The sequence below is a fragment of the Eleutherodactylus coqui genome, chromosome 4 (assembly GCF_035609145.1).
Source record: "Eleutherodactylus coqui strain aEleCoq1 chromosome 4, aEleCoq1.hap1, whole genome shotgun sequence".
Classification (NCBI taxonomy): domain Eukaryota; kingdom Metazoa; phylum Chordata; class Amphibia; order Anura; family Eleutherodactylidae; genus Eleutherodactylus; species Eleutherodactylus coqui.
In genome coordinates, this window is record NC_089840.1 from 69,385,535 (window position 1) to 69,457,623 (window position 72,089).

The window sequence follows — 72,089 nt, forward strand, 5'->3', positions numbered from 1 at the left end:
GCGAAGACAAGCTCTGGATTCTAGTGACTTCTAAGAAATGTGGACGTGTTCCGTAAGTGGGGACGCTGCTCCTGCGGGGCATTTGAGGTCAGGCCTATGTTTTGTATGATTAATTCTCTAGCGGTTACGCCGCAAGTAATGAGATGTAAAACTATGCTGATAAAACAGGAGGAACTGGATGAATATGTTGGCAAAAGACGCCAAGTGATGAAAATGCCGTTTTAGGAGGAAAGTGATTTTAAAAGTTCAATGCTACCATGTTTCCCCGATAATAAGACCTACCCTGGTTTTTGGGGAAGGCTTGAAATATAAGCCCTCCCCGAAAATAAGCCCTAGCTAACCTGCATTAAAAAATCTATACTCATCTGGTCCACGAGGTCCCGATGCCTCGCGATATTCTCCGGCGGCGCTGCGGCAAACTGCAGTCTGCTGCAGTGCTGCCGGAGACCATCTTGAGGCATCGTGACACTGCAGACCAGGTGCGTATAAGCTCCCACCCCCCCCCCCTGAAAATAAGACACTGTGCCTCTTTTGTGGTGAAAATTAATATAAGACAGTGTCGTATTTTCAGAGAAACACAGTAGTTACTACGCATTGTTAAAAACATCCATATCTTCCTATGGAGCACAGGTTGTTCATCGAGGTGGAGAGACCATTCTTGATTTTGCTATTGGTTTTAATTAGAGATGAGCGAACGTACTCGTCCGAGCTTGATATTCGTGCGAATATTAGGGTGTTCGGGATGCTCGTTACTCGTAACGAGCACCACGCGGTGTTCTGGTTAATTTCAGTTTCCTCTCTGAGACGTTAGCGCGCTTTTCTGGCCAATTGAAAGACAGGGAAGGCATTACAACTTCCCCCTGTGACATTCAAGCCCTATACCACCCCCCTGCAGTGAGTGGCTGGGAAGATCAGATGTCACCCGAGTATAAAAGTCGGCCCCTCCCGCGGCTCGCCACACATGCCTTGTGAGTTAGCTGAGGGAAAGTACTATCGTGCTGGTGCTGCTGTAGGGAGAGCGTTAGGAGTCAGTGTAGGCTTCAAGAACCCCAAAGGTCCTTCTTAGGGCCACATCTACCTGTGTGCAGGCTGCTGCTAGCAGTGGTTTTTTTTTTTTTTTTTTCTCAAAATCGGCAGTGCAGAGCATTGCACCCGGCATTAGGGACAGAAGTGGTGCATAGGCAGGGAGAGTGTTAGGAGTGAGTGTAGCCTTCAAGAACCTCAACGGTCTTTTCTAGGGCCAAATTTAACCGTGTGCAGTACTGTGCTGGCTGCTGTTAGCAGTGTTGCATTTTTTTTTTCTTTCTAAAAATCGTCTGTGCAGAGCATTGCACCCTCCATTGATACTACAGGGACAGAATTGTGTAGGCAGGGCCACAACACAGTTATTGTTCATTGAATATACGCAGTGGGGCCTTCCCTTTGCAAAAAAGCGAAAAAATTATATTTGGCCTGCCTGTGTCAGTCCTAAGGTCTCCGTGTACGTGTGTGCTGCGTGGAGAACGTACAAAAATCAGACGCAACCAGCTACGGTTTACTGCAGGCTTGCGCCATTGTCTTTCCTGACTGGCAAATACCTGCTCTGCTAGAGTTAATAACTCTGCTACACTAAAGTTGTGTGACACTTTTTCAGGGCCACACCACAGTTCTAAAAGTTATTGTTCATTAAATATACGCAGTGGGGCCTTCCCTTTGCAAATAAAGCGAAAAAATTATATTTGGCCTGCCTGTGTCAGTCCTAAGGTCTCCGTGTACGTGTGTGCTGCGTGGAGAAAGTACAAAAATCAGACGCAACCAGCTACGGTTTACTGCAGGCTTGCGCCATTGTCTTTCCTGACTGGCAAATACCTGCTCTGCTAGAGTTAATAACTCTGCTACACTAAAGTTGTGTGACACTTTTTCAGGGCCACACCACAGTTCTAAAAGTTATTGTTCATTGAATATACGCAGTGGGGCCTTCCCTTTGCAAAAAAGCGAAAAAATTATATTTGGCCTGCGAGCTTGCGCCAATTTATTTCCTGCCTGGGAAATCAAATCACTGGTAATACAGCATGCTGAGGGGTAGGGGTAGGCCTAGAGGACGTGGACGCGGCCGAGGACGCGGAGGGCCAAGTGAGGGTGTGGGCACAGGCCGAGCTCCTGATCCAGGTGTGTCGCAGCCGACTGCTGCGCGATTAAGAGAGAGGCACGTTTCTGGCGTCCCCACATTCATCGCCCAATTAATGGGTCGACGCGGGAGACGTTTATTACAAAATGAGCAGTGTGAGCAGGTCCTGTCCTGGATGGCAGAAAGTGCTTCGAGCAACCTATCGTCCAGCCACAGTTCTGCGCCGTCCACTGCTGCAAATCCGAATCCTCTGTCTGCTGCTCCTCCTTCCTCCCAGCCTCCTCACTCCACTACAATGACACATGCTGAGGAGCGGGAACACTCCCAGGAACTGTTCTCGGGCCCCTGCTCAGATTGGGCAGCAGTGGTTCCTCTCCCACCAGAGGAGTTTATCGTCACTGATGCCCAACCATTGGAAAGTTCCCGGGGTCCGGGGGATGAGGCTGGGGACTTCCGGCAACTGTCTCAAGAACTTTCTGTGGGTGAGGAGGACGATGACGATGAGACACAGTTGTCTTGCAGTGAGGTAGTAGTAAGGGCAGTAAGTCCAAGGGAGCAGCGCACAGAGGATTCGGAGGAAGAGCAGCAGGACGATGAGGTGACTGACCCCACCTGGTGTGCAACGCCTACACAGGACAGGTCTTCAGAGGGGGAGGCACGGGCATCAGCAGGGCAGGTTGCAAGAGGCAGTGCGGTGGCCAGGGGTAGAGGCAGGGCCAGACCGAATAATCCACCAACTGTTTCCCAAAGCGCCCCCTCGCGCCATGCCACCCTGCAGAGGCCGAGGTGCTCTAAGGTCTGGCAGTTTTTCACAGAGACGCCTGACGACCGACGAACAGTGGTGTGCAACCTTTGTCGCGCCAAGATCAGCCGGGGAGCCACCACCAACAGCCTCACCACCACCAGCATGCGCAGACATATGATGGCCAAGCACCCCACAAGGTGGGACGAAGGCCGTTCACCGCCTCCGGTTTGCACCGCTGCCTCTCCCCCTGTGCCCCAACCTGCCACTGAGATCCAACCCCCCTCTCAGGACACAGGAACGACCGTCTCATGGCCTGCACCCTCACCTCCGCTGTCCTCGGCCCCATCCAGCAATGTCTCGCACCGCACAGTCCAGCCGTCGCTAGCGCAACTGTTGGAGCGCAAGCGCAAGTACGCCGCCACGCACCCGCATGCTCAATCGTTAACCGTCCAAATAGCCAAATTTATCAGCCTTGAGATGCTGCCGTATAGGGTTGTGGAAACGGAGTCCTTCAAAGCTATGATGGCGGCGGCGGCCCCGCGCTACTCAGTTCCCAGTCGCCACTACTTTTCCCGATGTGCCGTCCCAGCCCTGCACGACCACGTCTCCTGCAACATTGTACGCGCCCTCACCAATGCGGTTACTGCCAAGGTCCACTTAACTACAGACACGTGGACAAGCACAGGCGGGCAGGGCCACTACATCTCCCTGACGGCACATTGGGTGAATTTAGTGGAGGCTGGGACAGAGTCAGAGCCTGGGACCGCTCACGTCCTACCCACCCCCAGAATTGCGGGCCCCAGCTCGGTGGTGGTATCTGCGGCGGTGTATGCTTCTTCCACTAAAGCACCCTCCTCCTCCTCCTCGACCTCTGTCTCGCAATCTAGATGTGTCAGCAGCAGAAGGACGTCGCCAGCAGTCGGTGTCGCGCGGCGTGGCAGCACAGCGGTGGGCAAGCGTCAGCAGGCCGTGCTGAAACTACTCAGCTTAGGAGATAGGAGGCAAACGGCCCACGAACTGCTGCAGGGTCTGACAGAGCAGACCGACTGTTGGCTTGCGCCGCTGAGCCTCCAACCGGGCATGGTCGTGTGTGACAACGGCCGTAACCTGGTGGCGGCTCTGCAGCTCGGCAGCCTCACGCACGTGCCATGCCTGGCCCACGTCTTTAATTTGGTGGTTCAGCGCTTTCTGAAAAGCTACCCACGCTTGTCAGACCTGCTCGTAAAGGTGCGCCGGCTCTGCGCACATTTCCGCAAGTCCTACACGGACGCTGCCACCCTGCGCACCCTGCAACATCGCTTTAATCTGCCAGTGCACCGACTGCTGTGCGACGTGCCCACACGGTGGAACTCTACGCTCCACATGTTGGCTACACCAGCTCAGGGGTACAGCGATGGGGACGCCATGTGCCCCATCCTATGCTAACCTGTACCTGGGCTGGTGGGAGGAAAGGGTCATCTACAACAATATGGAATGGTCAAATAATATCATACTATGGCTTAGATTTATTGATTATATTCTTGTCCTTTGGAGAGGAACAGAATCCTCTTTCCAAGATTTTGTGAACTCTTTGAACCAGAACTCCTTAAATCTGCATGTCACGAGTGAATTTAACACCACCAGTCTACCTTTCCTAGACTTAATGATCCAGAAGAACGAGGACGGCACTATCTCCTCAACATTGTACCGCAAAATTACCGCCACAAATAGTTTACTGGGGTGGCAGAGCTATCATCCAGTCCCTCTAAAAAGCGGAATCCCTAAGGGACAATTCTTGCGGCTCCGACGAAACTGCTCGAACGATTCCACGTTCCTAGAAGAAAGCCAAAAACTGATGACACGTTTTAGAGATAGAAATTATCCAGAAGACGTCATTCAAAGTGCCTTCTCTCATGCTATGCAACAAAACAGGACTACTCTCTTAACACCTCGCAAACCTCCAACTGACCAGTACACACGTATTATAGGCACATTCGATATGGCCTCCAAACAAGTTAGAAACATCGTAAGTCACTACTGGGATATTTTGAAGAATGATATGGATCTTGGCGATTCAATATCACCCATGCCACTAATTACATATCGGAGAGGCCATAACCTCAAAGACCATCTGGTCAAGAGCCATTTGTATCAAGATGACACCAAAAAAACCTGGCTAGGATCTGCTAGACCAAACGGTACCTTCCCCTGCCATGGCTGTATGGCTTGTCCATACATTTTGAAAAGTGATACTTTCCAATGTGCCTCCAACAATAAAGTATACAAGTGCCGCAGTTTCATTAACTGTAGGACCAAAAACATAGTGTACATGGCGACGTGCCCCTGTCCCAAGGTCTACGTGGGGAAAACCATTCAGGAATTCCGACGTAGGATCTTGGGACATGTGGGCAATATAAATCGCAAAGAGTCAACACCATTGGCCGACCATGTTTGGTCCCTACATGGCGGTGATGCAAATTCACTCAAATTTCAGGGAGTTGAACTCTTGAGGACTTTCGGACGCAGAGGTGACATTGACAGGCGCCTCTTACAAAAAGAGGCAGCCTGGATATATCGTATGAACACCCTAAGCCCTGCTGGCTTGAATGAGAGTTTATGTTTTAACTGCTTTTTGTAAAATAGCCCCTTTTCCCAACTCTCATTATTTGTTCCGCACTATCCCTCCTGAGAATATCGATCTTACGGTATCCTTACCAATTCTATTAGGAACATCATCTGAAACTATGTATAATATAGACATCATTAACTCTTTCCATACCGATTGATGGCAAGCACTATACCGATATTCCTATACTCCTCAATGAGGCTGCTGCTGTATTTGTATCCTCCTAACCTTATATGAAGCAAACTGGACATCTTATCGTGATGTCTTCCTTTTAGTATAAATGATATAAACAATCATTCTCTGCAGCACATTATTTACTTCCCCTTTAACAACGCCTGACTGCTCTATCAGTACCTTTATGGCATCACTCTTAGATGCTATTATCTTCACACTAGGTCGGAATAGAGCTTATAACTACTAATGTGCTAGGCAAAAGGGAAGGGGAAAGAAGGAAAAAAGAGGAAAGAAAAAAAGAGGAAAGAAAAAAAGAAAAAAAAAAAAAAAAAAAGAGAGTTTACAACTATTAATGTGCTAGGCAAAAATCTTCCTTTTAATCAATCTATATATATCCTATATCAGCTATACATCTATGGTGCATAAAGTGTTTGAAAGAACAGCCCGTTTGTATCTCGAGTTGTCACTATTACCCGATGTCCGCTCATTTAACATATTTATGAATAGAATGATCGGCTTACCTATAGCGAAACACCGCCCACACATTAGCATAACTATGACGTGCCCCTTATCTATTTACCAAAGGAAGAATACTCTCACGGAGAGAGAGATACAACGGGTCTCCGCCCCTGTGTAAGCACATGATCTAACGCTCTGACGTCATCGCGTCACGGGCGCATGCGCAGAGTCACTACTCTACGTCCGTGTTATGGGCATTATATTCGTATCACTAACGGACAATCGCCGGTACTGCACCATGATCAAGGAGCACGAATGGTAGATAATCAACATAAGGATTAAGTACTCTACCTGGCCACATGTTTGTAAACCTAGAAGTGTGTTTCCTTCTTTTTTTTTTCTTTTTGGCCTAATTAAGAATGATTGACAGATCTCCTCCTCTCAGCAGCCCTCATTGGTGTATTCATCAAATCCCTCCCACAGGGAGGTTCTCTCCCTGGTATATACAGCGCTGATCTTGCACTAGCTAACCATTTACCTGTGGCTCACCATCAGGGCCACAGGCTTTATCTGTTTGTTATTTTACTCTATGTTTGGCACACTAGGTAGCCTTATCTTGGGGACCTACTGTTTGAGCAGAAAAATTTGTTGAAGCCTATTTTTGGCTGCCTGCTTGAATATTAGATTGGTTGTCTGAACTTTTGATCGGAGTCTAGCATTTCTACATTAGTGTTGCTGACATTGCAACACTTTTAGGAGGATAGGTATGCAGCTTTAAATACAGGATCCTCTTTAGCTGACCTATCTGAACATGCACCTGACTTTCTATTAATGTCAGTGCATATGACTAGAAATTCTACATTAGTGCTGCTAACATTGCAACACTTGTAGGAGGATAGGTATACAGCGCTAAATACAGGATCCTTCTAGCTGACATATCTAAACACGCATCTGACTTGTGACTACTGTCAGTGCATAAGTTCTTTATCCGAGTCCTCCTTCCTTTACCAACGTAGCCACTATGTCTGGTATATATATATACCTGTTGGCGACATCTTCGCAGACAACCCACTTTCTTGCCAATTTAATCCTACTGATTATATATCCTAAAAGAGGAAGATAGCTTAGTCAATTAAATGATTGACGCTATTAATCCCACTAAAGATTTTTTGGTCAAATACACATCTGTGGCTCTTGATGAACCGCTCTAAAGCGAGCGGAGAAACGCGTTGAGCCGTATTTCTCTGTGACTTCACCAGTCATTCAGAGCCGTAGTTCTCTGCGACCTCTACATACGACTGTCACCAGTCATTCAGTGCAGGAACTCTGTATATGCACTAAAGTTATCCACTTATACTGACCATGCTATTGTGACCATTATCTACATTGGAGACATTGGATGCATAATTCAAACTTGCACCTAAATATATCTTCTCCTCTTTTTTGTGTTAATTTATGTTAGTACTGTTAGTCAGCCCGTATATGTTTTTAAGAGTTTCTAATAAACTATATTCTTTTAGTCTATACCTGTGAAGGGCACATGTTGGCTAGGCTCTATGAGCAGCGTAGAGCTATAGTGGAATACCAACTCCAACATGGGCGGCGCAGTGGGAGTCAGCCTCCTCAATTCTTTTCAGAAGAGTGGGCCTGGTTGGCAGACATCTGCCAGGTCCTTCGAAACTTTGAGCAGTCTACCCAGGTGGTGAGCGGGGATGCTGCAATCATTAGCGTCACCATTCCTCTGCTATGCATCTTGAGAAGTTCCCTGCAAACCATAAAGGCAGCCGCTTTGCGCTCGGAAACCGAGCCGGGGGAAGACAGTATGTCGCTGGATAGTCAGAGCACCCTCCTGTCTATATCTCAGCACGTTCAGGAGGAGGAGGAGGAGCATGAGGAGGAAGAGGAGTAGGGGGAAGAGACAGCTTGGCCCACTGCTGCTTGCCTGTCATCATTTCAGCGTGTATGGCCTGAGGAGGAGGAGGAGGAGGAGGAGGAGGAGGATCCTGAAAGTGATCTTCCTAGCATGGCTGACTTCATGTTAGGATGCCTTTCTCGTGACCCTCGCATTCAACGCATTCTGGCCACTACGGATTACTGGGTGTACACACTGCTCGACCCACGCTATAAGGAGAACCTTCCCACTCTCATTCCCGAAGAGGAAAGGGGTTCGAGAGTGTTGCTATACCACAGGACCCTGGCGGACAAGCTGATGGTAAAATTCCCATCCGATAGCGGTAGTGGCAGAAGGCGCAGTTCCGAGGGCCAGGTAGCAGGGGAGGTGCGTAGTTCGAGCAGCATGTATAGCCCAGGCAGTGCAACAGTCTTTAAGGGCCTGGCCAGCTTTATGGCTCCCCAGCAAGACTGTGTCACCGCTCCCCAGTCAAGGCTGAGTCGGCGGGAGCACTGTAAAAGGATGGTGAGGGAGTACGTAGCCGATCGCACAACCATCCTCCGTGACGCCTCTGCCCCCTACAACTACTGGGTGTCGAAGCTGGACACGTGGCCTGAACTAGCGCTGTATGCCCTGGAGGTGCTTGCTTGTCCTGCGGCTAGCGTCTTGTCGGAAAGGGTGTTTAGTGCGGCTGGGGGAATCATCACAGATAAGCGTACCCGCCTGTCAACCGACAGTGCCGACAGGCTAACACTCATCAAGATGAACAAAGCCTGGATTTCCCCAGACTTCTCTTCTCCACCAGCGGACAGCAGCGATACGTAAGCAATACGTAGGCTGCACCCGCGGATGGAAGCTACGTTCTCTCTCACCATCCAAAACGGGGACATTTCTGCTTCATCAATCTGTGTCTAATATTCCTCCTCCTCCTCCTGCTCCTCCTCCTGAAACCTCACGTAATCACGCTGAACGGGCAATTTTTGTTAGGGCCACAAGGCTCACTCATAATTTTTCTAAACAATTTTTATATGTTTCAATGCTCTTAAAAGCGTTGAAACTTTAACTTGAACCAATTTTTCGTTAAACTGGGCTGCCTCCATGCCTAGTTACCACTTAAGCCACATTAACCAAAGCGATTAATGGGTTTCACCTGCCCTCTTGGTTGGCCATGGCCAATTTTTTTCAGGTACATTAGTACTGTTGATACAGCAATTTTTGTGGGCCCTCGCCTACAGTGTAATCAAATGAATTTTTAGCCCACCTACATTACAGCTGACGTTACATCCGCTGTATTGGGCAATGCGATGTGATATTTCTGTGTACCGCCGGTGGCTTCCTGGCACCCACCCATGCTGTGGGTCCACAGGGAATTATAAATGCATCTGTTTCCACTTGTAAAGAACCCCAGTCTGACTGGGGCATGCAGTGTGGGCCGAAGCCCACCTGCATTAAGCATGACATTACTACCTCAGCTGTGTTGGACAATGCAATGGGATATTTCTATGTACCGCCGGTGGCTTCCTGGCACCCACCCATGCTGTAGGTGCACACGGAGTTTAACCTACATGTGTCCACTTGTAAAGAACCCCAGACTGACTGGGGCATGCAGTGTGGGCCGAAGCCCACCTGCATTAAGCACGACATTACTACCTCAGCTGTGTTGGGCAATGCAATGGGATATTTCTATGTACCGCCGGTGGCTTCCTGGCACCCACCCATGCTGTGGGTCCACAGGGAGTTGTAACTGCATCTGTCCACTTCTAAAGAACCCCAGTCTGACTGGGGCATGCAGTGTGGGCCGAAGGCCACCTGCATTAAGCACGACATTACTACCTCAGCTGTGTTGGGCAATGCAATGGGATATTTTTATGTACCGCCGGTGGGTTCCAGGGAGCCACATATGCTGTAGGTGCACACGGAGTTTAACCTACATGTGTCCACTTGTAAAGAACCCCAGTCTGACTGGGGCATGCAGTGTGGGCCGAAGCCCACCTGCATTAAGCACGACATTACTACCTCAGCTGTGCTGGGCAATGCAATGGGATATTTTTATGTACCGCCGGTGGGTTCCAGGGAGCCACCCATGCTGTCAGTCCACAGGGAATTCACAATAGGGAGTTGTACCTGCCTGTGTCTATGAATTAAAAACCGCGGTCTGACTGGGGCATGCAGACACCTTGACAGAATGAATAGTGTGTGGCACATAGGTTCCCCATTGCTATGCCCACGTGTGCAGCTCCTGATGGCGGTGGCACAGGATTCTATTTCTCATTGCTTCTGTACAGCATTGTGGGCTATCGCCCCGCCCCTTTTAAAGAGGGTCGCTGCCTAGCCGTGCCAACCCTCTGCAGTGTGTGCCTGCGGTTCCTCGTCATGGCAGACGCACTTCTAAATAGACATGAGGGTGGTGTGGCATGAGGGCAGCTGAAGGCTGCGCAGGGACACTTTGGTGTGCGCTGTGGGGGGGAGGGGGGGGCAGTTGGGCAGCATGTAACCCAGGAGAAGTGGCAGCGGAGTGTCATGCAGGCAGTGATTGTGCTTTGTTGGAGGTAGTGTGGTGCTTAGCAAAGGTATGCCATGCTAATGAGGGCTTTTCAGAAGTAAAAGTTTTTGGGAGGGGGGGGGGCCCACTCTTGCTGCTATTGTGGCTTAATAGTGGGACCTGGGAACTTGAGATGCAGCCCAACATGTAGCCCCTCGCCTGCCCTATCCGTTGCTGTGTCGTTCCCATCACTTTCTTGAATTGCCCAGATTTTCACACAAGGAAACCTTAGCGAGCATCGGCGAAATACAAAAATGCTCTGGTCGCCCATTGACTTCAATGGGGTTCGTTACTCGAAACGAACCATCGAGCATCGCGAAAAGTTTGTCCCGAATAACGAGCACCCGAGCATTTTGGTGCTCGCTCATCTCTAGTTTTAATACGTTCTTGTTACAACCTTGACCATGGTTAAACATTTTGGTGCTACAAATAGTCTTTTTCATGCTTACCTGTTGCTCCACTCAAAGTTCTTCATACTGTAGTTGTGCGAGAAAACGGGCGAATTGATGACCCCTTGTGATCATGTGGGTCCCAAAGGATTGGTGATATATATCAACTATAGAAAAATCTTTTTGAAGCTTATTAAGTACTGCATGACTTTTTATTTATGACTATAGTAACACATTCAGGCCATACGTGGCATTACCCCATTACAGGATTTTTTTTTACCCTTTTTGCCTGACTGTACAGATGGTGAGAACGAGTTTTCTTAATTGGCTATTATCTGCTCTACTATAATAATAACTATCAAGTAGATTCCTTCTTCATCAGGTACAGGAGATTACAAACTGAGTAAAGCTAGGGCTATGTGGTGACTTTGGCCCTCAACCAGGGTGGTGTAACCAAAGATTGCCGTGTACTTCTGTGACCTCTCAATCTCATTGAGGTCAATGGGGTCGCAGATCACTAAAAATCCCAAGTCAGTGTTTTTTTGTGACCTGTAGGTTGTGGCCTCCGCAACTTGTAAGTCGCACCACAATGGGAGTGCGAATTCACAGGGCTACACAGCGATCTCTCGTCATATGACCTCTCGTGGCCAAAGTTGCTGTACCTTCCTAGCCTTAATCATAAACCACTCACTACAAAATCATTTGCGCTCCCTGGTAAGTCGGCTAAATATACAACGAATTATATATAGAATTTTAATGTCTCAAATAATAATCTTTGCACTGTCGGCTTAAAACCGTGTTTTACACAAAAGCTGATTAACAAAACATTGAACTAATTTTTAATGTGGCAGCAGATTACGAAATAAATTGGCATATAGGTTTTAATACATTCATTGTACTGTACAACATTCATTTTCCCATACAGTTAGCTGACAAGTAATTGTTCTTCTAAAGAAATGCAGACACAGCACGAAATTCATTAAGCTTTTTATGACAAGGAGGAATATAGCTTTAGGTCACTACTGGGAGTAAAATTCACATTCAGAGTGCATATTTAAGCCCTAGCTGCATAAATTGTGTTCATCGCTTATCTGCTGCTGTGGTGAAAAATCTATTAAAGGTAAAACAAACAAAAAACACAAAGAATTTAGAATTGCACAAGGTAACTAACGAAAATATGATTTTATTTGGCTTTTTTGGTCACTTGGAAAACTTGACCGACAATCGCACAACATGTAACCTGGTCCTATACACTGAAAATAGGTGGGCCAATGACCCCCATATATACTCAATTGAAGGCTTGCTAATAAAAGTCTGATCGCTGGAGATCTCACCATTGAGACTCCCATTAATCCCGCAAACAAGGGTCCCGTATCCCCCTATCCTACTCACTGCGGCCTAACTGCACCCCCTGCATTGAGGATGCAATTAAATAGAGCAGTGGTCAAGCATGCATGGTGTCACGTTATTCATCTTCAATGGGATTGCCAGAGATAACCGAGTGCTTATAGTCTGCTATTTCCATCAGCCCCATTGAAATGAATGGAGTGGCACTGCTCGGCCCCTGCTCTATTTAATCTCCAGGTCACTGCAGGGAATCAAGTGAGACCACAGTGAAGAGGAGAAGGGACGTGGGACCCCTGTTCGTGGGATCAGTGGGAGTATCATTGATGGAGCTGCTTAGATTTGTCACCAATAGAACATTTATTGGATCATCTGTGATGTCAACTCCAACAGCCTATGAGTTTACATGATCTAGAGTCTAAGTTACAGCAAATGTAGAACGATATGTCACAGGATACCATATGAAACCCGTTTGCCTCCATGCCTGCCTATATCACATCTTGTATCCAAGCTAGAGGTGATACAATAGGGTACTAGAGCTACAATGCCCATCATATCACATCTTTTATCCAAACTAGAGCTGGTACAACAGAGTACTAGAGCCTCCATACCTGCCTGTATCACATCTTGTATCCAAGCTAGAGGCTGTACAACAGGGTACTAGAGCCTCCATGACTGCCTGTATCACATCTTGTATCCAAGCTAGAGGTGGTACAACAGGATACTAGAGTTCAGGTACGGCTTTAAAGAAGGACAAGTGGGTTTATACAACACAATTTATTAATGCAAATGAATAAATTATAAAAATAAAACAAAGTTACATAAATCTTATCAGCTGTTCTGCTGAATGATGGATTTCATGTCAAACTGAAATCCATCATTCGGTATAAAAGTGAAAGATGACAGATTTACATGCAATGATTATTGCTCAAAAGATAGCTTTTGAGCGAATTTTGAGCGATAATCATTGTGTCTAAATGGGCCTTTAGGTATACTTCATTTGCTTTGTGCATCAACTAGAGAAGCAGCGATGAAAAGTTAGAGAACAGGGGGCCTCTTGGGAACCACATTGTGAGAGGGCATTCCCCATCACAGGTCCAAAATGCTTCTTAAGGTGCATTTACACACACAGATGATCGCTCAAAATTTGTCAGAAACTAACAGTTTTGAGCGATAATTTTGCAAAGGAACTAATGGGCTAAATCAGCCCTTTAGTACTTTATTGCATGTATTTAAAGAACAGCGGGTGGTCTGTTCTCTAACTACTTTGCTATTGTTCTCCAAAGGGACCGCGGCTGTTAACAGCTGTTAAAGAATGTCATTACCTGTTATCAGAGCTACCCTGCGGAAAACTCAGTGTGTGGTCCGTCTTATCTTATCGTCCTAAGGGATGAAGTTTTTATGCGGTCCTGAAGTCAGTGATGGACAAAAAGTGCACAGTAAGTGCACGATGGTCACACATTTACACAACGATTATCGCTCAAAAGATGGGTTTTGAGCGAATTATGAGCAATAATCGTTGTATGTAAAAGGGCCTTAACTCTCCAAACCCCTCTCCTGACTTTTATATTTAGAATGATTTGCAAATATGAAGGCATGGAGTTGTTTGTTTGAAAAGGTCACAATCTGAAGTGACCATTCCTAAAATAGAAGCAGATCAGACCAACAAAACTGATTCTTAAAACAATGACAGCACCAAGCTTCAAATATACATAAGGCTCCAGTTCAGTATTAAGACAATGACAATAGATTTGCATGACTAGTTATACAATAGAATCACAAGACTCTACAGATAATGGTGGTAGAATTAAGAACCATTAAAGGCTCATTTAGACACGATTATTGCTCAAAATTTGCTCGATAGCCGTCTTTTGAGAGATAATCGTTGTGTCTAACTGCACTGACATCGTGCAGTTTTCGTTACCCAGTCGCTCATCATCGTCTTTCAGCCTGCTGGAAGACAACGGTGAGCATTACCAGCGATTCACAGCGGGATACAGCTGATACTATTGTTTCAGCTGTATCCTGCTTCCTGATAACAGGCTGGGTATGAAGAACAGAGCGATCTAGCTCTGTTCTCCATACCTGGAACGGAGGGCTCGGCTGTATAACAGCGGGGCGCTCCATGCAGAAGGCAAGCAGGGACACTCCACTTGTCTTCTGTATCCTCCGCTCCGGGCGCTCCACTGTACAACAGCTGGGTGCTCGGAGTGGGGAACAGCTGGATGCTGAAGACAAGCTGGGACACCCCGCTTGTCTTCTGCATCCTCCCCTGACAGCTCAAGGTGATAATCATTGTGTCTAAATGGGCCTTGAGATGGGCCTTGGGCAAACGATGCCCGACACTCATTCCCTCATACAATGGCTGCATTGCTGCTGCATGAGAGCTAGTATTGCTGGCTCGCTCACAGAGCGGCCAGCAGGGGGGCAGGGAGGCTGCAGGAGATTTCAGTCCTCACTCTACCTCGCCCCTCTGTATTGACTTAACATAGAAGCTGTTCAATACTGAACAGCTGCTATTGACACTGAACGATCATCGTTCAGCTCATAGTTCATCATTTATGCAGGAGAGCACGAGAGTGAGTATGTGCAGGCACGAGTGTCGGGCATCATTTGCCCGACATTCATCCCGTCTAAATGGGCCTTTACAAGACCATGGTGATACTATGTCCAGATATTAACATGATTCCAGCCGGTGTACGGGTGCCGATGCGCCCGTGTGACTGAACCCTTAGGCCTCATGTCCATGGGGAAAATCAGGCACGCTATGGATTCTCCATGTAGAATCCGTAGCGGGTCCCTCCTGCCCCGCGGACAGGAGCGCTGAAAATAAGAATAAATCAGAATAAACTTACCTCTCGCACGCTCCGGATCCTTCCTTCGCTGCGGCGCCATCTTCTCTGCGTCGCGGACGGATCTTCTTTCTTCGGCCCGGCGGATGCGCAGGATGACGTCGGTGACGTGCCCCGCGCATGCGCCGGCCCGAAGCAAAATGATCCAGCCGCGACGGAGAGAAGATGGCGCCGCGGCGAAGAGAAGAACCGGAGCGGGTGAGTAAAATCTGATTTTTGTCTCCCGCGGATCCGGACGGCTTCCATAGGCTTCAATAGAAGCCTGCGGGAGCCGTCCCCACGGGAGACCCGCATGAAAATGGAGCATGGTCCAGATTTTTTCATGCTCCATTTTTTTTTAAATCACTTTTATTGACCATCCGCCGGTATTTATCTACCCGCGGGTGGTCAATGCATCCCTATGGGGTGCGGATCCGCGGGCAGGAGAAGAGTTAAAATCCGCTGCGGATTTTAATTCTTCTTTTGCCCGTGGACATGAGGCCTTAGTCTTCAGTTTTCTGCAATAAATTATCGTTTTGCTCTGATATTGTAATTACTTACTGGTATCAACGTTACAATCACACCGAAAAAGTTTTATTTGATTCCGACAACTCCTTCTAGGTGCTACATTTTTTTACAATGAGTGCAGATTAGAGATGAATGAACGTGCTCGTTTAGAGAAATTACTCGAATGAGTATTGCTTTTTTCGAGTAACTGCTTAGTAGGGCGAAAAGATTCGGGGGGCGCCGCGGGTGAGCAGGGGGGAGTAGTGGGGAGAGAGCTCCCCCCTGTTCCCCCCCTGCTACTCTCCGCTCCACCCCGCCACCCCCCAAATCTTTTCGCCCGAGTAGGCAGTTACTCGAAAAAAAGCGATGCTCGTTCAAGTAATTGCTCTAACCGAGCATGCTCGCTCATCTCTAGTGCAGATGCATATATATATATATATATATATATATATATATATAATGCAAATTTTTTTTACGCTAGCCTTGTTGCGGCACTCTTCTCAGGATATCTCAAGCCAAAAGGAAAAAAGTTAAGGAAGAACACATCTGCAGGTGTCTTTTTGCCAATTTGCAACATTCGAAGGTGTCATCAACAATAACTGGCATGGTTTAGTGTTGTTTGCTCATCATTCCAAACATTTTATCCCTTATGCAGAGGTACTTAATGCTCACCAATCCTTGCCTTTTAATGTAGATTAAAAAAAAAGACCTGCAGCTGTCCACCTAGCACCAGCACCCACCAGAGAGCGTGCCGAGCGCCCGGCCATCACTCAGTGATGAATGACAAGTATTTTTGAGCTGTTGCCAGCATTTATTTCACCACATAAACTCAGTCAAACCGATTTGCCTTTCAAATCCCTCTTAAAATAGGACATTTTTCAGCAACAGATTTCTCTTCGAGGGTTGAGATCAGGATCTATGATGATATTTGCATTCTATCCGGGATGCTTTTTTATACCTGCAGCTGAAAATTCATAATAAGTGGCCAGGCTGCTTTGCCAATTCCCTCCTGCCTCATCCGTATCCTACATTTATGTCAACAAATCACAGCTTTTATGGAGTAAAACATATCAAGGATTAGCATCTGAAGCCTGTTATTAAACCCAGCAAATCTGTAGCGTACACAGATGTAAGGCGAGATGAAATGTGTCTACCGCTATATGCAAATACTAATTTTACATTCTCAAACGGAATACTCTAGATGTGCGCTTGGCTTTATTACCTTTATTATTACCTTTAAATAATACATCGTGCCTGTCATTTGCATATAGTTCTGAGGATCACTTTGCTGCTAGGCAGGAGTGCTTATCAAGTCCGGGACATAGTGTATATGACATGTTATGATCATTAAAAAGTCGATGATGCACTTTTATTGTCACTGCTCATATGGATTCCGAGCAAATGCAAAATTGGGATAATACTGATTATAAACCATGCAGATGTGTAAGAGCTACCGGCTTTGTCATTGCCACAACTCACCATGGTTGAGTTGTTGAGTATCACTATCCATGGTTTAACAAAGAATTACATAGGGCTCTATGCCATCATGCTTTCTGAATTCGACCCCCTTAGCCTCATATGGGTCAACACCATACCACATTGTACAGATACCATACCACATTGTTCGGATTTTATATGGTAGGCACACTGAGGTTTTTTCTGAGGATTCTCTGAAAAGCAAGAAACATTGCTTCTAGGGGAGATTGCAGCAGATATAGATTGGCTATCTGTCCATAAATTGAATATTGACCCATATAGACTTCTTATGCCGACATGTAGGGCTTATTCATATGGCATTGTCATGCACAAGAACAAGAATTTTTGAGGATTGAATCAAAATAGCTTGTGTGTATACAGCATAAGCAAACGAAATTGCTAGTTTTTAACCACTTAAGAACCCATGACAGATATATAATGGGTCATGTCTGGGGGGTGTGGAGCTGGACTTTTCACTCAGCTGTATTGTCTTCGCACAGGCTGCCACAGGCTGTCAGCTGTATACAATGTAATCAGCTGCTCTCGTGGAGAAGGCACCGTGCGGTTCCTTTTATCTCTCTCCGCCTGAATGATGGATTTTAAGCTCACCTAAAAATCATCGCTCAGCTGTAGAGTAAGAGATGAAAGCGTTTACACGCAATGATTATCGCTCAAAAGCCATAGTTTGAACGAATTTTGAGCGATAATCGTTGCGTATAAATGGGGCTTTAAAGGGGATGTCAAGTTATAAATTATTGATTTATTTCTGCCATGGCGTACAAATTGCAAAAAAAATGACATAATAACTTTATTCTATGGGTCAGTATAATTATGACAATACCGAATTTATATAGTTTTTTTTTTTGGTGTAAAAAAATTAAATTATTTTCTGCCGCCATCTTCTAACAGCCATAACATTTTTATTTTTCCATCAACATAGTTGTATGAGGACTTGTTTGTTGCATCCTGAAGTTTCTACTGGTACCCTCTTGGAGAACATATGATTTTTTGATAGCTTTTTATAACATTTGTTTCTTGAAGATGGGATGACAAAAAAGCACAATTCTTCATTGTGCATTAGTTTTTCCAGATGATGTTTTCTGTGCAGAATAAATAATGCATTACTTAGATAGTTCAGACATTCACAGATGCAGTGATACTAAATATGTTTTTGGGGGGGTTGTTTTTATTTTTTATTGTAAATATAGGAAAACGTATTTTTTAACTTCTATTACTTTATTTTTTCTAATGATTAGTAAAACTCTTTAAACTCATTTTTACTTTTTTTAATCCCCACAAGGGACTTGAACTTGTGATCAAGTATTACCTTAAACCGTGATTTGACAGGCAGTATATAAAACCAGATGACAGGCATGGCTTAATAGACAATCAGCCATGGCAGTGCTGTGGGACCTTCAGAAGGTCCCAGGCTGAGGCTGCCATGGCAACTGAATGGCATATTGCAATCTCATAATAGGAGAGGCGTTCGGACACCACAAAACCAATTGGAGAACTTAAATGCCCCTATCAAAGCTGACAGTGGCATTTACAGGGTTAATAGCTGCTGATGCTGTCTGTCTTTGCTGCATGGATGCATGCTGGATTAGTCATGCCTTGGAGTAGGGTGGAGGTGTGGTTTTCTATTCACTCTGCCAGTTCCCAGGTGCAGAGTGGCTATATGTTCTCACCCCTCCCTTTGCTCAGTGCTGCTTATTCCATTCCATAGTGGAGTACTTGGAGTTTAGAGCTCTGCTGTGCTGGGTGTTTTGCTACTTGCAGATAAGTTGCTACGGGTTCCTTTTCAGTTGTAGTTCTGCTTTTCATTTCTGTTTTGCTTTGCTGTTCGGTTCATCTCTCCAGGGGTCCCTATAGGGACAATCAGGGCCCAGGATGAAGACTATGGGACCGTCTCTATTGAGACGATTACTCCACTTCTAGTCAGGGACCCTTCACCTCCCCTGCTAGGTTAGGGCTAGGCTTCCTTCTTCCTAGAGTGGTGCTACTATTCAGCATAGTGTGGTGTGCGGCTTTTTCCTATGTTGTGTACGTTCCCTGTCACTGTGCTGAGTTGGGTTACGTACTTCAGTTGCGGTGCGCACTGTTCCTCAGTGCATAAGTCTATCAGCTATTGTAGCAGTGATCAGCACCCAGCATCCGTGCTGCTGAGCGAGGTGCTCGTGTGCAGCCCTGAGCAAAGGGAGAGGTGGGAATATATAGCCACTCCGCACCTGGGAACTGGCAGAGTGAATAGAAAACCACACCTCCACCCTACTCCCAGGCATGACTAATCCAGCATGCATCCATGCAGCAAAGACAGACAGCACCAGCAGTCTCTGTACATGGTGCATTAACCCTTGTCATGCATAATATGGCAACAGGTCTTGGCCTGTGTCAAAGCCACCATGCCACAATGCTGTCGTGACTGACAAGCCACGACACTCGCCATAACATCATGTATTTTTGTTAGCCATTAAAAGGTATCATATCTACAGGATTACTTGGTTTCTCTTATTGAGAACAATCACACATTGCTCTACTGGCTAACATCGTACCAAGCTTTTTTCAAAAAAACAATATAAACTTGGTATTGGCATAGTCATATTGACCAACACAATGAAGTGAACGTGTCATTTTTACCATATAAATGCTGTAAAAGCAAGACTCCCCCCCCCCCGCCCCACCAAAAAAATAAAATAAAATATAGTGCCATCCCAATTTTTTTCCATTTAACCTCATTATGAAGTGTTTTCAAGTTTTTAAACAATGCAATAAATAATTACCTTAAAAATGCAAATTGTGCCCCATAAACAAGCCCCTATATGACTTTGTAGGTGGTAAAATTAAAAAGATATTGCTCTTGAAATGACAGAATGAAAAAAACAACAATAAAAAAAGAAAAATGTCTCGTCCTAAAGGGTTTAAAGAATTTAGTATACTCATATTGGAAATCTTCCATCAAGAGATTCTGAAAGCATCTGACTGCAGCTTGATGGCTCGCGGTCTACATATACCGCACACTGCAGCAGAGACAAGGTCTATAATAAAAGTAATCTGGATATTTAAAAGATGGCAAATAACACTGCAGCAGCCAGAGAAGTGTTTGGTTCTTGCTCATCTTTAGAATAAATGTTCTGATTTATTTTGGATCACATTAGTGTATAAGAACATTGAGTCTAACAGGCAGATAATGGGTTTCTGCTGAAATATACCTATTCCAAGGGCTCTTTCAATGGTCAATTAACCAGTGGTCTCAAAATAGCTTTGCAGGGAAAAACTTTTCTAAAAGGTTATGTCTCTGCGGATTATATCTGTTGAAGTGCTTTAGGATATAAGTATTTGGTACTAAGCACTTACATCATACATGCAGCAGAAGAAAAACAGAATTGAGAGCTGCTGAATGATACTACATATCATCTATAGTTAATAACCCAGGCTCTAGCATGGTGACCGCTGCTCTGCGCAATTTCATTTAAGCTATAGTGCAGAAGTATTAAAGTAAATGTGTTCGCCGGGTTAGATTTGTATTTTTTACTGAATTTGAGGCAAAAGAAGTAGTTGGATTATTCTCTAAAACTTGTACTGTACTGAAGTTCGAACACAAATACAACAGGTGCTAAGAGAGATCTCTCTTATTCTTCATGAGTCTAGAGCAGTGTTCCCTAACTCCAGTCCTTAGGGACCGCCAACAGGTCATGTTTTCAGGATTTCCTCAGCGTTGCACAGGTGATGTAATTATTATTGGTGCCTCAGACATTGCCACAGGGGTTCCGGCTATAGGAGATCCTGAAAACATGACCTGTTGGTGGTCCCTGAGGACTGGAGTTGGGGACCCCTGCTCTAGAGTCCACAATACTTCTGCAGCACCACTTATTGGAAGGCAGCATTCTTGCAAGTCAATCTTAGACTCCTTAAACAAGTCTTGTAGCAATGACTCGGAATTCCATGCTTCTAAGAACTATGGGTCACTCTGAATGGTGTTATTAATTTGTGGGCACTATCACTATTACTGATTGTGGGTAATATCGACCATTATTTTATTACGTCCGGGGCTTCTTAGGCTTATTGTTGGAGGAAATAATACTGTTGGGCCACTTTCTGCTTGGCCATACTTTTGGATGATTAGTTATATCATTATTTCTGTATTTGGAGGCATTGTGCAGCCCAGTTGGAGCAGTATTGGGGTAGGAAGGGGGGAAGGGACTTGTTATTTGTATAGCGCCAACTTGTTCCGCAGTGCTTTCAGGTAATTTTGTTTATTACCCCCCAACAAGCTGGGTACTAATTTTACTGACCTCGGAATGATGAAAGGCTGAGACAGCTACATGAACCACGCGGGGATTGAACCCTCAACCTTCAGGTCGTGAGTGAGAGCTTAGGACTGCATTCTGCTGCCTTAACACTTTGTGCCAAGGGTAGTAGCTGACATTTGTAGGCCAACAGGATGGGGAGCTTGCATTGAGAAAGTTTTTGGATGGATGATAGCATAGGGAGAAACCAAAAATGTCTAGACCGTAAACTCTGCGTAGATTAGTTGTGGCTGCAAGAAGCACAATGGAGATCTGAGCCAAATGGAGATAAAGATGAGATCAGCGAATACATCACCCGTGAGTCACTGCATGTAATTGTTGTGTTTTGTCTGTGTTGTGCTCAGGCACTTGTAGCATGTAGGACGATGATAAATAATGTGAAGTAAAATGGTGTCACCACAGCTCTTCAGGTAGTAACGTCTGCAGGGGAGCCCAACAAATGTTATTGTGTTGTAGATAATGTAATATGTCGTGACGCCAGTGCTATGTAGCACAATAGTTAGCTCTTCAGGTAGTAACGTCTGCAGGGGAGCCCAACAAATGTTATTGTGTTGTAGATAATGTGATATGTCGTGACGCCAGTGCTATGTAGCACAATAGTTAGCTCTTCAGGTAGTAACGTCTGCAGGGGAGCCCAACAAATGTTATTGTGTTGTAGATAATGTGATATGTCGTGACGCCAGTGCTATGTAGCACAATAGTTAGCTCTTCAGGTAGTAACGTCTGCAGGGGAGCCCAACAAATGTTATTGTGTTGTAGATAATGTGATATGTCGTGACGCCAGTGCTATATATAGCACAATAGTTTGGTGTGAAGAGTCAGTAATACAGTAGGCCAGTGGTTACGAAAATATTAAAATAAACCGTCTTTACTGTAATTTCATCAGAGCAAGTAAAACAGTATTGCTCTCTGACATGACAATAGGCAACATTTCTCCACAGCCATTAGATTGGCAGATGAAATAATTTGTATAGAGGATATTTGGGAGCGATAAGGAGGCAATATCACAATTTATATACTATGGCCTTCTGACCTTTTTCGATCTATAACTCAGCCTTTCTGTTACCAGTATTAGACAGATCCTGGCCCCGGCTGCTCCGCTGTCTCCGTCACTCGGTAGCACTTCACTAGGCCTCTGTCACTGGGCTGTCTCCTGGCTATCAAGCGGCTTTACGCTTTACCTTGCGTGTACAGAATCACAGTCAGAGACTGCTGCTTTGAAGAGGGGCTTTGGTCCTTCCCTCTCCACAGCTGTCACCCACTCCGTGTTCTGTCTCACGTCATCTCTTCAGTCCTCTACAGCTGTCCGCCGGCTCCTTACTTCAGTGCTGTATCTCGCCAACCCACTGCTCTCCACTGACTCTCTGACTATCTCCCCCGACTAGCTCACTAAAGCTCGACTGCTCTTACCAACCACCCTCTCTAAAATCTAACTGCCTCTTCCTTTCTCACCGTCCCTCACAGGTTTTGGGGCTGATTAGCAATGCACTAACCAATCGTGACTGGGCTCTCAACTGTCACCCCACTGTCAGGTAGCCAATCATATTGTTAAACTCTCCAAACAGACTGTCCAATTAGAGCTCAGACTGCCGGCAGGCAATAAGAAAAAGCAGGTTGCTTGGCAGGTTAAATTTAGCTCTGTTGCAGGGCAGATTAACCTGGAATTAACCCCTGCATACCCTGGGTGAATTGAAAACCTACGTAAAATTAGCGATAGCGCTTTTGTAGGACCCTTTTGGGCCACTACATCTGTGACTGCATCTTTGCCAATAACAATTTCTTTTAAGACCCTATTAACACTCCCGATACTACGCCTACTATGGTTCTGTCATAATTTGGTGTCAAATAATGTAGATTTCACGAACCTCCCAAGTTATAACAGTAGATATCCACGGCTCTCTAAGGCCAATGTTCACGGGTGGATCTGATTTGCGGAATTCACGTGGGTCACCCGCAAGGAAGATCGGCAAATCAAGCCGCCCATAGGGATACATGGGTGTGAAATAAATACAAGTGAAATAAAGCATGGCTCCCGCATGCGGAATCCGATCCACCTGTGGACTTGAGGCCTAAGACTAACTTTCCTTTATCAAGATGGCAAAAACTGGTAAGATTATAAATATCAAATAAGGTAGCTCTTTAAGGGTCCATTCACATGGGTGCATTTTCCTCACTTGCTGTCCATGTTCATATCATGGACCAGAATCGAACATGCAATGTCTACTGCCTGCCACGGGGTATTGGACAGCACACGGATATGTGTCTGTATACTTACAAAAACCACAAGTCAGCAATTTCAACAAATAAATTAAATGTGAAGGTAAGCCATGGCTGCAATAATTAAAGTAACAGAGACTGCAAAACTGATGTTTATGCTTCAACATTATTTATTGAAAGTAAATTTTAAACTGTTGGGAACATTCCTGCCACGTAGATTTTGCAAAACAAGAGGAATTCTTGGCATAGATAAAATCGGTTAGTTCCAAGAAACAATTATAAACTTGTATAAACTTGTACAAATATAAAATTAAAGGCCCATTTAGACACAATGATTATAGCCCAAAATTAGCTCAAAAGCCATCTTTTGAGCGATAATCATTTCTAAATGTTTCTAAAAGTGCCAATCTTTCAGTTTTCTGCTGAATGACAGTTTTCAGTTCTGCCTAAAAAACATCATTCCACAGAACAGCTGATAAGCAGGAACACATGCTGTGTCTGCTGTCCATTGTGTGTATTCTCCACAAGGAGCTAGAGATTATATTGTTTTCTCTTAGTAGCCTGTGGCTGAATAATGGAGCTAATTACAGAGCTCAGACCTCCTGCTCTGCAACATGTACTAGAAGCTCATTTGCATGCAAATGAAGCGGATAAAGTACTAACAGCAATTAGTGCCTATTAGCACTTTATGCAAAATTATCGCTGATCTTTCAATCCTTTGAAAGATTATCTGTGTGCGTAAATGGGCCTTAACATTGTACAGTGTGAGGGAAGGGAGGGGAGGGGAGTACAGGGTTTAACAGTACAATACAATATAAGCACTTAGTTGTCATGTTACATCTAGTCAGGCTGATAGCATGATTTCCTTTTCTGAACTTATCTGGTCATTTATCTCTCTTCAGGGTCCTGCTTTAGGTTCAAATGGCCAGTGAAGTAGTTAGAGTTGAAGGTGATATTGTAGGTTAGGGATATTGACAAACGTGATCCATGGTTCCTAAACTGACTCAAATTGTGCTATCTTGTCCTGGCGAATGGCAATCAACTTCTTGTTCAGAAGTGTCTTGTCAATTCAGGTAATGAGGAGATTGAAAGATATATGTGATTTTCACCATTGTTGTGCAAGGTGGCTGTCATATAAACTGAATAAGCTTAAAGGGGGCATTATGTATCCTTTTGGGTTTGTTGCCTAGTAGGGTGTACAGATCTAATTGAAGAGAGGTTCCAGTGACTGAGGAAATGGACAACCTCTTTCCAGAAGGCCTGCACTATGAGGCATGTCCACCAGATGTGTAAATGAGTTCCAATCTTGTCATAACCCCTAAAACACAGATTGGAGACCTTGGGATAGATAGCATGTATGCAAGATGGCACTAAATATCCCTAAATGTGCTATATAGAGCTTATCTCAGTAAGACTAGCTTGTGAACTATTTTTGCTTAGGTTCTCACTGCAGTGGCGCCATCTTTCTATAGTTAAGGAGGCATTTAAGTCTGATTCCCATTGGGTCATGTAAGGTAATTTATCTTGGTGCATTTTATTTAGTGCACTATAGAGATGCAACAACATGCCTGGGTAAATTGGGCAATATTTTCAGAGTCCCTTTAGTAGATTAATTTCCACTTTAGACTCTGGGGAGACCAGGGAGGACCAGAAGTGGAATGTCTGAAAGCGAATAGTGAGGTTAGCCAACCATAGAGCAAGAAGTCATTTAGGGTAGTTATTTTATTAGACTGCCACCAGGTAAAGCTTGGGTTATCCATTCCTGGAGGGAATGCTGGATTTGACAGGAGTGGAGTCAGAGGAGATGGACCAGAATGAGAAGTCAATTTGAATCTAACCTGACGCCTTAGCAAAATAGTGAAAAATGAAAGTGGGCTACATTTTGGAGACTAGTTGGGAGGGTAGACCTGGTCGAGAGAAGGCAAAACTGATGTTTATACTAACCACATAACAATGTAAAGTTCTTAGCATTTATTTTGATCAAAGTATTTAGGCCCATCCGCTATGTCCAGGTGAACCTTGTTGGATGGGTACCTAGCTTTAAAAGACACCTCTCTTTGGGTCAAAAGCCTCCAATGAACTCTGGGAAAGCTGGATACCTGGATATATACTTTCATTAAGCAACTTGAGACATATGAGTGAATGGAGTGCAGAACAAGTGAGGGCAGCCACTCCCTGACAAATGCAATGCATACAAACGACTTAAGTCCGCATTTGCAATAAATACATTAAATGTGAAGGAGCACACAAGCCATGGCTCAACAATTACTGTAATAGTAGCATGTGCTTCAGCAATAAGGTTTGCCAGGATGCGGCAGATGGGTCCATATGCTTTCATCGAAACATGTGGTAAGAGCCTTGCATTTTGATGCACTTAGTAGAAACAACATACATGCAGTTTTGTTCAGATATCAGATGTATATGAGTGCTAAAGTATATGTTGTTGTTACTGTAGTGTGTCTGTGTGCTGTATGATGCAAACTGCGCCCGAGAATCTCAGGTGCAACTCGCATACACCACTATGAATGAGACCTAATGTATATTACAGCAACTGATTCTCTGATTTGTGGTACAAAAAATGGTCAATGTGCAGAACCATTGTGCAACTCAGAAGCATATTTTCAATTGCTTTATCCATAAAATAACTTAAAAGGGCTTTCCAAGCAAAAATACTATTCATGACCTATTCTCAAGATAGGTCATCAATAGTTGATCAGTTGGGGTCCACCACCCAGGATCCCTGCAATCTGCTGATCAGGCACATGCTGACAGCGCCAGCCACTACACAGTGTTCGGAGCTGCCGTTCTGACCCTTGTGTGTAGCAACTCTGACAGCATGCGCCTGATCAGCTGACCAGCTGGGATCTCCAGCGCCAGACCTGGCCAATCAACTATTGATTACTAGAGATGAGCGAGTATACTCAGTAAGGCTGACTACTCGAGTGAGTAGTGCCTTAGCCGAGTATGCTCTGGCTTGTCTGTAAAGATTTGGGGGCCGGCGGCGGGCGGAGAGCAGTGGGGGAGAGCGGGGAGGAACGAAGGGGAGATCTCTCACTCCCCCCCAGCTCCCCCCTGCTCACCGCCGCAACTCATCTGTCACCCGCGCTGGCAGCTGAATCTTTACAGACGAGCGGGAGGATACCCGGCTAAGGCACTACTCGCTCGAGTAGTTAGCCTTAGCGAGTATACTCGCTCATCTCTATTGATTACCTATCCTGAGGTGAGGTCATCAACAATATTTTTGCCTGAAAAACCCTTTTAAAAAGATCAGTTAAAAATTGTGGTTAAAGTGCATAAATCACCTGAAAATCATTTCAAGAATTTACACTTCTTATATGCCTATTATCTGGAATAGGTCTACAGTATATCTCCAGTGTCATGTTTTTAAGAGCCCTTTTAGTGATTTTATGTAATATCTCTGGAGCAATGTCAGACACTTTAATGTACATACACTCGTGGTCTAGTTGACATGTTAAAGTGATTGCTAGAAAGAACGAACTTTCAAAACTTTCAAACTACTTCATCTAGTTGAAAATCAAATGTTAATGCGACAGACTCATCAGGATATCAGCGGAAGGAGAAGAATATTTTTAGCAATACATCCATAAAACATTTGTCTTTTATTAATTGCTTCAACAATATTTAATCAGTAATTCCAGACGGAATTTATTGTGTTGTGCTCCTTTAACATTTTATGGGAGTAGGTAATATTTTATGGTAATTTTAATCATATTTTTGCAGTGATTATTATGGAAATTGTACATGGTAATCACATGATCAGATGTAAAAAAAAAAGGCCCCTTTAAAATAACTTTAATTAAACTGCAGGGACACGGCCATATAACATCCAAAAAATGGTTCCTCTCCTCAAAATATTTTTATATAAAAATATGCAATAGGAAATGGCAGGGAACTACTAATGAAGTAGCAAATTTATTCCAGATCCTTCACACTGAACTTACTGCTTGATTAAAGTATGGCTGTCACATCTTTGCATATAATTCTTAGATCCAAATAACTCACACAATCTACTTTGTTGTTATTTCTGAAGCAATGTATTAATAATGAACTCCTTTCCATATTTTCATTCATCACATTTTAAATAATGCAAAGCTGCTAGAGAGTTGCACCTTTTTGTCGCTAGCGGTAATAGACCTTTGAAGCTGACTTGGCTTAAAGTAGACCCAAAACTCTAACTATCCTTTTGCTTGAAATAAAGATGACCTGTACCTGATTTATTTCCCTTCAACTTTGGTGAGTCAAAGGTAGCCTGCCGATTACAAAATAAATAAAACAACGCTCCATAGTGCAGAGGAACTTCAGAAGGCACAGAGGAAATTAAAAAATGGAATAATGGTACCTCCGATGGTAGTGCACCGGCACAACACATATATGAGCAGAACACTCTGGCTGTAGTCAACATTGATGGAACAGTCAATTAATCCATATGGGATACTAGAGAAAAGCAGCAAGAAAGGATAATCAGGTACAGAAGGACCAGGATTGTGGTGACAAGCAAAATGTATTGAAGATAGGCTACGCGTTTCTGTGCTAGATCAGGACCTTCATCTGGCTGTTTCCACAAGATGACAAGGTAAGGAGGACATTTGAAAACTGTGGGTCACGGTTTTGACCCACAGCTTCTAAAAAAAATCTTTATTTTTGTCATGTTGTGTAAAAAAACAGATTGAGGAGCTGATCTGGCACAGAAACATGTAGCCTATCTTCAATAAAATTTGTTTGTCACTACAATCCTGGTCCTCCTGCCCAGAGTGCTCAGTTATCCTTTCTGCTGTTCTTTTCTAGATTAGAAATTAGAGAGGTGGTTATAAAGCAATTCCCTAGAGTATAAATTTGCCCACCCTTAAAGGGGTTGTCCCACTTCTAGCTATTTTGCTGCAGGAAGCAGAAAGCGCAGTACATTGTGCAGTGGCCTGGGTTGGAACTGAAGACTGACTATTGAAATGAATAGCACTCAGTCTGTAGCACCAACCCGGGCTACTGTGCCATGTATAGAGCTGTCTGCTTCTTGCATAAAATAGCTAGAAGTGGCTCAATCCCTTTAACCTTTCTTGAATTGTGATGTTATACAATTCGTCATGGTACCAAGTCAATATAATTTCACATCATAAAGCAAAAAAAAATATATGCTAAATGTACACTTTTTTTTAAAATATGGGAGCCTGGGGGTGACTGAAAACCAACAGAATGCATCACTGTTCCCTCTAAGCTGTGCACTCTGGAATAGATAGAGTTAAAATTTGCAAACTCAGCAGACAGGTAGAGCTGTTATTGGGCTTGTCAGTCCTCATGAAAACGTTGTTTGAACTCTTTCCTTTCCAGAGCACATGGCTTGTGAGGGAACCATGAATGATATCCATCAAGGCATCCACCAGATGTATGTTTTTTATGTTTAACATTTCTCACCATACATCCCGTGTTTGTTGAGTTAAAAGGCAAGTTAGGAGAATTGGTCCAAGAAGAAAACCCCAGTTCATGTGTACTACTAGAGCATTTGGATATCATAGACTGTTGTCTACTGTTCAAGACCACCTTCTATGAGCCAAAATGGAGAGCTACTCTGTCAGATCATTTCCCAATCAGGCATATTTTGAGCTTCCCTTGTATTGCAGGGATGATCATTTATTTGAAAGGCATAGGATTGGTGCAAGAAAAAAAGAAAGGGTGGAGCAACTCTAAGAGGATTTGTAGCCTACAAGGATTTGGTAGGTCAGTGTACGAATGGTATATTGTGGCTCAGCATATCTGGAGATGCTGTCAGTCCAGAGGAATGTCACAACTGGAAGTACTGGGAGTGAAATGAACTGGAGAATAAGAACAGAAAGCACTTGTGTGTGGCACAGCCTTATGGATGAAAAGAGAGAAGCAAAGCAATGGAAATGTTCAACCTGACTTCTCTATTTATACAAGCAAACAAGATGCCTTTTTGAGACACAAGTGTCTTCTTCAGTAATACTGGGAGGTGCACAGCTGTGGCTTTTTAAATGTACTTAGTTGTGCACCCAGGGAAGCAGCTTATGTAAGCAAGTTCAAAAAGCACCCTCAGTTTTACTGAAGAAGAGGCTTGTGCCTCGAAACATGTCTTGCTTCCTGGTCTTATAAAAAAATAGAGAAGTCTGGTTGAACATTTCTGTCTCTCTGCTTCTTTTCACATCTGTCCTCCAATTCATTTGAATGAACATCATGTAATACCACTACATTTCCTCTGCAGCGGCTACTATAAGGGAAATACCTGGCTGGCCAAGAATTCTACTTGCAAATTCAGCTGTTTGCTGGGAGTGCCAGGAGCCAGACCAAGGGGTTGACTCTGATGGGACAACCACTTTAAAGAAGGACACATCTCTATACAAAAGTAGTGAAGCTCCAGGAGGATTTAGAATGTGCTTCATTAAGTCTGGTTCAAGACATAATTAGAGCTAGTTATTCATTCATTAATGAATGAACGATTAACTAGCACTCTAATTGCATAAAACCTTGCCTATATTATTAGACTTAAAAATCTATAATGAAATGCTCACTATTCAGTATACTGTGAAGTGATACTCTGGGAAAATTGTCATAACTAGTAAAATGGACATATTAAAGTCATTTAAAAGACCAAGGCCAGTAACTCTTAAATTCGGGCCATTGCATTTGTAAGTGCCCAAAATCCTCAGCACACTATAAATCATCCAAAAAGGGAATCTGTCAGCATCTTTGAACTATGTTATTAGGTGAGATTCCTGTTTGACTAATGATTCCTGTCTGAAGATATTCTGTCTGACTCCTGTCTGAAGACACTTTCTATGAGCTTGCTTCTGGTCTTTTCGGCAGTACCTGCTTTAGCCCCGCACTTTGACTTTGGTTAAGATAAGCCTGTCTGTTGTTTAACTTATTTTCTGGAGTGCTGTTACAGCACGTTCCCAGTACTCTGTGGTATTATCTTGTGCATTATCTTTGCCACTCTTCCCTCTTATTACCTAGGGAGAGTCAGAGTTACCCCAGGTTTTTGATGTGGGGCCTCCTTGATCAAGGCAATCACTCCACTTAAAGGTAGGGTTTTCCATATCTGTGAGGTCAGGGCCAAGTTTCCTCTATTTCCTGTATTTATGTTTCCTTACTTACCATCTTTTGTTATCTTTTTGTACTAAATAAGGGCTCTTTCACATGGGCGCTGCAATTTTCAGACGGCCGTGTCATGGCCACAGCACAACTGAAAATCACATGAACGAGAGGCAGCCATGACCAAGTCACAGCTGCATCTTTCATTTATGCGCCCATTCAGATGCCCGAGTGCAACATGTATACGCCACACCGAGAATACTGTCAGATGGAGTGAGAGAGTTTAGCTCTGCTAAACTCCTTCCTCCTCTCCACCCCTTGCCGGCTGTCTGCAATGGGAGGAGGCGGGAGCTAGTTTTCTAAACTCCCACCCCCTCTCCACCCTGTGCTGTCTGTCTGCAATAGGAGGGGGCGAGATGGGGCGGGAGCTATTGTGCTAATCGTCTGCCCCATCCCGCCCCCTCCCTTTGCCGACAGCGGGCAAGGGGCGGAGTGGGGGGAGGGAGTTTAGCAAAGACACTGCTAAACTCCCTCCCACCTTCCTTTTCCAGCAGCTCTCATAGGCTCCTATGGGAGTCCATGGGACCGGCCAGCGTATTCTGGCCAGAAAAGATAGGTCCAGAACTATCTTTTCCATCCAGCTTAAAAACAGCCAGCCAGGATGCACGCCGTAGGTGCTACCTTTGCCAACTGGCTGTTTTTACGCATCAGAGAAGCACCCATCTAAACTGATGCATTGGAAACCAATGCAGTAGATGGGTTGCATATATTGGCCGGGCCTTGAAAACGTGGCCCATATACGCTCATGTGAATAAAGCCTAAAGGGTATACATATTGTCTACTTGCATTTGCAATGCTTGTATAAGTCTGTATATTGGTCCTTCTAGGACATTATATTTACGACCGCCTAGGTCACATAGGATAAGCCTCACATGGACGTAACACTTCACTCCTACTCAACACATCTCTTCCAGCATGTTATACTAATAAAATATTAGTGCTGGATTAATTTACTCATTATCTTGTTTTGGGGAAACAGGAAAAAAACTTAATTGCAGGTTTGTCTACAGAAGCATTGTTCCATTCTACTTTCTAATTTTCTATAATGCTAGTAACAGACACCTGGCTCACTGCCGTGGATTGAATTAATCTAGCCCTGGAACTAAAGTAACGATCAGTGGAAAGGTGTATAGTTATTCATTTACATACCGTGCCAATAAGACAGCATTCAGATAAACTGTGTGTGTTTTGTCACTATTCCAAAGTGCTGAGGCATATCCCTCCAAAAACAGCTGACTCCCCCAGACTGAATCAATACCAGTTGCTGGAGGGCTTCAATATTTACTTGAAGATTTTAAATTAGTAATGAAACCCAATTAAAGCTCTCCCGTAAATATCAGCTTGTTTTCATTAAAAATTATATTAAACCATTGCGAATAATGTATAAATATGATAGTTAATAATTAATTATCAGCTACTTCATGTTTATGCATGATACATTCAATTCGCAGCGGGCACAAATTTCTAGCCTGAAAGATTTGTATTCATTGCAAGAGAACAGAAAAACAAAATATATGAAATTACATGGAAAGAAAATGTCCTCTTTTGTAATTTATTCAACATGATCCTTCTTCAAAGTACACTCATTGTAAAAGAAAAAAATCAAGCACCTATAAGGAGTTGTAGGAAACAAATGAAAGTTCCTATGTGTGAATGTAACGTGGATAGAAGTGATTACAATATCAGAGCAAAAAGATAAATTATTGCGAAAAAACTATTGGGACGCTTCTAGCAAGATGTGATATAGGCAGGCATGGAGGCATACAGGTACTGTATGGTATCTTTCAGCATATTGGTCCACATTTGCTGCAACTGAGCCTCCAGATCGTGCAAACTCATGATGTTGAAGTTGGCATCCCAGGTGGCCCCATACATGTTCTATTGGCAATGCTGTAGAGGCTTTCCTGTGATACCCTTGCTGTGCACAGCCGAGCACAATCCTGCTGGAAGCACTGACATGAGAAGCAAAACATGTGGCTACAGGATGTCCTGAACATATTGCTGAATTCTCATTGTCCCTCGTACCACTACTAGGGTTGGCCTACTGCTGTATGTGATGGCCCCCAGACCATCGTACCAGCAGTGGGTGCAGTGTGTTTCCCCATAGCAAAGGCAGGATTGAGGTGCTCACCCCTAGGTCTCTAGACATGAACACAGCTGTCATCAGTGCCCAAATTGAACCTGAATTTGTTGTTCAAGACAACTCAGTTCCATTCCATAGCAGTCCAGTTTCGTCTTTCACGACATCACTGCAAATGGAGGAGATAGTGGATGGGTGTCAAAGGCAGTACATGTAATGGATGTCGTGAGACCAAATGTCCTTCAGTCAAGCACCTGGAAATGGCCTTTAATGATGGTGCAACCTGTCTCTGGATGGCAGACAATGAAATAGTTAGAGCTGCTCATGCTTGTTGGATGATCAGACAATCCTCTTTAATGCTGGTGTGAGTCCGATCGCCTTGTGTGTGAACTCTTACTCATCGACTGGTCCAAACAACTTCCAACAGTCTAGTCAGAATGGCCCAGGTAGCTTGAAATTCATCAATACAATTGTCCAGCTTCTCACATTCCAACGTTGCACCCCTCTCAAACTCTATTAACTGGGCAAAATGTCTTGGATTGTGTCGTAGAGGCGTCTAGTGGTCAACAAGCTCTACACAAGTGGAAAAGAAGCCCAAGGGTTGAACCACTTTTAGGGCCCCAAGCAGCAAGACCGTTCATCCAATCACGCCACAACTCTAATCATTTGTATATCTGTCTGAGATATAACTGCATGTCCAGTTTTGCAGCAAAACAACAATTTCTTTTATGTGCTTGAGTGTTTTTTTTTTGTTTTGATTTTTTTTACAGTGTCTATTAGTCACTAAAAGTATTAAAGCCTTCCTGGAAAACAGATCTTTGTGTAGTGAGCCCCAGCAGGAGGGCTTGTGTCACTTTGGCTATTACAGTCCATAACCTGTCACCTGGCTGCACTACAGTAAAATGATGGGGGACAAGATATTTACGTTGGCTTCTGTTCCTGGATGACGGTGTTATAGTATAGCATAGTGCAGGTCCCGCCAGTGGAACCGAGCTCCAGGAGCCAGGAAGGCTGTCAAACAGCAAAACCCATATTCATTTGTTTATTCAGGTGATAGGATGACACTTGGTGATACAATCCACTTCCATAAATCCAACTCAGGAGATGGCGATTGGAGATACCATTGTTTCTACACAAAAATTTGTGTACTGCTTATCCAGATTTTTCACTGGGGCCCTAGAAAGACACATACAACATTGCATTTGGCATCTTGCTCCTTCCCTAGGCTCAGGAATAAGACTGCGGGTCACCTTCCTTTAGCCAGCTGTATATACTTGTTGCTTCAGCTGATGTGCTCTTCTTTCTGAAGTCTCTAAAACTGAACAAGGGTTTTTTATAGGCTTCTGCGGTCCTTCAACAGCATAGAGCTGAGGGACTGAATCATAGGGGCTACTCTGTCTCCCTGATCAAAAATCTTTGGTCCTGCAGTCACCAACTCCAACATAGCCATCAATTCAGCACATACAAAGAGGATATTTAACCATCAGAACATGTATAAAATACAGATGAGCGAGTATACTTGCTAAGGTACATAACTCGTTCGAGTAGTGCCTTAGCCGAGTATCTCCCCGCTCGTCTCTAAAGATTCGTGGGCCAGCAAGGGGCGGAGAGCGGGGAGGAACGGAGGGGGGATCTCTCTCTCCCTCTCTTCCCCCTGTTCCCCCCTGCTCCCCACCGCAACTCACCTGTCACTGGTGCAGGACCCCGAATCTTTAGAGATGAGCAGGGAGATACTTGGCTAAGGCACTACTCGCTCAAGTAATGTGCCTTAGCGAGTATACTCACTCATCTCTAGTAGAAAACACTTCAAACATATAATTATCCTATCCCATTTTCGCAGAATAAGGTTAACACTTAGTAGTGACAACTTTGGGTCACTACATCTGTAGCCAAGTGTTGCAGGTCATCTGCTGTTGTGCTAAATGTGGCATACGGCACCCAGGGGCTGACTGCAGGGTCAACTTATTTCCAAGATGGAGCCCAAATTGCATGCATGCAGAAAGGAATTGGACAGCCTGCATTTTGATGCCACTGCTGGGTCTAACAATTTGGGGAGGAAATCCCCTTAGTTTTAAAGCCTTCTTTGAATCACACCTCCGCTGTCCTTCTTTTTACATCATCGATGGGATGGGTATCCACAAATGGCTGAGAAGATGCGCAGATCTTCCAGATGGAAACGCAATTTAACATTTCAGTGATATTTCCCTAGAAGGCACAGCAATAGGCGAGCTATGGCTGTCATGTTTCATATCTTGAATTTAGGCTTGACAGAAGCCGAAACGCGTTGCAGAGCCAATCCACTTGTATTTTATGCAATAAACCGATCTATGAGGATTACGTCTGCCCCACTGGAGTCTTTCTGCTTCCTTGGATATTGGGGGTGCCAGGAGTCCAGGCACCCCTCAACAAGTAAGATTTTCCCATTCCGACACAGTTTGACGGAGCGCATGAAGTGAGTTTTTCCTATTTTGAATATACATATCTTGAATTTAGCTATTCGTGGATACCAAACATGATATGCGACTGATGATTAGCTTCACAGATATGCAATTCTGTGGGTTTCGGGGGTTGCACCATGATGGGAGTAAATGCACTGGGTCTGAGGTACATTTGCAGTTCTGAAAATATAACTGCTGTTGGGATGGGATCTTCAGATGACCCATAATTCCCATTATTAATTCCTCCTCAGATAAATACAGTGTCAAGGTTGTGCGCTGCAATGTCTGGGTTGTGTATATTGGACACAGGATAAGAGACAAATGATTGACGGGTATAACAATTGACACCCCCTTGTAAAGATCCATTTAGACACAACGATTATCGCTCAAAAGATGTATTTTGAGTGACTTTTGAGCGATAAGCGATAATTGTTGGTGCATTTAGAGGGCAAGGTGATCGCTCAAACGCTGAGCGATCGCCTTGCGCTCCCAGCGGGGGATGCATCCAGCTATTCTCTGCTTGGAGCACCCGGCTGTTATACAGCGAAGCACTCCGAGCAGGGGATGCAGAAGACAAGCAGGGCCGCTTGTCTTCTGCATCCAGCTGTTCTCTGCTTGGAGCGCCCGGCTGTTATACAGCGAAGCACTCCGAGCAGGGGATGCAGAAGACAAGCGGGGCCGCTTGTCTTCTGCATCCAGCTGTTCTCTGCTCCGAGCGCCTGGCCAAGCGCTCCGAGCGGGGTATGAAGAAGACAGCTGGACCGCTGTGTCCTTCTTACCCCTCTTGTGTTTAGGGAGCGGGATACAGCTGAAACAATTGTATCAGCTGTATCCTGCTATAAATTCCGCTCATTGTTGTCTTTCAGCATGCTGAAAGACAACAATGAGCGACGGCTTAACGAAAACGGCACAATGTCAGTGCAGTTACACACAACGATTATCACTCAAAAGATGGCTTTTGAGTGAATTTTGAGCGATAACCGTTGTGTGTCTAAATTGGCCTTAACTTGGTAACTTTGTTAACATCACAACAAAGGGTTTCTTTGCTGGTCTCAGAAAGAGCAAGTGACATCAAAGGCCCCCTCAGGTACAGGTGTGAACGGAGGGGGAATGAATATTGATGAGCTCTGCTGGGCAGAAAATACACTTAGTTATCTGTCTAGGTCAACTCAACTTTCCCCAGACCAGAAAGGTGGCAGATGGACACAGAAAGATGGGTGCATATATCAAATGTATCCACAAGACCCCATTGACCCGACTGAAGGGCTAGTATACAATATACAGAGGAACTCCATCAAGACAGTATACATCAATATATATTGTATTCTGCATGGAAGAGGGCAGCAGACTGCATTATTCCATATAGAGACATCAGAGATATATGGTTGGTAATCCTCCTGATGTATACCTCAGACAGAAACTGCAAAACAATGTGAAAGTACCCTAAAAATTAAAGAACGTGATAAGCCATTATAATAGCAACCTAGATGTACTGTCACCTGGAAGCACTGAGCTACTTGAGAAACAATTGCCTACTTGCCCATCAAAATCCAATGAAATACTAACCATGAGTGGAGATCCAGCCATATCCACAGTGAATATATCACGCTTGAAGAAATTTAAGACTTGAAGCTGAGACTTGAGACATACCATGCAAATGATGACATCACTAAAAATCAACCTGTATGATTTGAGGTCCTTTTGCATAGGCCAATTATCACACCTGAACATTCCTCCAAACGCTTCTTCACCCGACAATTGGGCTGTGTAAAGAGACCAACGATCAGCCGGCCGGTGAATGAGTGAATGCTCATTTGTCAGTTGAGCATTCAGTTTCAGTGAGTTTAAAAGTACTCCCTAATTGGTGATACATCTCCCCTTGTGAACAAAGAAATGTACAGCCTATGGGGACAAACAACAATTACAGTAGCGATCATTTGTCCCATAAGCCAATTCTGGATCGGCAAATGAAACAAGCAACAATTAACATGCATGTCAATCAGTGCTTGTTACATCAGGCCGAGAACTCAGCTTGTCTAAAAGGACCTTTACTAACAGTATAGGCAGTAAGTAGAAAAAATAATACTGATGTGTTTAAGTGAAATTACTGTTGGTCCTGAGTCAGACTCAGGGAAAAGTAGTCTAATGGGTGGCACTTTTCTGTTTTCCCCCATACTTCTTCCTGGAATTGGCAATTCTCTTCCTATCTTTCTATTGGGAGAAATCTGTCAATCACAACAAGCAGGGGGAAGCAGAAGTGCGGAGCTGGGGCTGCAGGGAGCCAGAATGGGTGACTATAGTCCAATCCATTTTTATTAGTATTTTAGGAACCCCCTACCCCATCCCTGCTTATTTCCTTGCAATGCCGGTTATGCGGTAATTGATATTTGCTTGGCTATTTTTGGGCTTAACCTTGTTGACTTTGTCAGTAAATGGTTTATTTTAGTAACATGCACGAATCCTTGCTTTCACATCTATCTGCTCTTACTTATGTGCCTCAGTTTTAGGTTTCTGTGAGAAACGAGTAAAGCAGACATAACATTAATAATCCACTTCATTGAAGCAGAACAAAGACTACCTGATGGAAAACTAAAAAAAAATGACATAAAACAACAAAAAATATCCAGGGAAAATACATGGAAAATAAATTTATGTAACACAATCTTATCAAATGTATGCAGACAAGCTTCCCCCTCAATCCATTGCTTTTATGCCAAAGTCAAGTCTGGAACTATAATGAAAATTTAATTGACATCCTCTCATTTGGCAATGGATGGAGTATATGAAAACAAAATGAAAAATGTGCCTGTAACTAGCTTTGCTGGAAGTCAAATAGTATCCCTCAAGGAATGGAACCTTCCCTGCTTTGTATAATCATTTGTGACACTGGAATATCATACTACTCGAAAATCTTTAAAACACATTGAAGGATTAAGTATTTGAGATAAGCAGAAAAAGGCTTAATCTATGGCCTTTAATAAACCTGACAGTCTAATATCATTGAAGGCAGAAAATGGCAAGAATTCACATTGACTATTGACAGCACGAACAGAAAACAAGAACACCCATGTGGCGCAGAGTTTGCTCAGCTGACAACTCTGCTCTACGTTTCTCCTTGTGTTAACATGGTTGATAACTACTAATCTTTTTTCGAATGTAATTTAAATATGGTTGAAAAGAAATTTACATAACCTCTTAACCCTTTCCAATCTACTGTTTGACGTCTTCCTACATTCTGATTGAAGCTTGTACAGCTCCAATGTCAGAAGACGTCCGACAGGGTATTCTTACCGTCTATTGCCAGCCACTCTGCTGTGGGAGCCTCTCTGGCGCACACACACTGGCTTTAGCCAGCAGATGGCACTGTTGTATAACAGCAAAAAGAGAAAGCCTTTTAGGAAACCCTGAATCCAAAATTGGATTGGAAAGGGTTAAAGTAAAGTCAATTTAATCTTAAACGGTTGCAGAAAACCATTTTAATAAAAGAGGCACAAGATATGACAACCAAGACCGCTAGCAAGCAGTTGATTTTGCCACTGGGAAGTCCATACCTCTCAACTTCTTAACACCAAAAAAAAAAAAAAAATAGCCAAGTCCAGTGGTGCACATAGCATAAGATTTTTTTTACAGCCACAGGTTATTCCCCTTTTACATTAAGCCACACGCATTGTATCCCATGATAGTAATAAAGTCCACTAGCCAGATACAAGTTCCACACAGGGATAGTGATTACTGTGCAGTTACCTCCAGTGATCACAGGTGACGTCTTCTCTGATTGGTGATGTTTGTTTTTGCTCTTCTTGTTTATTTGGGCCCAGACTACCATGAAAACGTCTTCCAGCCATCACTAGTCTCTGCACATTCTCCCTATCCTGCCAATACCTTCAATGAACCTCTCAGTAAAATACCTCAAGTACTAGTATCCTCTCTGTAGTCTGACTTGTAGTGCCCCCTTCTGTGGCCTCATTTAGTTATAGTGCCCCTGCTTAATTATATTGAACCCTCTGTGGCCCCAATTAGTTATAGTACCTCCTCTGCAGCCACACATGTTAATAATACTCCCTTTGTGGCCCCATGTAGTTACCTTCTTTGTAGCCCTAGTGTTATAGTGCCCCTGCTTCCTTGCTTGAGTGACCCAATCCAACAGCACGAAAACACTGGTGAGATCATCACAAAAACACTAGTAGAGTGGTTATTAACTTTGCTGGAGGTACTGAACCTCACAAGTTTCATACATGCATTCACCGAACTCTTCGTAATTGGAAAAATAAATAGATTTTTTTCAAATTCAAAACAGAGGTATATATATTATTTTAATTAGTGCACAAAATGAACCGTGCATCAGCTGTACACAATGAACTCAATGAATATTTACTGCAAATCAATGTGACTTTTTCTGTTGCCTTTCAGAGACAAGTTCAGAAATGCGCAGCTTCACCTTGGCAAATGCCACTCTCCTATCATTTTCGCAACAAAGTCAGGTATGCAACTTCATTTTTATGTCTGTCATTCTTGAAAAGTATTGCTCGCAAAGATACATTGTAACAAACGGTATGAGTATCTCAAGCAATAAGAGGGTATGCTACGATTTAGTCGCACCAAAACATTGAGGGTGTTGTTGTACTGAAGAGTTAACCAGAAAAGAGAGAAACAAGAGTTTATAGTAGAGAAGATCTGCGAATTCCCCTAGCATAGCACATGCGCAGTGGAGAGCGCCACGAATCATACGAGTGGGGTGAATGGAATGTACACACAGTGTGTATGTCTTGACCTCCGCCGAACCCCTAAGACTAACTCACCAAATCCCTGGGGTTCGATCGAACCCAGGTTAAGAACCACTGCAATGGTAGTTCCAGAAGCATGGGAGAAGTCAGGGAGTGCAACGTCCGGCACTACTAGTGTGTGTGATGAAGATACTGGTGTTTTATTCCTTCTACTTGACTGGATCACCAGAATCACTGGAGTGGCGGAGGGTAATCTATAGGGTTCTCGGAGGGAACCCCTGAGACTGACTCACTGAATCCCTGTGTTTGATCGAACCCAGGTTAAGTACCCCTGCACTAGTAGTTCCAGAAGCACGGGAGAAGTCAGGGAGTGCAAATCCGGCACTACTAGTGTGTGTGATGAAGATACTGGTGTTTTATTCCTTCTACTTGACCGGATCACCAGAATCACTGGAGTGGCGGAGGGTAATCTATAGGGTTCTCGGAGGGAACCCCTGAGACTGACTCACCAAATCCCTGTGTTTGATCGAACCCAGGTTAAGTACCCCTGCACTAGTAGTTCCAGAAGCAGGGGAGAAGTCAAGGAGTGCAACATCTGGCACTACTAGTGTGTGTGATGACGATACTTGTGTTTTATTCCTTCTACTTGACCGGATCACCAGAATCACTGAAGTGGCGGAGGGTAATCTAAACACTTCGCATGTGTCCTATGATGGCAGGACAGCCCCCAAAATTGGGGACTGTCCCATCATATCTGGGATGATTGGAGGGGTAGAAGTTGCCATTGGCTACTACAGGGAAAACATAGTATTACATGTATAAAAACTACATTTCTACATCAGATAAAATTCCTGAAAAAAGACGCCTGCGAGATAAATTCCATGACATAATAATAGAAGTAGCATTAAAAACAACCCCATGAGAGATAAACCTGGCAGTGTGTTTGGCAGCAGCTCCTTCCACTCTATCCATTGAAACAAACATGCAGGTTTGGCAGTAGATAGGCTCCTGTACATCAAAGGCTTTCACCACTATCCAAGCGGTGACAAGGATTGGAATCTAAGAAAACAAATAGATTCGTTCACCAGTTGGCATTACATATATACCACCGATCTGCGAACAGCAGGGCTGGCTCCCGGCACATGAATTAAAATGCTTCGGGCTTTATTAGACCCATGACATATAATAAAAGTATTAGCTTTAAAAATAAAAAAATACCTTACGTAGTTCCAGTGTTTAGCACTTAGTCATAGCATTTAGTAATGAGCATTATTAGTTTCTCCTTCATGTTTAGAAAAACTATAAAGGACATAGAAGTAGCAAAGGTGCAAAGGTATGGAGACACCTCAATAAATGGAAAATGGTGGTTAGCAATGCCATCCTGTGTATTGGATGTTGCTATGGGAAGGAGGAAAATCTGTGAGGTGCGGTGTCCAATATGGCAGCCATTTTAAAAGTTAGCGCCTTGGAACCAAGCCAATATTTTCAAATGGGAACAGGAGCTTATGACAAAGAGACTTTGATGAGGAATCAAAATCTGTGCTAAACCCCTTAGTGACCCCTCATATATGTATTTACGTCCTGGGTGTCTGGGCTTTATTCTACAGGGCTGTGAAAACACGTTGACCCTGTAGAATAAAGCTGAGGAGTCAGGGAGTGTGACAGGTTGGAGCTGTCACTGGGGGCAGTGGTGTGCGGACCTTGGTTACGTGATCGCCATTATTTAATGGATAATGGTGATCATGTGAAAGTGTGTTAGAAACTTTGAAAAGTTAAAGTTTCATCTTCCCTCACCAATATGACACATGCGCAGAAGCTGAGGAGGGCCCTGGAAATTTTGCCGCAATGAAACATCAGCCAAAATATGTTGTGCCACTCCATAAGAGGGCATGAATAACTTAAAGGTTACAGATTGCTCTTAACAGAAATTCGCACACTATTAATTTCCATACCTGAGCGACCCTTCGGAGTGACAAGGCACTTCGAACTTCACTTGTGAATATCCAATGTCATCGTCATACTCTGTACTGTATTTTCGAAGGCCTGCAGCATTATCATGGTCTCTGCCACAACCTCTGCTCAATCAGGCCCTCTATAGCTTCCCAGCAGGGTGTTGCCTCCTGCTGTTGCCCGACTCTGGAACAGCTGCCGCCACTTCAGTTGGCTGCTATTGTGTCCTACCATTACATCATACTGAAAAAAAGCTGTGTCCCAGTCCCAAGATGGCCATTGGCCCTTCCCCACTGTTTCACATGGGGCTACACAGCCAAACAGAAGCCTTTTCTGGAAGCTTTCCAATGCCCTCTAATGGCTCCATTTACTTTTACTAGATTGACTCGATGTTCACTACGCGAACCTAAAATGTTTGGAGAAATGGTTGGGAATGTTTTAAGAACTGATTATTTTAATTGACAAAGACTTCCGGATAAACTACATTTTCAGTGTACCAGTTTCCATCTGAGCATACTCCTTGAAATGTTTGCTGTCCACGGCTTGGTCTGCCACATTTTGGGGACATGGCAACATTCAAACTGGTAAGCACTTGATATGAACGTCGCTCTGCAATGCTTGACTCTTCCTAGCGGTGCAGTTGGCTGAAGCACAAAAGCGCCGCTAGACTTAACATAGGAAATTTGACCTTGTATGACAGTCACTCAATATATCAAACTCAAATTTTAGGATTTTACAGTGGTGGTGATGATGCCACAAATATAATGACACCAAAATCATCCACCAAAGGTCACGCAAAGGGGTCAAAGTTTGGGACAAGAAAATGCCTGTAGGCTATTATATATTAGACTAGTTGATTACCCGGCGTTGCCCGTGTATTTTATTTTTAGACATGAAAAGAATTTAAACATGTGTGTACTGATTTAATATATTAGTATATGAGGAAGAAGAGGTCATCTGTGTAATATATTAGTATATGAGGAGGAGGTCATCTGTGTAATATATGACTGCATGAGGAGGAGGTCGTCTGTGTAATATATTAGTATATGAGGAGGAGGTTGTCTGTGTAATATCTTACTGCATGAGGAGTAGGTCGTCTGTGTAACATATTAGTGTATGAGGAGGATGTTGTATGTGTAATATATTGCTATATAAGGAGGAGGTTGTCTGAGTAATATTAGTTTTTGAGGGGGAGGAAGTTGTCTGTGTAAGATATTATTATTTGAGGAGCAGGAGGTCTGTGTAATATTGGCGTAATTGAAAATCAAAAACTCACAGACTTCCCCTGTAAGTTTTGTTGCCAATAGCAACCAATCACAGCTCAGCTTTCACTTGTTATACTGCTGAGGTAAAATGAAAGCTGCGCTGTGATTGGTTGCTATGGGCAACAAAGATTTCCTTTTGGACAGCTTTTTTATTAGAGTGGGTGCTGGGCTCATTTCTGTGTGGTACATAGCGGTGCAGTGCTGGTGGGAAGCTGTGTGGTAGTTGGAGCAGAGGAGGAAGTTGTCTGTGTAAGATATTATTATCTGAGAAGCAGGAGGTCTGTGTAAAATATTAGTACATGAGGAGGAGGAGGTCATCTGTGTAATAGATTAGTGTATGATGAGGGTGAGGTTGTCTGTATTTGATAAGAGTGTGAAATAAAAACCCATCTGCTCAAGTGCAATTCCCGTATTCCCTCCCCCTCCCCCCCCCCCCCCCCCCCAGGGGTAGTGGTGCTGTCTTATCCCCCCAACCTAAACTTGTCCCCATTGGATGAGTTCTATATGTACCAAGTTTGGTTGAAATTGCTCCAGGCGTTCATGAGTTGTGGTGGCACATACACAAATCCTACACAAACATCCCCCCCTCCCACCTGGGTAGTGGGGCTGTATTATCCCCACCAAATTTGTCCTCATGGAATGAGTTCTATATGTACCAAGTTTGGTTGAAATTGCTCCGGGCGTTCATGAGTTATGGTGGTACATACACACATACATACATACGTACACACATCCTACACCCCCCCCCTGCCCCACCTGGGTAGTGGGGCTGTATTATCCCCACCAAATTTGTCCCCATGGAATGAGTTCTATATGTACCAAGTTTGGTTGAAATTGCTCCAGGCGTTCATAAGTTGTGGTGGCACATACACACATACATACATACACACATCCTACACAAACATCCCTCCCCCTTCCCCACCTGGGTAGTCGGGCTGTGTTATTCCCACCAAATTTGTCCCCATGGGATGACTTATATATGTACCAAGCTTGGTTGAAATTGCTCCAGGCATTCATGAGTTTTGGTGACAAATACATACATCCTATTTTATACATATATAGATTAGCAATAGCCTATGTTTATAATGGAGTTCCCTTTTGCAGCAAACTTTGAGGGTACAATTTGTAACTTAAATCTAGAGCTCTATCTACCATGCCACCGAATGACCAACAGTATCCGAGTTGCTTTCACAAGTAATATGGGAGCAGGGCACTGCTGAACCGTTATAAGACCGCCAGCTAAAATCACTTACAGTTTATAAAGGCCTGTCTACCAACCCATTTATATCAAGGAGATCCCCCGTGAGACCGCTTGCGGTGTATAGAGACTGTACACCGAGAATAATAGTGCAGTACTCACTTCCACATCAACTGATTGTCAGTGAAGCTAATTAGAACTTACATAGTCACTGGTGCCCGGAACATAAATTGTTGATTAGCAGAGCTGTAGAATTTATCCATGGAGAAATCCTGGCACTCAGATGCAGCAATATGTCAAATCCAAAGCTCCTCGCCTGTCCTGTGATTTTAATAATATGATGGAGTAAAGCTTTGGATTTTACATATCGCTGCATCCGATTGGCAGAATTTCTCCATGGATGAAGTGTATAGAGTTGTTACCCTTTGTAGCCATAATGCTTGAATGAGTCTCTTGCAAGTAACTTTCAAGTATTCGTGCCCTCCTGCGGAGTGCAACCTGTAAATATTGTGCACAGTAAAAAGTTTCAAGTTGCTACAAAACATCATTGCCTCCGCCTGCCTTACTGACGCTCCATTTATCATCCACCTGCACATAATACTTCCAGGCCAAGATGAAAAGCTTCTCCTACTATCTGAAGGGAGGAAGAAAAGTCTATCTGCTGTCAGCCAAAATAACTCCCATGGGGCTAATAGCTCAGTTTTCCAGCCAAACGTCTGTGTTTGTCTGTGAGTCGTCTTCTCATTCTGCCTCCCCTGTCAGTTCGCACTGGCAAGAAATCACTGCTACCTCTTCCCATCCGTTTCACAGTGCACAGACATGCATATACATTCTATCTATCTATCTATCTATCTATCTATCTATCTATCTATCTATCTATCTATCTATCTATCTATCTATCTATCTATCTCTCATATCTATCTATCTATCTCTCATATCTATCTATCTCATATCTATCTATCTATCTAATATCTATCTATCTTCTATCTATCTCTCATATCTATCTATCTCATATCTATCTATATATCTCACATCTATCTATCTCATATCTATCTATCTCTCATATCTATCTATCTATCTCTCATATCTATCTATCTATCTCATATCTATCTATCTATCTATCTCATATCTATCTATCTATCTATCTATCTCATATCTATCTATCTATCTTATATCTATCTATCTATCTATCTATCTTATATCTATCTATCTATGTCATATCTATCTATCTAATATCTATCTATCTTCTATCTATCTATCTCTCATATCTATCTATCTATCTATCTATCTATCTCTCATTATCTATCTATCTATCTCTCATATCTATCTATATCTATCTATCTTCTATCTATCTATGTTTTAAAAGTGCATATTAAATGAATATTTAAATTCTCTAGTAAACTATCTGACAGTTAGGTATGCTGGGTAATTTTGTCTGTGATGTCATCAAACGGAGGAAGAAATGTCCTTCTTTATATTTTTACCTGTTTTTTAGGCCTCATTCACACGGGCGACATGGCATCGCCGCAAAAAAAATCACTGCGATATCGCATAACTGGTCCGTGCGATATCGATGCATCTTCTCGCGGCAATACTGTGATTTTGTAGCATTAAAAAGTCCTGTGACTTTATAGCACCATATGCAAGGATTTTCAGGGGTGGGGCTTGAAATATAAGCCCTACCCCGAAAATCAGGCGTAGCTGAAGACATCACCTCTCCAGCGCTGTCCAGGGCTCCGCCCCATCTTCTCCATGGGTCCTGGCACTGATCTTCTTCTCTTCTGGACGGGGATTGAGAAATTCCCGCCTCCTGGAAGCGCTGACTGTGATTGGCTGTTGCTTAGCCAATCACAGCCAGCACTCGATGAATGGCTGTAATTGGCTGAAGCTTAGCCAATCACAGGCAGCGCTTCCAGAAGGCGGGGAATTTTCAATCCCCGGCCAGAAGATTATGAAGAAAAACAGTGCCGTGATGCAGGGAGAAGCTGCTGTCGGAGAGCACTTGTAAGGTGATGTTGTGTATTTTTTTATTTTTTTCTGCAGCTAGGGCTTTGACAATAGGATTTCCTACTGTCAAAGTTGCATCACACTGCACAAAAATCGCCTTTTTGTGCAATGCAACAGAGAGGAGGACTCCATAGGGAAACATGGGCTACAAAGCATCACAAGTCGCGGGCATGTCGCTGGACTACAAAACCATACGACTTGACCGTGTGAACGAGGCTTTTACACAAGTTTTCTTTTTTTTCACCCAGAATGTTGTTTGTCCAGATCACTAGAAATGCATCCTAGTTATTTCTCAACTTCACTACTGTAACTGTAACACATTCCAAATGGCTGCTGCATTATCGGAATTGGCCATTATTTAAAGGGGTTGTACCAGGACCACTAGTTATTCCCTATCCACAGGATAGGGGATAACTTGCAAATCGGTGGGGATCTCACTGCTGAGCTGCTGAGACCCCACCAATCCCAAGAATAGGGGTTACGTTTTCCCCTTCCCCCTCACTGTGGGCTTACTGCACCCCTGCAGTAAGGAGGAGACTGAATGGAGGCCTGGTCACGCAAGTGTGCATTCACTTGCATTGGGACTGCAGAGATAAACCAGCACTCAGCAGTTTCTGTCAGCCCCATTGAAATGAATGGAGTGCCGACCATGCATGCTCAGCCAGCACTCCATTCATTCTGACGTCATTGGGCAGCAGAGGACACAAGACCTTTGTTCTTGAGATAGGTGGGGCTCCCATGAGGGAGGCCACCACCGATCACCCAGTTATTCCCTATCTTGTGGACAGGGAATTACTTGTGATCCTGGTAAAAACCTTTAATCTATCATGAATATACCGTGTTTCCCTAAAAGTAAGACCTAGCCTGATTTTTGGGGGAGGCTTGAAATATAGCCCTCCCCTAGCCTGGCTACATGTTGAAAAAAAAATAATACTCACCATCGGCGTTCCAGTCCTCATGCTGATCTCCGGCGCTGCTGCAGGCTGCTGCATTTTTCTTCAAGCTGACCGAGCAGTTCTTCCTGGAAGTGGGGCTTGAATATACCCACCTCCAGGAAGCGAATTCTCTGATTGGTTAGTCTAGTGCCGCATCAGCCAATGAAAGACGGCGCTGGATTAATCAATCACAACCATTCAATGATGTCGAGCGCCGGCCCTTATTGGCTGACGTGGCACTCAATTAACCAATCAGAGCATTAGCTTCCTGGGGGTGGGGTATTCATGCCCGACTTCTAGGAAGAACTGCTCTATTGGCTTGAAGGAGGACATGACAGCCAGCAGGGGCGATGAAGATCAGCGCGAGGACAGGAATGCCCGCAGTAGGTGAGTATTGTTAGACTCCCCCTGAAAATAAGACACTGTGGCTCTTTTGAGGCAAAAATTAATATAAGACAGTGTCTTATTTTTGGGAAACATGGTAGTTGTTTTGGTAATCTTTCTTCCCAATAAATATGAAGGGATTCCACTGCTAAAGTTGCAAAGTGAGGGAATCCACATTGCTACTTCAACAATGATGCTTTAACAACAGCAGTGACATATGGCGGAGGCAAAATCACATGATTAGAGGATGAGACTGTTCATGGGGAGGACGCTGAATTAAATACAGTGTTTTGTGGAGTTGTTGCGCAGAGAGTTGTTGCACGAGAGAGTAAGTGACAATGACACAGACAAGCTGACTATGCTGTCATGCAAGTGAGGCAAACAGGCAATGTGGTGCATATCTCAGTTGGATGAATGGTGGATAGAGGACTTATCCCAAGAGCCATCTTGGCCATTTTCCACTGCTGCTAGTATAAAAGACTGTGTTCCAGCAAAATTAGCTATACGGATTCCACCTGTACTGTCATTTGATACACAACAAGACTGCTTTCTGTTCCTGTAAAGTTGCCCCCCATCTCCACTATGTGTACCCACAAATATTCCTGCCTGGGTAACTGCCTGATACACTGCTACTACAACCCCGCTTGGATGTCCTGCACTATGGCGATGGCACTTCAGGTTCAGAATGTGAACCCCATTCCTGCCATCGACCCGACTCTCCTGGCCCTGCTGATAGGTTACAGATATCCTAACTCACATGCTCTTATTTAGCCATTGTAATGGTGAGCTGTTGCTTTTAGTATAAAATTGTTACATCCAAGCTAGGCGCGAAACACCTTGTCTTGATCGGACATAATTTGTTGTCCTAAAGAGGATGGATTTAAACACAATATATAAATGTGGAGAACAAAAATATTGTGGACCAAAATGGGGAACTGGAAATCTGACCCTAACCTACTAATGCAATGAGACCCTACCTAAAAGCAGAGCACTTGCCCTGACGAGGGCGACCCCACATCAGAAACCTGGGCTGACCCTGACCCACCCAAGTTAGAAAAGAGACGATGTTTCTGCAACATATAAAAAAGCATATGAACCAGATGGAAACAAGCATGCAATGAAGTAGATGAAACATAATAGCAAAAAAATCAGGAGATGGATCCAATAACACCCCAGAATATCCTTTACACCAAGCAGACTTATCTGACAATGGAACAGGACAGAGGCTGCAAACGTAACCAGAAACACCTACAGAATAGAGGTATAACTGGCGTCCTCCAAGAGGAGGAGTCAGAATAAATGTATACAGGCAGACACTGATTGGCCTTGTGGGATATATGACTCCCAGTCGACCAATCCATCTACATACCCACAGAGAAGTGTTCATGTCTTTGCCAAAATGACACTGGCTATGCACTGGCATGTGGATCACATGGGCCGGAGTTGATGCCGTGGCGTCACCCTGGCCCCGATCCAACACTGCTGGTAAGCATGACAAAGATATGCTAATATATTACACTACAAATACACAATGTATATATTCTCATAAACGTCTTCATTTTATTAATACTTGCTTCTTTAAATCATCAAGATTTTCCCTTAAAAATACAATGTAGAAGAACACCACCACCACTTCACAAAAATCAGTTTCATTATGATCAATCGACGATAGGAAAAAAAAAGCCAGACAATAGACTTGGTGTAAGAAAACAAATAGTCCGTGTGTTACTTATCTAGGAGCAAGTCAGAAACACAAGCAATCAGAGCTGAACTAAAATCAATACACCTCTTTACATTGTATAGAAAACAAGCTGGATTCTGTTTATTCACCCATAGAAGGAAGTAGATCAGCCGGCTCACCTCCAAACTCTACAAGCTGTTTGATCTTATAATTCAACCTATGCATAATGCATGTTCTATCTATTACAGAGTACAATAAAATGGATTTAAAGTTCTGTATTCTTGGCCTCTTCACCCCAAAACTTGTACGGAATTTTTTTTTTTTTGCAATCCCTGAGGCGACATATCAAATGTAATATGGTCTAAGTAATAAAAAAAACTAAGCTACAATCACATGTAGTAATAATAGTGCTGCCTGCTGCAACAATCCTGTACGGCTGGTTTCAGGCGAACATATAAAAACATGTCCGTAATATGGATCCGGATTTTATAAGACATTGTATCCGAATGTCATTCATTTTTCATCCCTATTATTTGATCATTTTCTATTGGGTAAACGCAGATCTGTATTTGCCCAACAGAAAAAGGCACGGCTGAACTGGAGGGGCATAAGCCTCTTTACAGCCTAAGATGCCATGTCAGGACTAGAGATGAGCGAGCATACTCGCTAATGGCAATTGCTCAATCAAGCATTGCCTTTAGTGAGTACCTGCCCGCTTGGGAGCAAAGATTCGACTGCCGGCAGCGGGCGGGGAGCGGCGGGGGAGAGCGGTGAGGAACGGAGGGGAGATCTCTCTCTCCCTCTCCCCCCCCCCACTCTCCCCTGCTCATGGCTGCAACTCGCCGGCAGCCGAACCTTTTCTTCAGAGCGAGTAGATACTCGCTAAGGACAATGCTCGATCGAGCAATTGTCCTTAGCGAGTATGCTCGCTCATCTCTAGTCAGGACTTAAACACATGGGCGTGTTTTAGTCCTGTCATGCGGGCATGAAAATCATAGCCGCATAACGGGACAAAAGGAAACCATTGATTTCAATGGTTTTGATTTTACTATCAGGATTGTCGCGTGTTAATACTACATCCGAGAAAAGATAGGACTTAGTTTTCCTAAGTGCGAAAAAGACACGGTAGGACCTATCGGCCCGCTCTTTTTTAGCGCGGAGTTTGAATAGTTAAAAAAAAAACATGATTCATGCGCTAATACGATTTTTTTTCCTTTCTTCCTCTTTTCCCCTTCCCCAGCAATTTATCCAAATTATCTTATGTCTTTCCTGGCATGTATTCCACATTTTATATGCCACTAGTTAGTTATCGCCAACAATCCAGTCTCTGCATATACGGTAGTATTCTTATTGTTCTCCCCAAATGAATCTTTTTATTTTAGTTTTTTAGATTCAAGATATTCCTCCTTTTAATACTCAGAATTGCGTATATTTTATTGTACACCACACAATGCCATTTATAGTAGACTTTGGGTACTTTCAGACGAGCGTGTGCATGTGTGTACATAGGTGCGCACAAAACCACGCGTCACTTATAATCATTGATTCGCTATGGTGTGTTCACATGTCCGTGTTTTACAGGCGTGCACGTACCTGCAAAACATAGGGCATGCGTGCATCATAGGTCAGTGGTGCGTTTCAATATTCCCTAGGCGGGAATCCCCTTGTCAGTAAACACAATGACAGCACTGTCACAGTGTTTAGAGACAAGAGGACTCCCTGCAGGGAGTAAAGAATCCTCTGCCACAGTTGTGGCAGAGGATCACAATGTTCTCCCATTGCTTTTAATGGGACCGGCGCTTCTACAGGCCCATTAAAAGCAATGGGCTGCCGGCAAGCCCTGCAGGGATTTTCAGGGGAGGGCTTGAAATACAAGCCCTTCCCTGAAAATCATCCCTAGAATGTGTTCAAAATAAAAAATTACATATACTCACGTTACCGTAGCTGCTGGGGCTCAGGCGCATCCAGTCGTGTCTTCTCCCTGCACTGCTCTGAATCTCTTTCAGCAGGCAGGTAAACAGAAAAAAACTGTAGTCCTGCGCTACTGGACTTATAGAAGAACGATTTAAGGAACGGGGTATTGTTATGACCTGCGTCTCTCCAGCGATCTGGATTATGATGATCTATTGATAAAGCAACTGCTACAAGCCTACCAGGATGTTGGGTGCTGACATGATCACCTTAGGGTGACATGTCGGGCACCAGGTGAGTTACTATTATATCCCCTCGATTGCTGTTTAAAGGTGTCTGGCGCTCTCCTTGATTCTTATCCTTTCAGCAGGCAGGGATTTTGAATCCCCGCCTGCTGAATGGGCTGTATCTGATTGGCTGAGCACTCAGCCAATCAAGGCAGCACTCAGCCATTCATTGAATGACAGCTGAGTGCTACCTGTGATTGGTCACAGCACTCAGCCAATCACAAGCAGCTCTTGGCCATTGATTGAATTCATTCATTTTGAGTGATAATCGCTGTGTGTAAAAGGCCCTTTAGACTTCAGTGTATGTATACAGTGATATGCAGAAGCTGCAGAAGACAAACGTTGCTAAATCTTTAATCAAATCCTATTGCATAAATTATTACCAGCCTAAAATATATGCATTTAAATGATAAAAATATTGCCCCCAAAAAGTATCCATAACTCTTACAAAGGCTCTGCTTTAGTACATCCTTTTATTCCCAGTATAACAATGCTGTAGCATCTTTTCTTATAACTGCAGGGACTGTGTAAGTGAGTAGAGGTACTGCTGGAGAGCTGCCACAAGAGGTGCAATAGTCTGCAGAGCAGCTGCTGCTGGAGGGAGAAGAAAAAAGGCAGTGGGAGCCTGAACCATTGGCTGTGTAAGGGTGGCTTGGAGAGCACCTTGAGCGCTGTACATGATGGGAAAGCTGGTGATGACGGGAGAGAACCCAAATGCATTACTGCCCCAACCGGGTGGGGAAGCTGGACTGCGGGAAGTTACCAAGAGGAATGATGCCATGGAGTTGCATTCTTGACCTAAAGCAGCCTGGCTCAGTGCAATTTCTGTGGAATATAACTGTGAGGTCGGCCTCAAAGGGACTCTGGGTGTGCACATCAACAAAGGGTTACAAATAGTTAATCAGCAGGGCTGCTGCAGGGGCAGAAAAAAAAACACATTGAGAAATTGAACCACTGCTAAGAAATCTGTGCTCGAACCCTTGTTAATGGAGTAAGTCAAATGTTGCCTGGAGTAACGAGCATAAACAGACATCGGAGTGTCAGCGTTTAAAGACAGACTGTGTATTATATGTAGTTCTTGGAAATGGAATGGATATTTGCAAAACATTAATGATATTGTTCTTAGAGGTGTTATGGCTATTTTGTGTTGTACCCAAAGTATTATCAGTCCTAAGGTTTAGTTAGCCGAAGCTGGCATTGAGTCATTTAAAGGGCAAAGTTTAATTGCTTATTTGTTATTATACTTTTATTCTCTTGCCTGACTTTTTTCTTATATAAATATTGTATATTTTTGGTAACTCTTTTTGCTGCATCATATCCTGAATCTGCGTTGCAACACCATCACCCACGACGGTCAGCAATGACTGAACAAAGACTAGGAGTGATAAGAAAGGAAGGACACAACAAAGATCTCTAAGAAATGATGCTCTGGAATTGTTATTGCAACTAAATGAGGCTTAGCTACGATATCCTACATATGTTATATACAAGAGGGTTTCGGTTTCTAGAAAAAAGTAGACCATTCATTTACATAATACATTTAGGCCTCATGTCCACGGGGACAGATCCGCAGCGGGTGTCCCGCACGTGTGATCCGCGCCCCAGAGGGATGCATTGGACACCCGGGGGTAATTAAATACACGCGGATGTCATTTTCCCTTGAGGCGCGGATTCTGTGTGCGGGAAAACACCCGCAGCATGCTCCATTTTAGTGTGAGTCTCCCGCGGGGACGGCTCCCGAAGACTTCTATTGAAGCCTATGGAAGCCGTCCGTATCCGTGGCACACCCGCAGCTGAATTCCTGCTTTCCGGCGTGGGAGAGCAGGAGTTAAAAAAAAAAGAGTGCACGACACATGCGCGGGGCATGCTGCTGGCGTGCCGAGCACATCCGCTGGGCCGAAGAAAAAAGATCCGGCCGCAACGGAGGGCAGATCCGCAGTGTCCGGACAGGTAAGTAATGCTTATTTTTAGGCCTCATGTCCACGGGAAAGGAGGGGCCCGCTGCGGGATTCTGCATGAAGAATCTGCAGCAGGCCGGATTTTCCCCGTAGACATGAGGCCTTAAAGACTATGGTGCTCATGCCGAAGCAAATATAACCTAATCTCATCTCCCACTCAACTACAGCCATTAGTATTGAATTGTGAATTCTCTCCTGAGCAACCTCCATCTCATTTTCTGTGGTGGTCTCTGGCAGGTCTAGCTTCTGTTGGCAAACTCCGCCAGGAAAATACGATAGTCCCTTTTGAGATCCTACATGAGGAATTTGATATCCCTCTTATGGAGTATTAGCGATATATCCAAATTCATCATTTCTAATCTACCTCTGAATTCATATCTAAAGATCTGCAGATAACTGGATAAGACATTCGATCTTGCAATTCAACTAGGGATAAGTGGGTGATATCTGGTTCGTGTGGCCAGTTTAGATTGTCCTTTTTCACTGGGCCTACTTCTCACATACGCACTTAAGAAAGCGAACTGGGCCCTATTCCAGGGGAAGGCTCTTGGCAGCAGATATTTGACAACAGCTCTATTTCTCAGTCAAATAATCTTAAAGAAATCTCCTATAAAGTGGTACCTCACCCTAGAGAGGCTTTCCATAATGTTTCCTTCACATTCAAACATATGCTTTCAGAATTGTGGGGACACTGAAACCTTGGCAAATATCACGTGATTCTGCCCTGTCGCCTAAGTACACTGGAAAAGAGTCGAGAGACTCTTAAACTCTAACCTTTGAGTTAGGATTCAGCTGTCTCCTTGGCCTACACTTTTAAATCCTGACATAATAGACCAACGAAAAAAAGCATCATCGGGTATCAGAACAGACATCAGCAGCCAAGTGGGCAATCGCAGTTAGTTGGAAGTTCTCCACTCTTCTCTTTCCTATGGCCTTAGCTAAAATAAAAGAGATTCAATGCTTTAAAAAGCTAACCAGTATTATTGAAAAATAAGCTACCTAGAATCGAGGCCACGTTGTCAGAATGAAACTGTAATTGATTTAGTTATCAAATTGTATCCTGGCTTGTTTATTGCTTTCATGTGTTTTTCCATGTGACCTTCGTTAACATTTGGTAAAGTTTCTTAAATAATTCTCTGCCTTATGGCAACCAGTTTCTACTGGAGCATTATCCAGTATAATCCAATTCTTATGTTCCATTGTCATTCTCTGGCTGTTCCCACCGTACCAGGGACTCCATGCTCTTTTTATATATTACAAGATGACTCCGTGTAGTCGACTGTCCCAGAGTTGTGGGATTACATGCTCTTTTGAAAAGTTTAATAAGAAGTTTGAAAAAAAAAACTCAAAACATTTAAAGAGGGTTTTTTTTAACCTCATGTTTTATTTATACAGGGCTAATACAAATATTTTTTCCGATTTGAAACACTCATAACTCAAGTTTAATGACGCTCAGATACATAAATTTGATATAAATGAAAACCCTGTTTTGTTGCACAACTTCAAAAATATTTTCCACACCAGAGGTGATCAGTGTTGCCCCCTTTGTCACCCAACTCACATCGAGCCTGTAGTCAAGTTCCTGCCATACACGTAGAGTATCACGATTGACTGATGCAATGGCTTCTGTGATGAATACTACCAGTAACAGACCATCCATGGTGGGTAGTAAGGGTGGCATGTAGACTATCTTTGACCCTCTCCCATAGAAAAAAAAAATCACAAGGTATAAGGTCCAGGGAATGTGCAGGCCAAGGAAGAAGTTTACTATTGTCCCGACCTGCACAGCCAATCCATCTATTTGGTAGTCGCCTATTGAGCTCACTACTGACTGTCCTGTTGGAAAATGAAACCTGGAATTTTCTGTTCCAGCTGCGGCTGAAGCTATATCTGTTGTGTGTCCAGGTATAAAATACCCAAGTTTTCTCATGGAGAAACAAGGGGCTGTATACTTTCCTACAGGTTATAGCACAAAAACTCCCTGTGGGAGTCGCGTATATGCTACACGTAGGTAGATCCTGACATTACGTTTGTTTAGTGTGCCTGAAAGGTGGAAGACAGCTTCATCACTAAACACTGAAGCCATTGTTTTCATTAGTCTTTACTGTGGTAATGTAGTAGCAAGAGTGGCCTGTGGGGGGCCTCGGAGTGCAGTTACTGTGTTTAGTTAACCTGCACTTGGGAGGGTGAGGCTACACAGGTTAAAGTTTCCTTCCTCCATGAGCTCAGTGTCTCCAGGTAGTGATAGCTCAGTGGAGCAGAAGAGCTGCTAGCCAGAGGTCCAGTGTGGACCAGTGAGTCAGTGAAGGAGCCGCGCGAGGGATTCGAAGCTTGGGGTCTGGTGCGGACTAGCTTGGGCTAGTCACCTGTCTAACAGAGGAGGATGCCCTCTAGATGCTCCAGCCAGGGTTGGTGGCTGGGACACTGTGGATTGTAAACCCTGGACCGTGTACATTAACTCTGATATGTTGTATTGTTGTGACATGAAATAAATACTAGCAGGCACCAGTTTTAAAGAAATCCTGTCTCTGGGGGTCTCGTGTGGCGCAACTGCAGTCCGTAGTGATGAAAATGCTCAAAATCTTTCCCAACATCTTACACACAGTTGGCTGCGGGACGTCCAATTCTCTGCTTAATCTCATGATCAAACTTTGTATGAAACTTGCACGGACACATCCACTGTTTCCACACTTACTGGTGGACGGCCGGGTAATTTTTGCTTACAAATGCAACCTTTTTCCTTAAAATTGAAGTACCACTTATGAATGTGGGTGACTCTCCACCAAACTTTGTTTGAAAATGACATTGCATACTAATAATAGACTGATAGACTAAATAAATCAAGGAAATAAACCCCTCTCCTGTCCCGCCATATTGTCTTATATCTCCCTAGGGATGACTACAGCCAAATAAAACTTTTTGGGCCTCATTTAGCAAAACTGTCTAACAATAAGACTGTCCTTGTTGCCCATAACAACCAATTACAGCGCAGCTTTCATTTTACCTCAACAGCTAGAGGCAACAAGGGTGGTCTTATGGTGGACTAGAGGCAACAAGGGTGGTCTTATGGTAGACTAGAGGCAACAAGGGTGGTCTTATGGTAGACTAGAGGCAACAAGGGTGGTCTTATGGTAGACTAGAGGCAACAAGGGTGGTCTTATGGTAGACTAGAGGCAACAAGGGTGGTCTTATGGTACACTAGAGGCAACAAGGGTGGTCTTATGGTAGACTAGAGGCAACAAGGGTAGTCTTATGGTAGACTAGAGGCAACAAGGGTGGTCTTATGGTAGACTAGAGGCAAAAACGGTAGTCTTATGGTAGACTAGAGGCAACAAGTGTGGTCTTATGGTAGACTAGAGGCAACAAGGGTGGTCTTATGGTAGACTAGAGGCAACAAGGGTGGTCTTATGGTAGACTAGAGGCAGCAAGGGTGGTCTTATGGTAGACTAGAGGCAACAAGGGTGGTCTTATGGTAGTCCAGAGGCAACAAGGATGGTCTTATGGTAGACTAGAGGCAACAAGGGTGGTCTTAAGGTAGACTAGAGGCAACAAGGGTGGTCTTATGGTAGACTAGAGGCAACAAGGGTGGTCTTATGGTAGACTAGAGGCAACAAGGGTGGTCTTATGGTAGACTAGAGGCAACAAGGGTAGTCTTATGATAGACAGTTTCGCTAAATTAGAATTTTTGAGTTTCTATTTCCATTGATATCAAATGTATGCATCCGAGTTAAAAGGGACTTATGATAGTTTCAAATTGAAAAGCTCACTTGTAATAACCCTGTAACAATAATAATCCTTAATATTCTATTCAAACTTGTTTTAAAAAAAAAGTTCTGTAGCCCCGACGAAGAGTTATGAAGATAGAAGTAAAGTAGAGGACATACATTTATGCCATCCGCCCAAGAAAACATGACAATTTCATGATATCTTGGAAAATATACCCCTGCACTACACAAGGACCGTGGATCGGTACTGATGGTATGTTTCATTGTGAACTACCCTCTCCAAGACATATGGGTAAAAGGGCAGGTGCTCCTTAGGCCGGTGATAGATGAGCGTATTCCGTCCGTAATATGGGCAAGTGTCTGGCACTAACCTGACCCGAACTACAAGCATTATAGATTCCTGTGATGCTCAGAGTTCAGGTTAGGAGACCCGCGGTCAGGCCAGGACACTCGCCCATATTACGGACACATAAATGCAGCCGGAATACGGTCATCCGTCACCGGTCTTACTGCGGGAAAAGGCCTTCCATGGTGACAGGTCATCTTACATCCAGCGTCCCCTGTAATTACTCTACTCTGAGGTGTCAATGACACAAATGTGTTCTGACTCGGAACCACTGAAGGTTGCTGTTGAAAAATGATGGGCACACTTGTAAGTTTCCAACAGCATGAAATCATGAGTAACTAGTGTCTGATTCACACTGTGGACATTGACGCTGGAGCGTGGCTACGCTTCCAGATAACGGGGTGACAATAATCTGTTGGAACACTTGAAAGCGAATGACTGCCACCATGTGTCAGATACTGAAACACGTCACCTGAACACCAAAATAAGGTGTTTGTATGAGGAGGCACTTTGTAATTTGTCAGCGGATTTTACATATAATGGACACTAAGGCCAGATTCACATGAGCGTATGCGTCTTTGCGAATACATTTGCAGTGAGTTTTTGCGGCATGGCCATTTACTACTGTAAGAATTTTTGGCCGCATTCACACAGGCATTTTTCTTGTCCATTAGCTGTCTATGTTTTTAACTGACTGAATACGGACAGCACACACACCCATTAACCCCTTTCTTCCACAGGACACAAGGGTACGTCCCGGCAGCGGGGTACTTCCCACAATTGAACGTACCCTTACGTCCTGTGGATAGCGCGGGATGATAAGAGATCTCGGGCTATCCAGCAGCGGGAGCCGGCTGTCACTGATAGCCGACCTCCCGCTGCAACAGCGGGGGTGCATCGGAGCAGCGACCCCTGATGTTAACCCCTTCCCTGCAGCGATCTATGTAGATCGTAGCATGGGAAGGGTTCAGAGAGGGAGCACGCAGTGTTTTGCCTCCCAAAAAATGCAATAAAAGTGATCAAAAAAGCTGTATGTACTCCAAAAAGGTACCAGTAAAACTGCAGCTTGCCTCGCAAAAAATAATCCCTCACAGAGCTCCGTCCATGGAAAAATAAAAAAGTTACAGGACTGTGAATGCAGTGATTTAGAAAAAAAAGAGAAAGATTTCCAAAAAAAGGATTTTATTGCAGAAGTGGAAAAACCTAAAAAAAATAGGAATTTTGGTATCGTTATAATCGTATCGGCCCGCAGAAAAAAATGTATTGTGTCATTTATGCTGCATAATTAATGTATAAAAAAAAATCTATGGCAGAATTGATGCTTTTTCTCTCCCTGCTATCATAAAAAAATAATAAAAGTTTTACAATATAGTCTATGTACACAAAAATGGCACCGATAAAAACCATTGCTCGTCGCCACACAATAAACAAGCCCTTATACGGCCATGTCAACGGAAAAATAAAAAAGGTATGGCTGTTGAAAAATGGAGATTAAAATCCGCCAAAAATTGTTGCATCCTTTAGCCCAAAATAGGCCATGTCCTTAAGGGGTTAAAGTAAACTGGGCTATTCATACAGGCGATTCTCAAGGACCAATGGTCCGCTTAAAAAACAAAATTACAGCATGTCCTATTCTGGTCTAGAATAACCCATAAAAGACTATGGGAGCATAAATATCCCACACAGAACATGGATATTACATAGATATTACATGCATGTGTGCGGCGTTTTTTACATATAGCCAGGAGACAGTGAAGAAAAGTGACGTCAATCGGACATTCTTGTGTTTTTTTTTTTTGTGCTTGGGAAATATGGATGATACATGCACATAAAGAGAAAGCACATACACAACAAAAACAAATTTTATATATATATATGTATATATATATATATATATATATATATATATATATATATATATATAGTGAAATCACCAACTGAAATTGCATATATGATTGAGCCCCTATAAAGAATCCGATAGAAAACCCCTCTGGAAGGCTTCAGAGACATACGGAGGTACAGGAGGACTCCATATAACTTTATGTACAAAGCCATAATAAAATTCTGTAGTGTCAGCTAATAGAGATGAGCGAACTTACTCGTTTAGGGTGTTTTTGCACTCGAGCACCGCTTTTTCCGAGTAACTGACTACTCGGACGAAAAGATTTGGGGGGCGCCGTAGTGGAGCAGTTACTCAGAAAAAGCAGTGCTCGAGTGCAAAAACACCCTAAACGAGTACGCTCGCTCATCTCTATTAGCTATCATACGATAGATATTTAATTAACTATTTCCCTTTGTTGAGTAAATGTGTTTACTATATATTTATGACTTTTTAAGTTACTAGGAGATATTAACATTGGATCTTTATGATCACACTACAATGTATTGGCCTAGATCTATAGGAGTATTGGCTTATGTAGGACTAAATACAGTTGGGCATTTTTAGGACTTTTATTTACAGGCCCAATAGACAGATAAGCTAACATAGAAGACCGAAAACTGGATGCTCCTACATAGCACATCCGGTAATCACATCACAGCTCATGCCTACGATTCTACGTATGGGGCCATCGCTTCATTTCCTTTTCTCCACTGTACGCCATGATCAGTATTTATTGATGATGATGGTCGGGGCTTATGCAAAGTAAAAGTGTTTTTACAGAGAATGATTATCATTCGGATTCCCACTATCTAGTGAGAATCTGACCGTTCTGTGTAAATAGGCAGTCGTTCACTTATAAATGACTGCTTGCTGGGACTACCTGTCGGGCATTGGTTGCCCAACAAATAGTCTTGTGTAAAAGCCCCCTTATACCCCATTCAGACGGCAGTATTTGGTCAGTATCTTGCCTCAGTGTTTGGAAACTAAAACTAGGAGTCGGTCCAAAAACTTTTTCTCCCTAAGTTCCACTCTTGGTTTTGACGTCCAACTACCAATGTAAGATACTGGCCAAATACTGCTTTCTGAATGGGGCCTTATGCAGGTCTTGTGGGGCTTATAAATGATCCGCAGATGAAGATTCAAATGTTGGGAGGTATATATTGAATGGCCACTTTTCTTTAAATAGAGAACCCCCTTTCACGACCGAAACTTCCCTGTATGGAAATTAGACACATGACCCGAGTGCAGCATAAACTAGTGACTACATTTTCCATGGATCAGTTTCAGTGTGAATATACAGAATCGGAAAATCAAGCAATTTCAGGGACTTCGAACGAGGCCTGTTCATCGGTGATATACTAGCTGGGACCAGAGGTTCAAAAACTGCCAACCTTGTGAGGTTTTCTCATGCAACAGTGTGGAAAGTATACCAAGAATGGTGTGATCAAGGAGAAACATCCAGAGAATGGGAATCCTATGGACATAAGCAACGTGTTAACGAAAAGGGGTCAGAGGAGGGTGTCAAGAACTCTTTTGGCAAACATGCGGTGCACAGTGAAGCACACTGTAGTTAAATGTAACGCTGGTGATCCAACTAATGCTGGAACTTTACGTCGGGAAACTTATTCTGCCAGAACGCACCACGAGTTCTAACTGCAAATTTTGGTGCTGAATTTATGGCTTCATGTTGCGTCTTCATTAGAGATGAGCGAACGTGTTCTTCCGAGCTTGATATTCGTGCGAATATTAGGGTGTTCGGGATGTTCGTTATTCGTAACGAACACCATGCGGTGTTCTGGTTATTTTCACTTCCTTCCCTGAGACGTTAGCGCGCTTTTCTGGCCAATTGAAAGACAGGGAAGGCATTACAACTTCCCCCTGTGACGTTCAAGCCCTATACCACCCCCCTGCAGTGAGTGGCTGGGAAGATCAGGTGTCACCCGAACATAAAAGTCGGCCCCTCCCGCGGTTCGCCTCAGATGCCGTGTGAGTTAGATGAGGGACAGTGCTGTTTGTACCGGAGCTGCTGTAGGGAAAGAATTGGTAGTTAGTGTAGGCTTCAAGACCCCCCAAAGGTCCTTATTAGGGCCACTGATAGCTGTGTGTTGGCTGCTGTTAGCAGTGGCAAATTTTTTTTTCTCAAAATCGCCTCTGCAGAGCGTTGCACCTGGCATTAGGGACAGAAGTGCTGCATAGGCAGGGAGAGTGTTAGGAGTGAGTGTAGCCTTCAAGAACCTCAACGGTCCTTTCTAGGGCCATATTTATCCGTGTGCAGTACTGTCCAGGCTGCTGTTAGCTGTGCTGCATTTTTTTTTGCTTCTCAAAATCGCTTCTGCAGAGCATTGCACCCTCCATTGATACTGCAGGGAAAGAATTGTATAGGCAGGGCCACAACACAGTTATTATTCATTGAATATACGCAGTGCTGCCTTTTGCTTGTAAAACAAGTGAAAATAATTCTATTTGTCCGGCCTCTGTCCGTCCTAAGGGCGGTGGACACGTGTCGGCTGCGTGTGACACCTTTAAAAATCATACGCACCCAGCTACGTTTTACTCCTGGCTTCGCCATTTCCATTTGCTTTCCTTAATTGGGAAAAAAAATACCTGCTCTGCCACAGTTAATAACTCTGCTACCCTCACGTTCTGTGACACATTAGCAGGGACACAGCACAGTTATTAAACTTCTCATGTTCATAGAATATACGCAGTGCTGCCTTTTGGTGCCAAAAAACAGAAAATAATTCTATTTGTCTGGCCTCTGTCCGTCCTAAGGGCGGTGGACACGTGTCGGCTGCGTGTGACACCTTTAAAAATCATACGCACCCAGCTACGTTTTACTCCTGGCTTCGCCATTTCCATTTGCTTTCCTTAATTGGGAAAAAAAATACCTGCTCTGCCACAGTTAATAACTCTGCTACCCTCACGTTCTGTGACACATTAGCAGGGACACAGCACAGTTATTAAACTTCTCATGTTCATAGAATATACGCAGTGCTGCCTTTTGGTGCCAAAAAACGGAAAATAATTTTTTTTGTCTGGCCTCTGTCCGTCCTAAGGGCGGTGGACACGTGTCGGCTGCGTGTGACACCTTTAAAAATCATACGCACCCAGCTACGTTTTACTCCTGGCTTCGCCATTTCCATTTGCTTTCCTTAATTGGGAAAAAAAATACCTGCTCTGCCACAGTTAATAACTCTGCTACCCTCACGTTCTGTGACACATTAGCAGGGACACAGCACAGTTATTAAACTTCTCATGTTCATAGAATATACGCAGTGCTGCCTTTTGGTGCCAAAAAACGGAAAATAATTCTATTTGTCTGGCCTCTGTCCGTCCCAAGGGCGGTGGACACGTGTCGGCTGCGTGTGACACCTTTAAAAATCATACGCACCCAGCTACGTTTTACTCCTGGCTTCGCCATTTCCATTTGCTTTCCTTAATTGGGAAAAAAAATACCTGCTCTGCCACAGTTAATAACTCTGCTACCCTCACGTTCTGTGACACATTAGTAGGGACACAGCACAGTTATTAAACTTCTCATGTTCATAGAATATACGCAGTGCTGCCTTTTGGTGCCAAAAAACGGAAAATAATTCTATTTGTCTGGCCTCTGTCCGTCCTAAGGGCGGTGGACACGTGTCGGCTGCGTGTGACACCTTTAAAAATCATACGCACCCAGCTACGTTTTACTCCTGGCTTCGCCATTTCCATTTGCTTTCCTTAATTGGGAAAAAAAATACCTGCTCTGCCACAGTTAATAACTCTGCTACCCTCACGTTCTGTGACACATTAGCAGGGACACAGCACAGTTATTAAACTTAGATTATACATTCACTAGAGGCAGTGGGGCCTTTCGTTTTCAAAAAAGGGAAAAAATTTTATTTGGCCTGCAGTCTTGCGCCAATTTATTTCCTGCCTGTGAAATCAAATCACTGGTAATACAGCATGCTGAGGGGTAGGGGTAGGCCTAGAGGACGTGGACGCGGCCGAGGACGCGGAGGGCCAAGTCAGGGTGTGGGCACTGGCCAAGCTCCAGATCCAGGTGTGTCGCAGCCGACTGCTGCGCGATTAGGAGAGAGGCACGTTTCTGGTGTCCCCACATTCATCGCCCAATTAATGGGTCCACGCGGGAGACGGTTATTAGAAAATGAGCAGTGTGAGCAGGTCCTGTCCTGGATGGCAGAAAGTGCTTCGAGCAACCTATCGTCTACCCGCAGTTCTGCGCCGTCCACTGCTGCCAATCCGAATCCTCTGTCTGCTGCTCCTCCTTCCTCCCAGCCTCCTCACTCCACTACAATAACACCTGCTCAGGAGCGGGAACACTCCCAGGAACTGTTCTCGGGCCCCTGCTTAGATTGGGTAGCAGCGGTTCCTCTCCCACCAGAGGAGTTTATCGTCACTGATGCCCAACCATTCGAAAGTTCCCGGGGTCCGGGGGAAGAGGCTGGGGACTTCCGCCAACTGTCTCAACAACTTTCTGTGGGTGAGGAGGACGATGACGATCAGACACAGTTGTCTTGCAGTGAGGTAGTAGTAAGGGCAGTAAGTCCGAGGGAGCAGCGCACAGAGGATTCGGAGGAAGAGCAGCAGGACGATGAGGTGACTGACCCCACCTGGTGTGCAACGCTTACTCAGGAGGACAGGTCTTCAGAGGGGGAGTCAAGGGCATCAGCAGGGCAGGTTGCAAGAGGCAGTGCGGTGGCCAGGGGTAGAGGCAGGGCCAGACCGAATAATCCACCAAGTGTTTCCCAAAGGGCCCCCTCGCGCCATGCCACCCTGCAGAGGCCGAGGTGCTCTAAGGTCTGGCAGTTTTTCACAGAGACGCCTGACGACCGACGAACAGTGGTGTGCAACCTTTGTCGCGCAAAGCTCAGCCGGGGAGCCAACACCAACAGCCTCACCACCACCACCATGCGCAGACATATGATGGCCAAGCACCCCGCAAGGTGGGACGAAGGCCGTTCAGCGCCTCCGGTTTGCACCCCTGCCTCTCCCCCTGTGCCCCAACCTGCCACTGAGATGCAACCCCCCTCTCAGGACACAGGCACTACCGTCTCCTGGCCTGCACCCACACCCTCACCTCCGCTGTCTTCGGCCCCATCCAGCAGTGTAGTTCAGCGCACCGTCCAGCCGTCGCTTGCGCAACTGTTGGAGCGCAAGCGCAAGTACGCCGCCACGCACCCGCACGCTCAAACGTTAACCGTCCGCATAGCAAAATTCATCAGCCTTGAGATGCTGCCGTATAGGGTTGTGGAAACGGAGTCCTTCAAAAGTATCATGGAGGCGGCGGCCCCGCGCTACTCAGTTCCCAGTCGCCACTACTTTTCCCGATGTGCCGTCCCAGCCCTGCACGACCACGTCTCCCGCAACATTGTACGCGCCCTCACCAACGCGGTTACTGCCACGGTCCACTTAACTACGGACACGTGGACAAGCACAGGCGGGCAGGGCCACTACATCTCCCTGACGGCACATTGGGTGAATTTAGTGGAGGCTGGGACAGAGTCAGAGCCTGGGACCGCTCACGTCCTACCCACCCCCAGAATTGCGGGCCCCAGCTCGGTGCTGGTATCTGCGGAGGTGTATGCTTCCTCCACTAAAGCACCCTCCTCCTCCTCCTCCTCTGTCTCGCAATCAAGATGTGTTAGCAGCAGCATGTCGCCAGCAGTCGGTGTCGCGCGGTGTGGCAGCACAGCGGTGGGCAAGCGTCAGCAGGCCGTGCTGAAACTACTCAGCTTAGGCGATAAGAGGCACACGGCCCACGAACTGCTGCAGGGTCTGACACAGCAGACCGACCGCTGGCTTGCGCCGCTGAGCCTCCAACCGGGCATGGTCGTGTGTGACAACGGGCGTAACCTGGTGGCGGCTCTGCAGCTCGGCAGCCTCACGCACGTGCCATGCCTGGCCCACGTCTTTAATTTGGTGGTTCAGCGGTTTCTGAAAAGCTACCCACGCTTGTCAGACCTGCTCGTAAAGGCGCGCCGGCTCTGCGCACATTTCCGCAAGTCCCACACGGACGCTGCCACCCTGCGCACCCTGCAACATCACTTTAAGCTGCCAGTGCACCGACTGCTGTGCGACGTGCCCACACGGTGGAACTCTACGCTCCACATGTTGGCCAGGCTCTATGAACAACGTAGAGCTATAGTCGAATACCAACTCCAACATGGGCGGCGCAGTGGGAGTCAGCCTCTTCAATTCCTTTCAGAAGAGTGGGCCTGGTTGGCAGACATCTGCCATGTCCTTGGTAATTTTGAGGAGTCTACCCAGGTGGTGAGCGGCGATGCTACAATCATTAGCGTCACCATTCCTCTGCTATGCATCTTGAGAAATTCCCTGCAAACCATAAAGGCAGCTGCTTTGCGCTCGGAAACGGGGGCGGGGGAAGACAGTATGCCGCTGGATAGTCAGGGCACCCTCCTGTCTATTTCTCAGCGCGTACAGGAGGAGGAGGAGGAGCATGAGGAGGATGAGGAGGAGGGGGAAGAGACAGCTTGGCCCGCTGCTGACGGTACACCGGCTGATTGCCTGTCATCCTTTCAGCGTGTATGGTCTGAGGAGGAGGAGGAGGAGGAGGATCCTGATAGTGATCTTCCTAGTGAAGACAGCCATGTGTTGCGTACAGGTACCCTGGCACACATGGCTGACTTCATGTTAGGATGCCTTTCTCGTGACCCTCGCGTTGCACGCATTCTGGCCACGACGGATTACTGGGTGTACACACTGCTCGATCCACGGTATAAGGAGAACCTGCCCACTCTGATTCCCGAAGAGGAAAGGGGTTCGAGAGTGTTGCTATACCACAGGACCCTGGCGGACAAGCTGATGGTAAAATTCCCAGCCGACAGCGCTAGTGGCAGAAGGCGCAGTACCGAGGGCAAGGTAGCAGGGGATGTGCGTAGATCGAGCAGCATGTACATCCCAGGCAGTGCAACAGTCTTTAAGGGCCTGGCCAGCTTTATGGCTCCCCACCAAGACTGTGTCACCGCTCCCCAGTCACGGCTGAGTCGGCGGGAGCACTGTAAAAGGATGGTGAGGGAGTACGTAGCGGATCGCACGACCATCCTTGGTGACGCCTCTGCCCCCTACAACTACTGGGTGTCGAAGCTGGACATGTGGCCTGAACTAGCGCTGTATGCCCTGGAGGTGCTTGCTTGTCCTGCGGCTAGCGTCTTGTCGGAGAGGGTGTTTAGTGCGGCTGGGGGAATCATCACAGATAAGCGTAGCCGCTTGTCAACCGACAGTGCCGACAGGCTAACACTCATCAAGATGAACAAAGGCTGGATTTCCCCAGACTTCTGTTCTCCACCAGCGGACAGCAGCGATACGTAAGCAATACGTAGGCTGCACCCGCGGATGGAAGCTACGTTCTCTCTCACCATCCAAAACGGGGACATTTCTGCTTCATCAATCTGTGTCTAATATTCCTCCTCCTCCTCCTCCTGCTCCTCCTCCTGAAACCTCACGTAATCACGCTGAACGGGCAATTTTTCTTAGGGCCACAAGGCTCACTCAAATAATTTTTCAGAACAATTTTTATACGTTTCAATGCGCTTAAAAGCATTGGAACTTTAACTTGAACCAATTTTTCGTTACACTGGGCTGCCTCCAGGCCTAGTTACCACTTAAGCCACATTAACCAAAGCGATTAATGGGTTTCACCTGCCCTCTTGGCTGGCCATGGCCAATTTTTGGGATGTACATTAGTACTGTTGATACAGCAATTTTTGTGGGCCCTCGCCTACAGTGTAATCAAATTAATTTTTAGCCCACCTGCATTACAGCTGACGTTACCTCAGCTGTGTTGGGCAATGCAATGGGATATTTTTATGTACCGCCGGTGGGTTCCAGGGAGCCACCCATGCTGTAGGTGCACACTGAGTTTTTAATACATCTGTACACTTCTAAAGAACCCGTCTGACTGGGCCATGCAGTGTGGGCCGAAGCCCACCTGTATTACGCACGACATTACTACCTCAGCTGTGTTGGGCAATGCAATGGGATATTTCTATGTACCGCCGGTGGCTTCCTGGCACCCACCCAGGCAGTGGGTCCACAGGGAGTTTAACCTACATGTGTCCACTTGTAAAGAACCCCAGTCAGACTGGGGCATGCAGTGTGGGCCGAAGCCCACCTGCATTAAGCACGACATTACTACCTCAGCTGTGTTGGGCAATGCAATGGGATATTTTTATGTACCGCCGGTGGGTTCCAGGGAGCCACCCATGCTGTAGGTGCACACTGAGTTTTTAATACATCTGTACACTTCTAAAGAACCCGTCTGACTGGGCCATGCAGTGTGGGCCGAAGCCCACCTGTATTACGCACGACATTACTACCTCAGCTGTGTTGGGCAATGCAATGGGATATTTCTATGTACCGCCGGTGGCTTCCTGGCACCCACCCAGGCAGTGGGTCCACAGGGAGTTTAACCTACATGTGTCCACTTGTAAAGAACCCCAGTCAGACTGCGGCATGCAGTGTGGGCTGAAGCCCACCTGCATTAAGCACGACATTACTACCTCAGCTGTGTTGGGCAATGCAATGGGATATTTTTATGTACCGCCGGTGGGTTCCAGGGAGCCACCCATGCTGTAGGTGCACACTGAGTTTTTAATACATCTGTACACTTCTAAAGAACCCGTCTGACTGGGCCATGCAGTGTGGGCCGAAGCCCACCTGTATTACGCACGACATTACTACCTCAGCTGTGTTGGGCAATGCAATGGGATATTTCTATGTACCGCCGGTGGCTTCCTGGCACCCACCCAGGCAGTGGGTCCACAGGGAGTTTAACCTACATGTGTCCACTTGTAAAGAACCCCAGTCAGACTGGGGCATGCAGTGTGGGCCGAAACCCACCTGCATTAACCCTTTCCAGTCCACTGTGTGACCTGTGAAGACATTAGGGTTTAAGGCTGTACAGCTCCGTTGTTGGTAGACGTCCGTCGGGGTTCTCTTACTGTATATTGCCAGCCTCTCTGCTGTCGGAGCCTATCCTACGTGTCAGCTCATGCAGTACTGGCTTTAGCCAGCATATAGCGCCGTTGTATAACGGCAGAAAAAGAGTAAGCCCCCTAGGAAAACCATATACAAATTGGATTGGAAAGGGTTAAGCACAACATTACTACCTCAGCTGTGTTGGGCAATGCAATGGGATATTTCTATGTACCGCCGGTGGCTTCCTGGCACCCACCCATGCTGTAGGTGCACACGGAGTTTTTACTACATCTGTACACTTATAAAGAACCCCAGTCTGACTGGGGCATGCAGTGTGGGCCGAAGCCCACCTGCATTAAGCACGACATTACCTCAGCTGTGTTGGGCAATGCAATGGGATATTTCTGTGTACCGCCGGTGGGTTCCAGGGAGCCACCCATGCTGTGGGTCGACAGGGACTTCACAATAGGGAGTTGTACCTGCCTGTGTCTATGAATTAAAAAGCCCGGTCTGACTGGGGCATGCAGACACCTGGACAGAATGAATAGTGTGTGGCACATAGGTTCCCCATTGCTATGCCCACGTGTGCAGCTCCTGATGGCGGTGGCACAGGATTCTATTTCTCATTGCTTCTGTACAGCATTGTGGGCTATCGCTCCGCCACTTTTAAAGAGGGTCGCTGCCTAGCCGTGCCAACCTCTGCAGTGTGTGCCTGCGGTCCCTCGTCATGGCAGACGCAATTCTAAATAGACATGAGCGTGGTGTGGCATGAGGGCAGCTGAAGGCTGCCCAGGGACACTTTGGTGTGCGCTGTGGGGGGGAGGGGGGGCGGTTGGGCAGCATGTAACCCAGGAGAAGTGTCAGTGGAGTGTCATGCAGGCAGTGATTGTGCTTTGTTGGAGGTAGTGTGGTGCTTAGCAAAGGTATGCCATGCTAATGAGGGCTTTTCAGAAGTAAAAGTTGTTGGGAGGGGGGGGGGGGCACTCTTGCCGGTATTGTGGCTTAATAGTGGGACCTGTGAACTTGAGATGCAGCCCAACATGTAGCCCCTCGCCTGCCCTATCCGTTTCTGTGTCATTCCCATCACTTTCTTGAATTGCCCAGATTTTCACACATGAAAACCTTAGCGAGCATCGGCGAAATACAAAAATGCTCTGGTCGCCCATTGACTTCAATGGGGTTCGTTGTTCGAAACGAACCCTCGAGCATCCCGGGAAGTTCATTCCGAATAACGAACACCCGAACATTTTGGTGTTCGCTCATCTCTAGTCTTCATATATTTGTCCAGATTTGTTTGCTTTGTAGACTGTAACAGTTTTAATGCGGTAATTAAAGCCCAGCTCAAATATCAGCAAACTGGAAATAGCACAGTCGCTTCATGTATTGAAATGCCAATCATTTTTGAGGATGAGCTGATAAAGCAAAAAGTAACAACATGGAAAATCAGTGTTAATTCAGTGAAACAATGATTGTATAAATGATGGGCCATTACATGCCTAAACTTAGAGCAGAGTCTGAAGCGATTAGAGTTACTGCAGCAGGGAAGACGCCCAAGTAGATGAGCTTCCAACTGTCATTAGTACTACAACTACACAACAGTCCCATATGCAAGGCACCAAAAATGGATATTTTTCTAATTAGCAAAGTTTTTAGCTGTGTCAATAGGTGCATATACTGCGATGTATTCCATTATACCGTGATGCATTTTATACGGTTAGCCATGGTGGCATTGGTCTGCTAGAGTCCCAGCGAATTGAGGGAAAGTCCCTTATACCTAATTACAGCATGGAAGCAGAGATTTAGTCCCATCTAATATATGCATATAACTAACTATACATATATTTATTCTGAGTTAGTTCTATGCATATATTAGATTAGACTAATACATTACTTTTTACTGATGATATAATATTTAATCATATATGTTTTAATATATAATATTACTAATATATTACTTTTGTAAGTTTTACTTTACTTTGAAGAGGGCCTGTCATGTCCTCGGGTCAGCGAGTCCGCAGCTATAAAGCTTTGCAGTCATTGCCCCATGATTCTCATTTCCTTGATTCAAGTTTTGGCACCTTGAGTCTATCAAATGAGGGTTCTCCATCTTCACTGAGAGGGCTCTTTCACACGAGCGTAGGCGTTTTTACGTTTTCACGTCCACGCTGTTTATTGGCATGAATAGATGTTTTTCCATGATCACAGCCAGCGTTTTCTCGCCCATTCACACATTAGCGAAAAAATATGTTGCACCCCGGAAAACCCTCGCTTTGCAAAAATCCTTGGGATGCCTTCCAATGCCTATATAGAGGCACCTCTACATTTTTCGCAACATTGGACGCTACTAAAATGCCTCCCCTTCCCTTTCTTTGTCTAGCTCCCATAGGAGTCTTTGGGAGCCGCCAACGTATATCAGGCAAAAGATAGTTCCAGAACTATATTTTTGCCCAGCGTATATGCATTGGCGCATATTTCGAACATGTATGTTCCATTTTTCACAGTTCAACGTTTTTACATGCCGTATATTCGCCCGTGTTAACACATGCATTGGAAACCAATAGCTCAGATGGTCGCGTATATCGGTTGGGCATAAAAACGTTGCCGTTTATGCACTCGTGTGAAAAAAGCCTCAATCTGTTGTACATTGACAATGAAGGGTGGTTACCAATAGTAGATCTCAGGTATCTGCCACCCAGGACACCCTGTGATCAACTGTTTTGCTGGGCTGTTGTACTCATGCACTGGACTGATTTCTGCAGAAAGCAGAGAGTTCCATTTTCTCTGCAGTGGGTACTTTATATTCACACAACGTTCTCATTCAAGTGGATGGGAACTGTGACAACAACTCAGGTCACTATATGGAAAACAGGGCTGTCTGCTTCCTACAGAGATCAGTTCAGAGCATGAATGCAGCAGCCCAGCAAACAACTGATCGCAGGAGCTCTTGAGCAGTGAATATCTGCAGATCTACTATTGACAGCCAGTAGATTATGAATAATTCACAACTAGATCATTAAGGGCTCATGTCCATGGGGAAAATAGGATTTAGGATCCGCAGCGGATTTCCTGCATGCGGATCCGCACCCCATAGGGATGCATTGACCACCCGCGGGTACATAAATACCCGCGGATCGTCAATAAAAGTGATTAAAAAAAAAATGGAGCATGAAAAAATCTGGACCATGCTCCATTTTCATGCGGGTCTCCCGCGGGGACGGCTCCCGCGGGCTTCTATTGAAGCCTATGGAAGCCGTCCGGATCCGCGGGAGACCTAAAATAGGAATTTAAAGCATTTACTCACCCGCAGCGGGCCGCGAAGCTCTGCTCTTCCTCACGGCTGCATCTCCCTTGCTTCGGCTCGGCGGATGTGCCCGGCGCATGCGCGCGGCACGTCGACGACGTGCCGGCGATGTGCCGCCGGCGTCAGGAATTCATCCGCCGGCCGAAAATGAAGATCCGGCCGTGAGGAACAGCTGATCTTCGCCGTCCGCTACGGAAAGGTAAATGCTTTTAAATTGCTATTTTCAGCCCTCATGTCCGCGGGGCAGGAGGGACCCGCTGCAGATTCTCCATGTAGAATCTGCAGCGGATCTGATTTTCCCCGTGGACATGAGGCCTGAGGGGGTATGAAAAAATATATCCTTCCCTTCGAGGTAGAAAAC